At 39.4% G+C, this 71,601-nt stretch overlaps 5 protein-coding genes, 1 long non-coding RNA gene, 1 other non-coding gene and 1 pseudogene across 8 annotated transcripts; 3 read left to right on the top strand and 5 right to left on the bottom strand.

Moving 5' to 3' along the window:
• Positions 1–5,093: 5,093 nt before the first annotated feature.
• On the top strand, positions 5,094–6,472 carry LOC116207343 (protein FANTASTIC FOUR 3-like). The gene has a single exon (XM_031540252.1). The coding sequence runs from the start codon at positions 5,327–5,329 to the stop codon at positions 6,320–6,322; it is 996 nt and encodes a 331-aa protein (XP_031396112.1). The 5' UTR covers positions 5,094–5,326; the 3' UTR covers positions 6,323–6,472.
• Positions 6,473–16,985: 10,513 nt separating this feature from the next.
• Positions 16,986–23,198, bottom strand: LOC116209523 (DEAD-box ATP-dependent RNA helicase 58, chloroplastic). The gene is made up of 10 exons (XM_031543180.1): positions 22,885–23,198; positions 22,354–22,447; positions 21,516–21,629; positions 21,227–21,349; positions 20,911–21,015; positions 19,189–19,347; positions 19,028–19,096; positions 18,829–18,918; positions 17,738–17,878; positions 16,986–17,509 (listed from the first exon to the last, which is right to left on the bottom strand). The coding sequence occupies exons 1-10, from the start codon at positions 23,157–23,159 to the stop codon at positions 17,246–17,248; spliced, it is 1,434 nt and encodes a 477-aa protein (XP_031399040.1). The 5' UTR covers positions 23,160–23,198; the 3' UTR covers positions 16,986–17,245.
• Positions 23,199–33,871: 10,673 nt separating this feature from the next.
• LOC116208085 lies at positions 33,872–38,319 on the top strand (annotated as a pseudogene).
• A 1,326-nt stretch (positions 38,320–39,645) lies between these two features.
• LOC116208084 (protein trichome birefringence-like 10) lies at positions 39,646–44,089 on the bottom strand. Its single transcript, XM_031541306.1, has 4 exons — positions 43,123–44,089; positions 42,189–42,578; positions 41,883–42,041; positions 39,646–40,461 (listed from the first exon to the last, which is right to left on the bottom strand). The coding sequence occupies exons 1-4, from the start codon at positions 43,545–43,547 to the stop codon at positions 40,071–40,073; spliced, it is 1,365 nt and encodes a 454-aa protein (XP_031397166.1). The 5' UTR covers positions 43,548–44,089; the 3' UTR covers positions 39,646–40,070.
• A 3,048-nt stretch (positions 44,090–47,137) lies between these two features.
• On the top strand, positions 47,138–47,238 carry LOC116209743. Its single transcript, XR_004157335.1, has one exon. It is a non-coding gene; the product is annotated as a U6 spliceosomal RNA (small nuclear RNA).
• Positions 47,239–51,302: 4,064 nt separating this feature from the next.
• Positions 51,303–52,616, bottom strand: LOC116208834. Its single transcript, XR_004157132.1, has 2 exons — positions 51,998–52,616; positions 51,303–51,596 (listed from the first exon to the last, which is right to left on the bottom strand). It is a non-coding gene; the product is annotated as an uncharacterized LOC116208834 (long non-coding RNA).
• An 803-nt stretch (positions 52,617–53,419) lies between these two features.
• LOC116208832 (nuclear transcription factor Y subunit C-3-like) lies at positions 53,420–56,383 on the bottom strand. Of its 2 annotated transcripts, none has more exons than XM_031542396.1 (2): positions 55,986–56,383; positions 53,420–54,600 (listed from the first exon to the last, which is right to left on the bottom strand). In XM_031542396.1, exon 2 carries the CDS (start codon positions 54,564–54,566, stop codon positions 53,844–53,846), a length of 723 nt encoding a protein of 240 aa, XP_031398256.1. In that variant the 5' UTR covers positions 54,567–54,600; positions 55,986–56,383; the 3' UTR covers positions 53,420–53,843. The 2 variants fall into 2 exon arrangements, with proteins under 2 accessions (XP_031398256.1, XP_031398255.1); XM_031542395.1 differs by having other exon boundaries at positions 53,420–54,597; positions 55,986–56,378.
• A 1,287-nt stretch (positions 56,384–57,670) lies between these two features.
• On the bottom strand, positions 57,671–61,262 carry LOC116208833 (stem-specific protein TSJT1-like). Its single transcript, XM_031542398.1, has 5 exons — positions 60,948–61,262; positions 58,755–58,995; positions 58,539–58,659; positions 58,344–58,453; positions 57,671–58,064 (listed from the first exon to the last, which is right to left on the bottom strand). The coding sequence occupies exons 1-5, from the start codon at positions 61,148–61,150 to the stop codon at positions 58,029–58,031; spliced, it is 711 nt and encodes a 236-aa protein (XP_031398258.1). The 5' UTR covers positions 61,151–61,262; the 3' UTR covers positions 57,671–58,028.
• Positions 61,263–71,601: the final 10,339 nt, after the last annotated feature.

Below are 71,601 nucleotides of genomic sequence, written 5' to 3'. Positions count from 1 at the left end.
CTGAAATTTTAAATCCAAACAAATATAAACTTAGTCTTGGACCTCTTTTCTAACATAATAATAGAAAAAATCGATTGAATTAAAATATTTTAATGATTCATTTTGTTAATAAATAAATAAATATCCACGTCGCATCTAACAAAACTAACATGTTAGATTAGAGAATTGTGGCATCTCTCACATGGTATCAAGTGAAAGTTTCGAGATTCCGTGCACATGATTGATGAATAAATAAATATTCACGCCTTATTGAATGAGATTAATCTTTTATATTAAACCGTTATGACACCCCTCATACATTTTGTGATACCATTTTAGTTTATGGTAAATAGTTCTCCAAAAGTAGTACTTAGCCATATGTTGGAAGATGTCAAATGTATTTTTGGATAGGACCGAGGATTAGAGGAGGTTAAGGTCATTAAAAATTGAATAATAATATGTAAATATTGTTAGTACGCCAAATGTTTTTGGAGAGATTGCCTCCCTCAACCTCACTCTCGGTTCATCCACACAGTTTTGGTCGGCAATCTCATCGATATTTCATCAAGTTACCAACTTTTTCTCTGATGCGTATTGATATTATCTCTGTGCATGTTCAATCAGACTATTTTTAGTTGTTCCGAAGCATTATTTGAAAAAAACGAAGAAGAAAATTATAGCATACGCATAGTTTTCACCTTATTGGCGCAAGGCAGCACAGTTTGCTTTTCACCAACTACCGCATAATTTATTTTTTTATAACACCATATAGTATAAGGTCAACTTTCCATTACATTTTTTGCGAAAAGTTAATGTTGTACTATAATGGTGTAAAAAAATTTCGTGCAAGCTGGTTACTTTAAATGGTTAATTGCATCGGTGGTAAAAAAAGTTTCATGAATATTTCAGATTAGTCCAAAATATTTTTTTAGTAACTTGTTGGTACAAAAAGTTTCAAAACCGTTTCAATGTAGTGCATTCCGTCAATTACTTCTGACGCCGTTAACATTTTACTGACGTGGTGCGTCCTATGTGTCACTTTTATTATGTAGAACCAATCATAGTGCGCCACGTCATTTAAGAAGACATAAAATTTGAAAAAGTCCAATAAAAATAGAGAAAATAATAAAAAATACAAAAAATAGTAAAATTTTAGAAAAATAATTTTAAACTTTTACTTTTAATTTAATTTTAAAATAATTTTTATAATTTATAATTTATAATTATTTTTTAAAACTTCTAAAAATAATAAAAAATTTATTTTTAAAACTTTAAAAACTTTAAAACTATAAAAATTTTAAAAATATTTTTTTTTTTTTTCTATATATATATTTTTTATTTTTTTATTTTCTGTATTTTTATTGGACATTTTAAATTTTATGTCATCTTAAATGACGTAGCGGACTATGATTGGTTCCACGTAACAAAAGTGACACATAAGACGCGCCGCGTCAGTAAAATGTTAACGGCGTCATGGACAATTGATCGAATGTACTACATTGGAACGGTTTTGAAACTTTTTGTACCAATAAGTTATCAAAAAAATATTTTGAACCAACTTGAAACATTCATGAAACTTTTTGGACAACCAATGCAATTAATCATACTTTAAAACAAATCGCGCTGGCTCGTGCAAATAAATTGAAAGTTTGTGTTATATGGTGTAATTTTTTGTTCGGAAAAAAATTCAAATTCTGGGCAGCTAGAAGGAATGGAGACACTTCAATCTCAATATAGCATGAATTTCAACCATAATGTGAAAACATTCATTCTTGAAATGAAGTCTTAAACCATAATATGCCACCGCCCCTTTCTCGGACAAGCAATCCCCCCCCTCCTTATTACTGCATGCATGCGTGTACCAAATCGAATAAAAACTATGGGCTTTTCATGCTGGAAGAAAAGAAAGAAAAAGAGCAAGCAACAAAGGAAGAAAAGACACGAAGGATGTCTTGGTCGGATGCAACATCAAAAACTGTGTGGCCATGTTATTGGGAGGCCAGGGTGTCGGTAGTCAACGAGAAGCGTCCCCCACTTCCTCACCCCCTGCCTTTGTCCGCAGTAAAATTCCCGGCAGAATCTCCGGCCGTCACCCGCCGGATCCCGCCAATTCCTCTCACCCGTTTTTCCAACCACCACCCATGTTACGTGCTTGTTCAATGATAATAACACCCACAAAAAGCTTAGCCATATGCGCCCCACTCTTGCCCGTTGACATGCGAAATTTTATTTATTGGATCGAGATCAAAAGTTTGAACTGATAAATAGTGAAATCTAAGCTTCATATATGCCTTTGGCTAGGATTTGTTTGTTTTCGTCCTGCACACAGGATGATTGTCTTCCCATGAATTGGCCATGGGCCTATAAATCATTGATTCGGGATATTCCTAATTTGGAACGGTATAATCCCTTGGTCGTGTATGATCGAAACGTGTAACTTGTGCGGGCTGAGATCTACTACATGTTAGCCATAGGCATATATGATTCTTCAGTGTAGATCGAGCCGCATTACCAGTCAAAAGTGTAAATGGGTTATATAAATAGATTCTCTCTGTCTGAAATAACATGCTGTTATTTTTCTCTGTTTGAAACAACAGGTTGAGATCTACTACATGTTAGCCATAGGCATATGTGATTCTTGAGTGTGTCGAGCCACGAGCATAACCGGTCAAAATTGTGAATGGGTTATATAAATAGATCCTCTTTGTCTAAAATAACAGGTTGTAACGCTCATTATTAAACTTGATGAAGGGATACTTATTATCGTACCGCTAACGGTCAAAGACAATCATAATAACCACATTATCGATGGGGGGAAATGCGAATTCCTATGGGTGCTGGTCAAATTAGATTAGATCGTTGTTGTTGGAATTCTAGAAATGGTCAAAACAAAGTGGTGCATGTCCCGGTCGGTCGTACATGTGATGTGCATTTTTGGTGAACTTCCCCGTTGAGAGATTCTCAATTTTGAAATGGGCAGGGCCCTGCGTCTTTATTTTCTTCCTTCTTTTTTACTTTCATTCCATTTAACGAAAAATCATTTCTGAAGTTCAAACTCAATTAGACGACAGCAAACATGAAACATAATATATGCAAAACAACAGGACAAGAGACGACGCTAATAACATAAACAATCTATTTCGAAAACGATCTATACATATGCGGCTTCGTAAGGATGTCCGAGAGGCAGAGCTATACCCGAAGAGTGAGGTGGCTATGTTAAATTTTATCAACCAGGATGAGGTATGCCACAATGGGATAAATCTTAGGAAGGAGAAGAATCACGGTCAATAACCATATGGAAGGATCCGTTGTTTGCTGCCCTTTTGTTGGTTTTCTTCTGGAAGGGATGAAAAAGAAGGAAAATATTTGGCCGCGGTATTATTTTTTCTATTTCCCGAGAAACACGTAGGTTGTCTAATACAAAGTGGAAAGTTAAACGGGCACGGTGTTCACCAATAAAAAATGAAGGGGCTTCCATAATTTTACTAATAAGAATCAAATATGAATTCTTTAAATTTTTAGACAAGAATATGGGTTACCGCATTACATTTTTCTATGGGCCACAGTAATATTAACATCCTCCATGAGACTTTCTAACATCTTTGGGGCATCCCTTACCGTCGATCTACTATTATTTTTCCCCTCATCGGGGATCGATCGGATGGTCCTGAAGGACATTGGATGTACGATGGTCCCGAGAGTCGACAGAAATTCTCTATGTTTTTTCCTCTTTCACCATATTACATCCGAAAATTAGAGAAATACGCATTTTATCATCACATCTATTGATTTGGCAGAAACAATTCAATTTTCTAACAATCAGTCACTAATATAGTTTTTCTTTTTCTCCTCTTTTTTTACAAGAAGAGACGAGTGGAGGATAGACTTAAGAATGGAAATAAAAAGGTATGGAACGTTCCTATAATAAAAATAAATAATCACATCAGAATGAATCTCTGAATCTTAATTAAGCCAAGGCGAGTGCCATTGTAATGATCACCCTTTTTCAAGCTATTGGACTTCTCGATTAATTTCATCCATTCAACTTTAGTAAATGTTTGGTTAGTACGAGGAAATAGATATATCGCATGGATACACACTCCTATCAAAAATTAAGTTTCGAGATCTAATTCACAAAAATCAGACTTTCGGTAACTCTTTTTTCTTTCTCTTATCATATATCTTTATTAAGTCACGGGTTTCTCTTATATAAAAAAATCAGTTAATTATATACTTGTATATCTATATGTATATATTTACATTTTTTGTGAAAATCTCTTAGTTTGAACTTCAGAGATGGACTAGGCACCACTTATATAGTTTCGAATATCAATCTGAACATATATTGCGAGAATATATATCAAAGATAAATTCAATTCTCCTCCACCCCTAAAATTGGATTTCAAACCCATCCAACTAGTCTACTCAAACAAGTTGAGATATAGCAAATATATTATATTTTAATATTATATTATGTATTATTTTTTCAATTTCAATGAAATCTACGTTTTTAGTTTAATAAAATAAAAATCTAAATAATTAATAAATGAGTATGGATACTCCATAAAGTATCGAATTTGGAACCTTTTGATTATCAAGCGATAACATATGATACTTAAATATACCATCTTTGATTATATATGTGTGTGTGTGTTTAGTAATAAACAAAGGGGTACATATACCTCACAAAATATCAAACTTGAAACCTCTTAATTATTGAGCGACAATGTGTGTCACTGAAATATACCTTCTTTGATTATATATATATATATATATATATATTATCAAACGGGGGCTATCAGCGTAGGTAGCCTACTAGGGAACTTTCCTTTTCTCTAACACTAAGCTCTCTCTATTTGTTTCTTTTATTAAAAAATAATAATAAGTTTCAAATTTATATTACTTGATTATCAAGATTAATTCCCTTTTCAATTTTCAGGTAGATGAAAACATATGTATATTGTATAATTTTCAAGTGGGCTGTGGGTGAAAAAAGCTAAGGGCAAAGTACTCCCAAAAACCTCACTGTTACTTGTCCTGTAGTGTCACTTTTGCAACCTACAAATTGACACCTTCCTCCGCACACTAAACTTATCCCTCTCCTACAACATCCCTCCTTCATTCCCCTCCCCTTCCTTCCCTCTCCTCCGGAACCCGATCGATAATCCCCCTATCTCATGTCCATTCCGCTCTCGATCACTATTCATCTATATTTATCGGTTTTACCCTGATCAGACCATTTGGCCAATCAACCATATATAACACCAACAGTTTGGAGTGCTTTACATTGCCTAGTGAACTTTATTTGTGGTCTTAGCAACAGAAGGAATTGAGATCAGCATCTATGGCGACGGTCGTGTGCCAAGGTCTACACTCATCATTGGTCGACCTTCCACAGAAGGCAGATCCGCCCTTACCGCTGCCTCCATCAATGACACTACGGCTCAAGCTGGCCCCGGCAAAGCCGGCCGACCTCGGTGGCTGGAGCTTCCTCCAGTACTCCCTCGACTCCGGCACCGACAATTCTCCACGACAGGATCAATCGGCCGCAAAGGCAGCTGTCAGTGAAAAAGACGGTTATGCCCCTCCCCCGGCGAGGGAGCCGTTGGTGAAGCTCAGCGACAGGAGCTTGCAGCTGTGCACTGAGAATCTCGGCAGCGAGACCGGTACTGACGTCAGCGAAGAGGACAACATATTCTCCAACGTTAGGAATTCCGAAATCCCCATAAAGTCCCCGACAGCGATGACACGCCAACCCTCCGGGGGCAGGAAGGTAAATCCACCCCGTGAGATCCCGCCACCTTTGACCACGATGAGGGGAGCAGAGACCCTCCAAGTCCAGGCCCACCGGGAGGAAGGCCGTCTCATCATCAACGCCGTCAAGTCGCCGCCCAGACGCCCGCGTTTCGTGGCCGAGCGCACTGATGGCCGGCTCCGGCTCAGCCTCCTCAGGGCCGAAATTCCGGATACCGATAAGGATAGTCCCCACTTGTGCCACCAAGAAGTGATCAACGAATTTCAAGAGAGTGAGTCGTCGGTGGGTGATGATCAAAATCATCCGCCAAGTATAGACACCGAACTGTCCAATGGACCGGTTGAGAGAGTATGTATGAGCAACGAAACTGGGGAGGTGATCGAACTATCATCCATAAACATGGAATCTTTCTCGTTCGAAAAGGAGGATCCTCGAGAAGACGAAGAGATAATTACGACTGGGAAGTTTGTTCAGAGGTCGATTATTAGGATAAGGTGCAATGAGGGGGAGCACGACCACTGCCGTCATCACCATCAGAGCATGATATTGTTGAATTGGGAGCCTCTATGGGTGGCTACCTCTTGAAAACGAATCATACTATTAGTTAGTATCGTGCGTTAATTTTGAACATCTTCCCTATCATTATCATTATCCATTTTTATGTGTAATTTTGCGTCATTTTAGTCGTCTGCCTCGGATGCTAATTAATTAATTATTAATTAATCAAATCATATATCCCCGATGTTGTTACATCTCCAATTTTCTTTTCATTGGAGAAGAAAAGGTGGAATATTTTTCTCTTTTTTTTGGGGGGGAGGGAAGAGTTAGGTAGTTATTATCGTTACGGGAGTCTCCTCAGGTGGTCTCCCACCAGAGTAGCAAGCTAGCCTCTACCCTTGCACGCAACAAAAAACGAGGGAAAATTATGGTAAAATGCAAAGACAGAATTAAACCCGAAAATATCTTACCATCCATTAAAAACGAGGAAAACAGAGCAAAAAAGAAAGAGAGGAGAGAGAATTTTGTATGAGAATTGTACAAAATTACATATAAAACATATTATAGTTCTGAATTGAGGGTGAGTGTCGATAATGCACTAGACATAAATCGACTTTCTTAAACTCAAATGCTTTGCTAGTGTCTATAGACGGGATCCACATGTGGGACCCAGTTTGCATCAATGACTGTAAACAATCCGAGACTCGCTCAATATGACTAGATTCTAATTAATTGTCAAAAGCTACATAGTGGGCGGATGGCAATCGTCAGAAAGCTACTCAGGTCAGGTAGCTTGCATGCAGCATGGGGAAGGTGTAGTACGGCGATGATATGCAAAAGCTGCTAATCTATAAATGGCAATCGTCGAATCTCCAATTTCCTATATTATAAATAGTAAATAATATCAAGACGGGAATAATACAGCGTTGCACATCTCGCCTGGTGACCAAGAGGTCTCAGGTTCGATACCTTGCGATACTACTCATACCCATTTATTAGATATTTAGGATTTCTATTTTAATGCACTAGATCATGAGCCTCTCTTGTAATCGAAAAAAAAAATAGTAAATAGTACATGCCTTCGGTCCAAAATGTCTTATATAAGCAAAAAAAAAAAAAAAAAACAACATGCGATCGGTCTGATATGTACATGGGACGCCTTAGTACGATCGATATATGCATATGTATCTTTGAATGGAGCCTGACACTTGCTCCCAACAACGACATCATAAGTGTTAGGATGAATAGCCATGCACGTGTATCTTCGAATGGCGCCTCACACTTGTTCCCAACGACGACATCATAAGTGTTGGGATGAATATCGAGCATGAGATGCATGATGTCGGATATGAAACTTGCAAATTTGGACATATACTTTAAGCCACGAGAAGCATTCGCATTCACGTAACATTGTTGGTTATTAAGTAGAGGGTTACGAGTAATTTAGGAGATGCAATGACACCTTCTCATAAATAATGCCTAAGAAACTCGTGAAATATCCAAACTCTCTTGCTCAACACTTTTTTCAGGATATACTTAAATATTTTTTGTAATGAATTATGACACCAAGAGCCTCTTTTTTATTTGTGATAATTCAGTGGCAGTAGCTAGTTGAAGGAACACAACAAAGACCTCTCTCATTCATATATCTCTTCATAAAGGACATGTTCTCACATGAGGCTACAGATCATAGATAAGTGCCTTTCGCCAAGGAGATGTCCTTAAAAAGGACTCATTTATTTAATTAAAACCTCTTTGGGACAAGTACGCCGCCAAGTCTCGATCCGAGACTATGGCCTAAATTATCAGTCTCCATGACCGCAGTCACGGACGGACTCCATGACCACGGTCACATGTGCATTGAGCGCAGCCATGGAGCATAATATCTACAGACTGTGATCCGGATGTCACGTGACCATGGTCATGGATCACCTGCATGCCTTAGGATGTGCAAATAAATTTCGGTTTTCACACTCATAACTTTCGTTTCGTCTACGAGAGCATGAAATGTACTAAATAATCCATCAAAATTGCAAGTCGGATGAATTCGCAGCTCTAATTAATTTCTCTACTGCAAGGAGACCACACGATGACAAATAGGATACTATAAACAAAGCCAATCCCGATCCTAGAACAAGCCCAAGGGTTCATAGATCCGGCCAGTCAGAATCACATGATGTGCATGTGAGATTATTGGCAAGAGCTACTCGAACTCATGGGGATTCACATTCAAAGCTATGAACTCTGCTATTATTTTTTATGTGTACCCCAACGTTCAAAAGTTTAACGGCGGCATCTTAATTAATCCACTTCGGGCGAGGTTGCCCTCTAAAGAGTAAGACTCTCCCAATAAAATTCTTTTTTCATTCACAAGGCTTGGATCAAAGACTTTATTTTAGCAAAACAAATACCGAATCGTTTGAATCAATTTTTATTGATTGAATTCCGCTAATTGTCTCAAGGCATAGCCACATTTTATTTTTCATCACTGCACCAACCCTTATGACTCAAAGAAAGATCAAATTAATCAGAATAACCACATATTCACTCAAGTGCTAAAGAGTGTATAAATCGATAGCCAAATGGGGTGTCATGAAATGCTAGTACGAGATAAAAATAAAAGAAATGCTCGATAGATATTTTTCAACGTATTACGGCGTGTTCTTTTAATTAATCTTAGAGACGACCAAGGTCTTCTTTTTTTCTTTTTTTTTTTTTTGTCGATGTTATAATTGAAAGGACTCTTGCATTCAACAGAATTCCGGTCCACTTCATATCGAAGAAATCGGAAGGGAAAAAAGAAAAAAAAAAATAAAGGCCGGGGGGGGGGGGGGGGGGGGGGGGGGGGGGGGGGGGGGGGGGCAGAAAATTCACCTTAGGAATATATAAAGAGGTTGGGACGAATCAGTCTACGTTTCCGGGAAATCTGCAAAAGGCTGAACGAGTACGGGGGGACGATAAACGGTGTCGTAGGCTTACAGGCGGAAGAGCAAGTTGGGCTGTACGTAGTGAGCGAGCATCAACCATATATTCATGATTAGGTCGAGGACCTCTTTTTGTCCTGGAAAAAAAAAAAAGTGCATTGATTGAGCCCTCGAGCCTGGGAAAGCTATTGAAAGGGCGAAAAATGTGTCGTGTGGACATACGTCGTCCATTCGTTTTCAATGAAGATGCCTCTAACAGCTGATTTGGAAGATTTTTGCGATCGTATCTTCATAGATTGACGCATGTGCTGTTTGATTCACTCTCCCTACTTCTTATGGTGCGCATTTACGCATGATGTCAGAGCAGGTTTAAAATTCAGTCAATGCAGTGCACATTTATATATGATGTCGGAACAGATTTAAAATTCAAGAGCGCGAATGATATACCATGTTCGATACTGCAAGAGAGGCAGGCAGACGGATAGCGCCGAAGTTTCTTTGGATTATATGTGTTAAGAGATCTATAACGTGTTTTTTTTTTCAATAATGAGATTACTAGATTGTCTAGTCTATTGATTGAGATTAGTCAATCAACATTCGCGCATCGCCTTAGTCCTAACCACGAGATTCGGTGGATTTTAAATCCCACATTGCAGATAAAGTTCGAATATAACATATTTTATCAACTGCACCATATTTCTTAGTTGAGGTCTTTGAAATTGAAGCAACAGAAAGACACTTATAAGAAACTAATCTCCTGCTTGCAATTACTTTTCGAACTTTATCTAACTCCTGTCCGAATTTCACAAACCATAAAAAAGAAGGATAAAAGATAACCATAAAAACATGAAGAGTTGGCGCGTGTGGTAGGCAAATGTCATATATCCAACTTTTTTGGAGGCTTCTTTTATGGGTTAATGAAAAACAAAATTCACATTTTAATAATTCTAGCGAAATTTTTTTTCTTAATCTAAAAATATACAAATTTTCGATTTGATAATAATTCTAGCACGGTGTCAAGTTTTTCATTAATTTGGACAAAATCGAGACCACAGAGGGCGCCGACGACCCAATCTGGGAAAGGGCACCAGCGACCCCAATTGGGGGATGGTGGCCTGAATCAAAGCCTCCACCTCCCGAAATCAAAAGAACCCTCAAATTGGGGATTCTACCGATTTCAGCGAGTGGAGCCACCTCGGTTATCAACCCTCGATCGGGATTCCCGGCGTCCTCCCCTCGATTGGGGTCACCGGCACCTTCTGTGGCCTCGATTCCGTCCAAATTAACGAAAAATTTGACACCGTGCTAGAATTGTTATCAAATCAAAAGTTTGTGTATTTTTAGATTAAGAAAAAAAGTTCATACTAGAATTATTAAAATGAGAAAAAATTATATTTTTTTTCAGTTATTAACCCCTTCTTTTATTTTCTATATCGAAGGATTATGCTAAGTAATTGCAATTACGTAAAAAAAATTACAATTACTCTCTAGCACTATTATAGCGGCAGAGTCCGATGTAGAATTATAAAAAATATATATAATAATATTACTATTACGTCTTACATTATGATATATATATAATATCTTTGTTATTTTCGATGTTTTCCTTTATTCTGAGCTCTTTTTTGCGGCTGAATTTGTCAATATCCTTTTGCCGAATTTACTGAAAGATTCCGGGAGACAACATGATCTTCTGTGCTGATCAGAAGCCTTCCGGTAATAAATGCCATTCAAAATCCTAAATCTTGTATATCCCCCCCAAAAAAAGAGGTAAATAAAATAAAGTAAGAAAAAAAGAAATGCTTCTCGATCAATGCAATCTTCGCCGGATCCCCCTGTCTATTTTCAAAATGCATGTGACTCCCGTGCTCTATTGCATTGCAAAATATAGTAAATCAAGCGCAGGAGCTAATTGACTAATTATTAATATCATGTTCGTTAAATTGTTTTTTTTTTTTTAATAAAAGAGCATGCATGAGATGACTGATTTCCTTGATATACATGTTCTACTCTCCAAGCCGAATGGAGTACGAAAACATCGTGAATACAATTTAGTTAGAAGGGGACGTGCAAAGAACGAAGCACAAGAGACGGTAATCTCATAACACCGACCCCCCTCAAGATGGGAGTAATTATATGGTCAGGTAGATGATGCGAGAGGAAGAAAAAGAAAAAAAGGAATGTTCAAGTACACTTTCTCGTGTCCATTTTGTCGTCTCAAAGTTGTGTCGATTTCATTGGATTAGCGGTTACTCCTTATCTTCAACAAAAGTGATGCGTTAGAACGAACTTTTAATTTTATAATTTGCAAATACCTCCTTACATGAAAGGGAAAAAAATGTTTAAAGCCATAGAATTGCATTTCCTTTTTAATTTATATATTAAATGCATGATATAATTTTCCTTTATCTTTTTATTCCGGTTCTTGATATTCAGAATCAGAAGTTCACAGCTCTCGACTGATCCAGAACTGAGTTAATCTATTAAATAATAAAATTCTCTCAATTATGAAATTTTTTCATTCACAATTCTTACTTTAGATCTTATTTAAGAGAAAATAATGACAAATTATTTGGACTAATTTATATTAATACTTTTATTTATTAAAATAAATGACATTATCGTAATACCTAATAATGGTTTTGTTGCCAATTGACGTAAGACCTTGCTCTCCTAAAAATAAAATCCACAGGTAGGGGCCATACTGGAGATCATGAAAGACACTGCATAAAGCACCCACGGCTTGATCCGGTCCAGTCTCATCCACAAAGGGTTATAAAGCGCCAATGAGGACGTGCCACGTGTAAATTAGCGTTAGGTATGGCTCAAAAAGAAGAATTAGACGGACTGCATGCCATTTGTCTTTGCCATGGCTCTCCTTAAATTAATTGAAGAAAGGCCACGTTCTAAAACCTTTTGGTCGTCGTTCCGTAGGTACGAAGTTTTCTAATGGTCAAACCACGTTGATATCACAAGCGATAAATTGAGTTTTCAATGAATAAACTCTGTCAGTTTTGAAAGTCATTTAGAATTAATTCGTGAAAATGATCGAGTCCACACTCAAATGAGAATTTAATTCAATCAATTGATCGAGGATATATTGTAAACTCACTAAAGAATGAGTATTATTATGGTCAAAAAGGGTATATAGTGCAAGGACACTGGCCGTTAACCTAGACTAAAAACGTTTTGGATTCAAGTTTGGTTAGCTTCATTATATCATATCGTAGTCTACAAGGCTTAAGCTTAACTTTAATTGAAAATTTTAAAAATACGACTACATTTAGGTACCTTTCTTAATATGATTTCATATATTTGAACTCATATCAAAGTAAATGATGTCTGTTTATGATTAAGTTGACCTGGTGAGATTTTGAACGAAGAAACTTTACTACTGGTCAACTGATCACAGACGAGTTTGATATCTTTTATTATTCATTCGATGAGTTAAAATTTTGTGTTACAATTGAGAAAGAGGAATAGAATGGTGCACTCTTTTACCTGATAATCAAGAGATTTTATATTAGATTCCTGTGATGAGACTATCGATACTCATTTATTAGCTATTAAAACTCTTTTTTCATTGTATTAAACTCACAAACCTTTTTTGTAATCAGAAAAACAAAAGGTCTAATTAATTTCTTATGCAACTTCATATTTATTGTCACGCTTAAGCTGAAACAGTATTTGCAATTGATTCATATCGATCTGTCGATCGCCTTATGGCCTATGGAAGTACCATCATCATCTGCTCACTGGTCCAGCACCAATTAGTCATATCTATACTGTATGGACAATATATAAAAGTAAGAGCTGATAATATGAGGATGATTGTAGTTGTGCCACATTTATATGGAATTGGTCCTTTCACGTCGGTGACTTTTTTGTATTCCATCCAAGTAGGATCAAGACATGTGGGAAACTATTTGATAACAGCTCATTGATAGTTCAGTTCTACGTTTTAATTCCGCATTTTTGGAGCTTATTTGATATTATTAAAAGATAAGTAGGCAATTTTAGGTAGAATTGGGAGGTCCAATAAGTGTTGGCTTAAGAAATAAAATTCGTCCTTGAGAGGATACAAATTGATGTAGTGGTCCATTCCTGTAAATGAGGACATAAAGTTTATTTATGTTGAGAGGGGTATAGTACAGTGTAGGACATTCTTATATATAATTAAGAGACTTTAAATTCGATTTTCGCTAATGATATTTTTTATATTCCTTTATAATTATTTTTATTTATTTACGTAGACTAATGATCTTCTCTTATAACTAGATAAAAAAAAAGGTATTGTATGTTCAATATAAGTTTTAGCACGATAAGGTGCATGCCTTTCATCTAGTTCAACCTAATTGTAGTGTTATATTAGCTTTTTCTCGTATTTTTCTTTCAATGGGAGCTTTTTCTCACAATTTTTTTTCTACAAGAGCTTTTTCTCGCAATTGATTGTAAGTAAGGTGTAAAATTCAAGACTTTCTTTCATTAAAGGCGACGAGCAAACATATGATATTGCAATATTACAGCATTCGACGTAAGTTTCATGCAATTGATTGGTCATTTATTAATTACTCTACCAAATGCTTCATACAATACCACACACACACACACACACATATATATATAATAAACATACAGTATTATAACATTCAACATAAATTTCTCAGTTCCCTACTTTTTTCGTCTTTTTCCTCCCTCACAAACACACTGTAATTGGATATTGTTATGTTTTTCATAAAAATGTAAAAGCAAAATAAAAATGGTGGCAAAAATATTACATCAACATATGCTTTTTCCAATCTTTTATATTCCTCTTTTAGAAAGTAACCATTATTGTTACCTCCACCGACAATTCTTTTAGTACTTATTATTATATTAATCTAAAGCTAACTCTAAATCTAGATACTATAAAAATGCATTTTTTTCCCTTTTTAGTGAACAAAGTTGCATCTTTTTAAGCATTTTGGGGAGAGTATATAAGTTTTTCATATTTTTACAACCTTTTCTAATTTTATGCTATTTTAATAATTTATTTAATTATGTTATATATTTTAATATTTATCAAATAAAAAATAAAAATATAGATATTTTCTCCATACATATATCACGTTTCACTAAACGATTTAAAATTAAAAAAAATATTTTCTAATTTATTAAAAAAATGAATGATCTTTTATGTGCTCGATCCCTTTCATTACCTTTCTTATTAAAATACAAAAATGCGAAAAACGAAGAATATGTTGATTTTTCACCTCCTATACTTTTTTTTCTTAGTTTTATATTATTATTAAAAAAATTTCATCTCATCTCCTAAATTCATTGAAATCCTAACCACTAGTTTAAATGTGCATCAATATATGTCGATCTTAAGAGAAATTTTCTTTTACATTCAACATTATATTTTCTATCATTAATCTGGTTGTTGCTTCTTAATCGTCTTTGTGCTTTATTTTGTTAATATAGGAGATTTCAAGTTAAATGTACCAATATTATAATGTAAATAAACCAATATGCAACCCGTACGAGTACGGGCAACCTACCTAGTATCTAGCTTAAATTTATTTTGCTTTAATCCTACCATAGAATTACCTCTTTTTTAGGTTGAATTGTCCTATTTTCTTTTACCAAATTGAAAAGTGGAAGAAAAGGCCAAAGCGAGAAAGCCAAATCTAAATTTGCCCTTGATATGGAGCTTTTCTCGTCTGGTTTTCGAGCAGAAAATAGAGGGCAACCCCTTTATCTATAGTCTATCTATAACTTTTCCAAAAGCTTAGCTAATTAATAAATGCAAAATAAAATATATCAAGGCCTACGAAATACGAATACTTTCAAAGAGGATATTCATGAGAATCATCTGCGAATCTCTCCAATCCCTCCTTTCTCCCCCGAATGAGTGTCAATATGGCTGCCCCCCATCACGCTCGTGAATCATATCATTGATCACATCTTAGTATGTGTTTCATCATCCGTACACAACATTAATCAATATTCACGCAATTTGTCTGCCCATAGATGCGGCACGCATCCTCAATTCCCCTTTTCTTTTTTTTGTCAATTATAAAGAAGATTCATGGATTTAGTAAATGAAAAGGATATGAAAAAAAAGGGATTGCAAATTGTATATCTAAATGAAATAGTATTGTTAGATTGTTTGATGGTATAAAATTAAGGATCATTTGTCTCTATATCAATGAGAAAATTCTGGCCATATAGGATATAATTGTGCATTTTCACCTATCAACTTCAGCGTTTGGTTGACTATAGATCGAGCTCTTTGAAAATTTAGTGAAAATTTAAGAGAATCTCGATCATTCACGTCAAGAGGAACATTTTTTTTTCTTTTTCCCTTAATTCGATTTAGCACTTCTATGTAATTGATATGGGAAATCTATTTGTGCATGTCATGGAGGCCCTCCTTGTCCCCGAATATTCACCTGTCAATTTTCGTCTGATTTTCCAATTGGCCCTAGCTTTGCCCTATTTCTTCCCTTTATTGTAAAGATTTTTTTTCCCCCCTTAAGATGCCTTCCTGAATTCAAAATTTCAAAGGAAAAAAGAAAAAAGAAAGAAAGGAACATTTGAAAGTTACAAATGGCATTATTGTTTGTGGAAATCCAACCAACAATCAAATTTGATGATAAGCTTGCTTTGGCACCATAATTTTGACATGGTCGGAGGGAACAATGTGGATTTCCTTTTCAGATTCATGACAATTAATAATGATATTTTGTGATTGGGAAAAACATTTGGCAATTCATGCATGAGGAAACATAGCCGGCCCTCACCTGCGGGATTATTCCTCCTTATTATTCAACAACCCCGTCCCTTTCATGTGATTAATTGTCTTCAATTCCACTACAAACAATGATTTCTTCTCTAAATCATGCTTCTTTGACTTCAATCACACCACAATAAATAAATAGATTTATCAATTTATTTACCCTATCTAATTGAGACGGAGTTAATTACATATTTCTAATCTCTTGAAAAACGCAAGGGAAAAGCACCGGGGCCAATCATTCTTCGAATAATGACATATCAGTCGTATGTGACGTACGGCGGCGTACATAATAATCTTTGTTGTGACCAACTTGGATCCTCGGAGGAAAAGGGATAAATTTCTTTCTTTCCTAAAGTGAATAGTTATACATAGATTGATCGAGGCTCAATACGTTCAAATAGAATTAACACAGTGAGGAAGCAAAGAGGAGTATGAAGACTCCATTGATGGCATCTTCTCGCTCATGCCAAGAGCCTCTTCCCTGGTTTACAATACAGAAATATATAGTGAATTCTAGTTGATGGGATACTTATTGATCAGGGCCAAGCTCATGTGATTAAGCGTCGTCTTTGCTTTTATAACACCGATAATTAGCCTTTTTTAATTATAATTCTTTTTAATGAGATTCAAGATGTTTTCAATCTACTGTGTAATTAATTGAAGAGGCTCCGGCGGCATTCCCTCTTAAAAAGTCAAAGACAGATGGAAAGTGAGACAATTTCATAATTCACCAAACCTTTCACAATCAAAATGAAGCCGACAGTCCATTCCTTTTGCTGTGTTCACGTCCATCGACATCCTCTTCCTCCCCAATCTTGGGGCTCACCTCTTATCCACACGCATTAGTTGACAATTCCTTTCACATTTCTTAACCACTTGCACTTAACGTTAATCCTACCAACGAGATGCTATCTGCGCTGTCGATAAAACCGTGAACCACAAGTTGTGATGGACCACATGCACCGGGTTACGATATAACGTCAGGAGATGTAGATGCTTATGTTGTGGTCTGTCGTACTATCTCCTACTCAGAATCAATGCCATATATGTGAAAAGGCATCTTCATCAGCCCGTAGACATTGGGTAACAATAGATAAGATCCATAGACAGGATTATCAGGAAAGTGACTAGCTACTGTCCTTACATAACTGATTGATGATTCTACTTCATGGTTTAAAAACATCGTCGCGGAATACAATCTCTCCTAGTTCTTTCTATGTTATGTGTTTCATCTGCTCGAGTAATTTTAGCAGAGGAAGAAAATCAACTACTACACCATACAAGAGACGGCATCGGGGCCAAAAGTTATAGGAAAAGCTCTTCGCAGTCGAACATTAACTCATTCTCGTATTTCTTCAAAACAAACCTCTCTTCTGAGGTTATGATACTTGTGACTGAACATTTCTTGTCCGAAAATGGTTTCCTGCCTGTCCTTCCAGCTCGATGAAGATAATCGACAGCAGTCCTCGGGAGATCGAAGTTGTAAATATGAGTTGTTTCTGGAAGGTCGATTCCTCGGGCGGCTAGATCTGTTGCCACAAGAAGATAGGCACCTTTCTGCCTTAATTCCTGCAATTGAGAAGGACATATAAACATGAAACTTCCCTCAACTCGGAAGGTAGAATTGAAAAGTGTAGAAGTTAGATCTTCAACAGAATAATTGCCAGTAACAGTAATTTTCTCAAGGAAAGAAAAATCTAGCTTTTTAAGCTTCACCTCCTGGAAATCACAAACTTTTACTGATCTACGGACAGAGGGGAAGAGAAGATTCAATGTCACACGGCAATATGTGCTTACCAACAGAGAAGCTGCCCGGGAATTGAAGTTCATGTCTTCTTCTAGAAGGAGGATATCTGAAGAGCATTGATATGAACTCCTCAAGAATTCCAACAAGAGAGCCGTTGGTGGTGCATTCCCAGCCTTTTTTGACTTCTCAGACTACAAGCACCAGAAACAGAAGAATTCAAAGGAAATAATGGCTTTCTTCTTTAACACACAAGCGCCAATGCAACCCATTGGACAAGCTGCATCTTTAGGATTATTTCTTAAGCCTGATACAATGAAAACGGTAGAAATGACGGCATCTTTGCTAGAGCAATCAAGGGCATTTCAATTGCGACTCTTGCATGCTGCCCGTTCAGGGAAAACAAATAAGAGGAATAAGCATCCCTCCTTGAACTTACGCAGCAGTATACATTTTTTATTCCTGTTACCTGTAACTTAAAAATGTCCTTTCATATTCGTTTTTCTTCGAAAATGGTCCAGTCCCATTTCACCCATCAAAAGACAAAAAAGACCCTCCAGTCACCATAAAAACTGCAAAACCCGCTTCTCCAAGGCTAGACCTAGCACCAGTCGAGTTTTTCAAGACCTAATTAGGTACATCTGAACCTCAAAAAGAACTTCTTGTCAGAATGAAGCGCGCGGCAGCAGCCTTGCTGTGGCACCTTGGCCTTAGAGCAGAGGCAACTCTGCCATTGCTCTGCACATTGACCTAAGGCCAAGGAAGTGCTGGTCAAGGAATGTAGGTACCATCAAGGCCAATATGGCCAAGAAAAACAGCCCAAATGGACCTGGCGGCACTTAGGCCTCGAGAAGAACCGACTGGCATTGGTCAAGATCACCTCATCAGTTGAGTATCCTAGTGTGGTAGAGCTCCTGCCCTACCCAGTCACCTTCCCTTTCTTAGAATATAGTATTCTGCATATTTTATTTAATTTTTTAAATTATTTCAATGAGGGTCTTTTAGTCTTTCCCATTCGATTCACTGTTTTCCATTATGTTCCAACATCACTAATCTCTATCAACTCCTTTATGCATCAACTCCATCTCACGCCACAAAACATGCTGCAAGAAAGTTCGAAAAAGCCGAAGAAACAAGAGTATACCTGCTCATTAACAAAAATAATGCCAGACTCAGGGGCATCAGATTTTATTAAGGATAGCAAGGTTTCATGTCTCTTGTTCTTGTGACATATCTGAGAAGGACAGAAAGGTATTAAGATACATAAAACTTGGCAAATCACAAGAGTTCACTGACAGCAAAGAAAAGGGCTCACTATGAATTGCACGCTCTAATATTCTTACCATGAATCTGTGATTTAGAGATGAAGGCATCGGCTCTACTGGGTTGACATAAATATGAAGTACATCACTCTGTAACATTAAAATCAAATTTTGAGATAAAATAGGGGAGCATTTCAATTATTTTGTCGAATACACATTAGGAAATGATTACAGCGACCAACCTTTGTCCATTTCTGTTGGATGCAGTCATGTAAGAATCGTCTGTGCTGGGGGATGGATGCACTCGCTAGGATGGTCTGACGGTTATTGCTTGACGAGTAAAAGGTTAGAAGCTTCCGGAGAGAGCTTACTTGTTTGGAAGAATTGAACATAAAATCAACCTGTAGATAATAAACTTAAACACGTGAATGCCTACAAAAGGATACCCAGAAATAGGAGTATAAACGAGTCTAGCCGAGCCCAAATATACAAGGTTTAAGCTTGGGCTTGGCTCGTCAAACAAATCAAAGGCTTGGGCTTGGCTCAGCCAATGGGCCATGTTCAGTAGAAAAGTCAGGCTTGGGCTCGGCTCGGCTCGGGCTTAGGCTTGAGTTCGGGCCCGTTTAGGGTTAAAAAAAAAGACTACAAACTAAATTATAAAACAACAATATCATACAAAATGTAATTGAAAAAATACCAATTACGACTTGATAATACTCAAATTCAAATCACATGGAGTTCAATTAAAATACTACGTTTGATAATGATGATGGTGATGACAAAAGCTCGTTTAAGCTCGCAAGTTTCGCGAGCTGAATACTATTAAGCTCTGCTCGGCTCGTTTAACTAGCGAGCACGAGCCCGAGCTGAGCTCGAGCTTAATAAGAACGAGCTGAACTCGAGCTTTCGTTGAGCCGAGCCCGAACCGCTCGCGAATAGTCTCGTCTCATTTACACCCCTACCCAGAAAGAAGCACCTCAAGATTTGTGCAATAGCACATATGGTAGCATGGGTGGAAAAGAAAAGCAACGAATACATATATACCAGTAAACAAATCACGTGCTTTGCAATCTTATTATTTTACATAATGAAAGCTCTTAGAATAAAAGATAAATGCATGAATAAAAATATCATACAATATTGTTCACCAAAAATTTTAAAAATATCATATAGAAATCTACAATTTTTAATCGTCTCACAAATCTCAATTTTATTTGTTTTGAGCATGAACTTTTTAATATTTAATCAATTGATTAGTACTTAATTCAAATATCATAACGAAAGATGAAAAATATTGAAGGGAATATACAACAAATAAGCTATCTAACTCGATATGTAGCCAAACGATGCGCATAAAATATAAAATGCACCTCACATTCTAGATTTAGAGGCGCCAAAGACGTTTTCCTTTTTTTTTTTTTAAGTAATCAGTTCTAGGCAGCGATTCCATTAGACAATAAATTTCCTATCTCTCACTCAGATTTTTGGATGATTTTACAATAATGATTTCTGGCGGGGGATAGTTCACTTATAGAATGCTAAAAGGCATTATAGAAAAGATATAACCCGAAAGATGTGTCTCAATCAAGACTCTTTGTAAAGGACATATCCTTATGAGATACACTTCCCCTATTCAATGTACTTAGCAAATTTAATACAATTTTGTGTAGAAAAACACAAATTAATTTCCAATTTTTATTTTCTAAAGGGATAAATCATCTGCTGTCTAGGTATGTTGATACATTTTAAGGGTGGAGTAGGAAATCAAAATTTAGCCAAATACATTGAAAGGGCAAAATGTGAATTATGAAGATCAAAAAACACCTTCTGGAGCTTCATATTTCTATAACAGGAATGGATAATATATAATCACCCGTACCACTTCACAATTTTGTCAGCACTATGATAAATAATATAAGCAGGCTTTCAGATAAATTATATTCACTTGTATGTGTGATCTTTACCTCATCAACAACCAGAACTTGAAGAGATTCAAGCTTAAACACCAGCTTTTCCAGCATTTGGCACAAACTCCCAACAGTAGCCACAACTATTGGAGGAGGCTCTGCCTGAGAATCAATAAAAAAAAATGAGATTGCGTCTGCAACTGCCACTAGGTTTTTTTTGTTTTTTTGGACCACAACTGCCACTAAGTTGACTATTCGAGTTTGCAAAAGCAAAAACCCTAATATTGAAGTCATTCAATGGAGTAAGGCATTCCCAACGAGAAAAAGACTGGTGTTTGAGAGAGAGAGAGAGAGAGAGAGAGAGAGAGAGAACCTTTAGCCAACTTTTATGTCGTCGTAACATGCCTCCATCCAAAAGAGCCATGACCGTACAAGATTTCTGCTCCATCTCCTCTTCCATAGGCTTCGCAGCTAATAAGCGTGCAACTTTCGTTACCTAATGACAACAAATGGAAAAGCTGATGATCCATAAAATTGACTATATATCTAAATATTTTACTCCCCTAGTCCCACGGCATTCCTCTAAATCAATATGGCATGCTCCATACGAGAATCTTGATGACAATTTGATAAAACAAAATGTACATATAATAAAAACTTACTTGAATACCAAGTTCTCGTGTTGGCACAATTATCAATGCTTGCACAGCTGATCTTTGGGTGTTTATAACTGAAAATATCAATAGCAGGTACGTGAGTGTCTTCCCAGAACCTGTCTAGAGACAAAGAAGAGTGACACAGGCTTATTAGTTCAAATGTTCTTTCACTTTTGCATTAATCAAAATAGTATTTCTCAGAGCATCCTGAATCGATGATCCTTAAGTTATCAGCTGTGCACTTTTGAAAGCTTGCCAAATCCCATGATATTAAGGAAGGAAATATTTGTGTGTGCTTTGCAATTTCCTTTGAACAACAAAACTAACAGGTGTGAGCGTGCAGCGCACATTTGATAGCTTTATATGGCGAAAATACTCAGATATTCATAAGAAAGAAAGTGAACTATATCCAGACGCGAAGAAAATCAACCAAATGATAATAAATAATGAATTCTCAAAGAAGTGAATTTATCTAAAGAGTCGGATAAGGGGCTGCATCCATCAACTTCCACCATTGTATAGCCCACCAAATTTTTATATCGTAAGAATCCTTAATGCAATAGAAAGCCTACTATCTTTAGTTAAAGAACTTACAGCCCAAAGAAAATTTAATAAAACCAATCTTACTGAATGAAAATAAAAAAACACATAATCTTTTCATCAAGACCACTAGTTAGTTAGAACTTAGAATACGCAACTGAGAGCTTTCTTATCAAACTTGGATGATTTTAAATCAGCTTTTAGTTTCCTCAGTAATTCATTCGTAGCTTACTATTTTTCCAGATACATCAATCTTGGATAAAAAGAACGTGAAACCGAATAAGCAGTGACGTGACAGATGAACCTGAGCATGGAGAATACAATCCCGTCCAGAGAATAAAGCAGGCAAGGCTTGCCTCTGCACATCAGTAGGTACAACATACCCAACTTCTTCCATTCTGCAGGGATCATCACATTATAAGCACTTTGTAACTGTTCCAATAACATCTCGATCATGAAAGCAGATACAGATCAATGTTTTATCATGAAGCTGTTTCCCTATATTCAAGAAAAACCTTCTTTTTTTATTTCATCATGCTATTACATACTTATACCTGCAAAATTTCTAGCTAACCGCAACAACCACTCCATTACTCGATTCTTACAGGGACAAAGATATATTCAATGGAAACAACGTTTGATAGATTATAATCAACAAAGAGAACCGAAACGGCCTGAATTACCGAAACTTTGCCATATATTGTCAATTGGGAATGGTAATTCTAACCGACCTTTACGTCGGTATCGAACAGTAATGCTTCACTGGAATCATCAATCAGTATTCAAATTTCATTCCCAATTGGTAATGCCTCGAGTCGAGATAGATTGAGCTTGCCTGCGCAATACGTGATCCGGAACATGACCAGTGCAGATTTGCCGAAGCGAATGCGCGTCTTCTCCGACATCATGTTCGATTGGGGCGGAAGAGGGGCTGGCAACGGCCCTCAGAGGCCTGCAGAGGGAAGCCGAGCTAAGGAACTGACTCGGCCGAGGAGCGACGGAGGTTGGGAGCATTGAAGTAGGATTCTGCGGTTGAAAGAGAGAAGACGAGAGACTCGGTTTCGCCATGGCAGAAGAGGTGAGCAGAGCAGCTCTGGTGAGAGAAGCCATTGTTGAGCACAGCTCACTGTGACGGAAAGAAGGGAAACGGATAACATCGACGGCGACGGGCTAATAACAGAAGCGTAAATTTCCCGTTAGTCCCTACATTTCTGATTTTGTTAAATTCGATCCTTATATAAGTCTTATGCCTATTTTGGTTACTGTAGTTTCGGTTTTGCGCCTGTCTTAGACCTTGTAGTGTATTAATCTATACATAAAATGTAATTGCCCGAACATTCACCATTCTTCGCCATTTATATAAAATCTTCAAATAGAGGTGTCTCATTCAACGACTCTTGGAATATCATATTTAATATATTTCTATAGCTTATCATCATCATTATTGTTATTGTAATTCTTTGCCATTTATACAAAATCTACAAATAGAGATATTTCATTTAACGACTCCTGAAATCTCACATTTAATACATTTATATAACTTTTTATTACTACTACTACTACTATTTCGTAAGCCCATTATCAACTTAATGGGATAATTGCTGAGAAAATATTTTATTATAATTATGATTATAAAATGGATAATTTATTGGATTATCTTTATTATTATCATCATCATCAAATAATAATTACTTCTTCTTTGAAAGTCTAATATCAAATGAGATAATACTATTTTATAAATCCGTTTTCAATCAAATGGAATAATTACTGGGGAAATATAATTGTCAGCACCCCATTTTGGTCCACCGGCTCCAGATGGGTAAAATCGTCATTTCTGTCATCTGTATGAGGGAAGTATTTTCAACTGATCACGCGAGCATACACGATTTCAAAAAATTGGACATTTTCCTAGCTCGACGCCAATTTTGCAATTTTTCATGGAAATACTCTACGGGGCGTCTTCGAATTTCACGTGCATCAATTTCAATTTGCAGAACTCGGGACAAAACTCGAGGCCCTAAAAAAATATTTTTTATGCACAATATTGATCTCTGAATTTTTCTGAATGCAATGGTCGTCTCGGGCCATTTTTCAGATATCTAATTGCAAATACGAGAATTTTAATCTCCACCCGAATGGATGGCGAACATCGTACCTGTAGAGAAAAAGGATGGCGGAGTTCGAGTCTGCGTCGACTATCGGGATCTCAACAAGGCTAGCCCCAAGGATAACTTCCCCCTGCCCCACATCGACATCTTAGTCGATAACACTGCACGCCACACGCTGTTCTCCTTCATGGATGGCTTCTCCGGGTACAATGAGATTCGGATGGCTGACGAGAACAAGAACAAGAACAAGACGACGTTCATCACAATGTGGGGCACAATCTGTTACCGGGTCATGCCCTTCGGCCTAAAAAACGCCGAGGCAACATACTAGAGAGCTATGGTCACATTATTTCACGACATGATGCATAAAGAGATCGAGGTCTACGTCGACGACATGATAGCCAAGTCTAAAGAAGGAGATGATCACCTCGTTAATCTAAAACGCCTCTTCGATCAACTCAAGAAGTACAAGCTTCGGCTTAACCCAGCAAAGTGCACATTCGGCGCCAAATCGGGGAAACTGCTAGGATTTGTAGTCAGCGAACGAGGCATCGAGGTCAATCCCGATAAAGTTAAAGCGATCAGGGAGTTACCCCCTCCATCGACGGTCCGCGAAGTACAAGGTTTCTTAGGACGGCTGAACTACATTGCACGTTTTATCGCAAACTTGACAGACAAATGTCAACCGCTCTTCCGCTTGCTCCACAAAAATGCAGCGATCAAGTGGGACGAAGAATGTCAGGAGGCCTTCGACACTATCAAGGCATACTTGGTTCAGCCCCCGGTGTTGGTCCCACCTACTCCAGATCGTCCTCTTGTTCTCTATCTAACAGTGTGCCGGCAATCCCTGGAATGCATGTTAGGACAGGAAGACGAGTCCACGCACGCAGAACACACCATTTATTATTTAAGCAAAAAGTTCACCGAATGGGAGTCCAACTGCCTGGAGATTGAGAAGATGTGTTGCGCGCTAGTGTGGGTCATGCAGAGACTACGACAGTACACGCTTTACCATACCATCCGCTTATTGTCAAAAGCGGATCCCCTCAAGTACCTACTCGATAATCCATCCTCCATGAAAAACATTGCAAAGTGGCGCTGTCAGCTGACGAAGTACGACATCGAGTATGTGCCCCGCACGTCAGTTAAGGGACAGGCAATTGCGGATCACTTAGCGGAGTTCTCAATCGAGGATGATACGCCAATCAACTCCGACTTTTCGGACGAAGGAATTCTCCAAGTGGACAGTGAAGAGAACAAACTCGCATGGACGATGTATTTCAACGGCGCAGTAAATTCCACCGAGTCTGGCATTGGTGCAGTGTTGATATCCCCCGACAGACGCTACTATCCGATTGCAAAAGGTCGATTTTCCCTATACTAAAAACGTGGCCGAATATGAGGCATGTATCCTCGGCCTGCAAGCGGCGATCAACTTCAAAGTGAAAGAACTAGAAGTGTTTGGGGATTCCATGCTTATAATTTTCCAGACGTTGGGGCAATTGAAGACGAAGGACGTGAAGCTAGTGTCATATCACGAGTATCTCGAGGAATTAGCGGAGAACTTCGAGAAAATCTTGTTCACATACACGCAGCGCATCAAGAACCAGTTCGCAGACGCACTCGTGACGCTCGCATCCATGGTGAGCATCATGAAAGAAAACCTCATCGAGCCCCTCAAGATCAAGATTGTCAAGGGCCCTATTCATTGCGATGCAATCGAGGCAACCGATAAACAGCCGTGGTACGAAGACATCAAACATTTTCTGCGAACCGGCCAATACCCGACATTCGCCAATCGGCACGACAGAAAAATACTTTGGTGGCTCGCATCACATTACTTCCTGAGTGGAGAGGTTCTTTACCGCCGTTCCTTTGATGCCACACTACTTCTGTATGTCGACGAAAGCGAGGCACGACGCCTTATGGTAGAGATATACAAGGGGAGTTGTGGGCCCCACATGAGCGGACAGATGCTCGCCAAGAAACTTATGCGTTTGGGTTACTTTTGGTCCACCATGGAGACTGACTGCGCCAAACACGTAAGACACTGCCACTTATGCCAGGTCTACGCTGACCAGATCAAAGCACCTCCCAATGAGCTACACCCAATGGCAGCCCATTTGGTCCTTTTCAATGTGAGGCATCAATGTGATCGGTCCTATCAATCCCAAAACATCTAACGGACACCTATTCATTTTGGTGGCAATTGACTACATCACTAAGTGGATCGAGGCCATAACACTCGCTTCAGTCGCCGCAAAGGCCGTGGCACGTTTTCTCAAGTGCGACATCATCGCCTAATACGGAGTCCCCGCGACAATCATCACGGACAACACTAAGAACCTGAACAACAAGATCATCGAGGAGCTCCGCGAGCAATTCAGAGTGCAGCATCGCAACTCCACACCATACCGTCCCCAAATGAACGGTGCGGTGGAAGCTGCGAACAAGAACATCAAGAAGATCATCGAGAAAATGATGGTGACATACAAGGATTGGCACGAGATGCTCCCTTTTGCGCTTTTAGCGTACTGAACATCTATCCGCATTTCAACTGGGGCAACCCCATACTCCCTAGTCTACGGCATGGAAGCAGTGCTCCCAATTGAAGTGGAGATCCCCTCCATGAGGGTCCTCGCCGAGTCCAAGCTCGAAGAAGCAAAATGGGCGAAACAACGCTACGAACAGCTCAATCTCATTGACGAGAAGCGACTAACAGCGCTCTGCCACGGCCAATGCTACCAACAAAGAATGGCCCGAACGTTCAATGCAAGAGTCCGCCACCGCGAGTTCAATCCCGGTGACCTCGTCCTGCAAAAGGTTCTGCACATTACACCTGACTCCCAGGGCAAGTTCGCATACAAGTATGACGGGCCCTTCGTCGTTAAGGAAACCTTCTCCGGAGGGGTAATTATCTTAAGCGACATGGACATGACCGAAAACGTGCTCCCAGTCAACGCCGATACCCTCAAAAAGTACTATCCCTGATAGTCTTCTTCGTCATTCTGCAGCTTCTTCATGTCCCCACAAGCTGCAAGTCACACTTCTAACCTTTGCCTTCTTCTGTATTCTTCAGGCTCCACACCAGTTTCACCTCAACACATTTTCTGTTATCAGCACTTATGCCATCTCCATCAAATTCTTCCATATAAGATCACCTTTGAGAGAAAAAGAATAATTTTCCCGCTAAGTCGAAAACCTCTTCGAGGCGGCCTTGGCAAAAGTTAGGGAACGAGGGGCATGGCTTAAAATCCCGTAAAGGGGAGCCGTGGCAGAAGGAGAGCATAAATCAAATCCTCGTTAGACTGAAAACCCGCAAAGGCTGTCTAGGCAAAAGTTAGAGGAACCGAGAGGTGCAATCGGACCCTATCCTGGGCGGTCGTAGTAAAAGGTGAGCATTCATGATAGAAAAGTCGAAATAAAAATACTCCGCTAGGCCGTCACGCGTTTTGCGGCCTAGGCAAAAATTAGGGGCAATTGTCGGCTCGACCACAAAATAACAACAGCACTCCGCGTGAAGCTACAACAAGTAGTGGTTCAGCAGTTTTCAACGCAAACAAACTCTCTTCGACTCTTCAGGCTCAACACACGCCTCGAAGTGGGATCAAATCGCCGTATCTTTATTTGGAGGATCCCCAAAGATCCCCCCTTTACCTCCATGCCAAAACTCCGCGGGTCATGCTCGCCTAGCAAAAATATTTCCTCTAAGTCAAGTGCGCGTCATATTCAGGGATACGGCCACCCCCAAGCGGTCACCAAATTCAAATTCCCAAAACATCATTACATAGATTCCTTTGCATATCGCAAATTTCAGCAGTTTTATACGACTAACAACGACTGTTAGTTATCATTTTTCTGCATACAGGCGCGAACGTATGGACCCCGAGAGGCGTCTCCTCTTAATGGACTCATGTTTGCCTCATATGATAGGTCACAGTCTCGACCCATGCGAAAGGCACTTAGAGAAGCACACACCAACGTAACCAAACAAGTCCACGGGCATGCGACCGTCGCAGGGCACGTTTATCACTACATCGTTTCAGCATAATCCCAGCTCAACACCGAACGGATCACCCTCTCTGGCGCCCTACACTATTCCAGAGCATTGACTCTTACTCTTGCACCTACTATTTTCTGAACTTCGCGTCTGCATTTACTGCTTTTCGGACTTCACGTCCACATATACTGCATTCCGGACTTTGCGTCTACATTTACTGCTTTTCGGACTTCGCGTCCACATATACTGCATTCCGGACTTCGCGTCTACATTTACTGCTTTTCGGACTTCGCGTCCACATATACTGCATTTCGGACTTCGCGTCCACGTATACTGCTTTTCGGACTTCGCGTCCACGTATACTGCATTCCGGACTTCGCGTCTACATTTACTGTTTTTCGGACTTCGCGTCCACATATACTGCATTCCGGACTTCGTGTTCACATTTACAGCTTTTCGGACTTCGCATCCACATTTATTGCTTTCGGGATTTCGCGTCCACATTTATTGCTTTTCGGATTTCGTGTCTCCATTTACTACTTTTCGAATTTTGCATCCGCATTTACTGCTTTCACGGGCTTCGGCTCCTCATTTATTGCTTTACGGGCCTCGGCCCAGCATTTATTGCATTGAGTTACAAATTCACGCTTTCCCGCCTCCTTGCCCTGATTCCTTTATTTTTCTCGCTCACAACAGGTCTGCGCTTACACAGCTTACCCCCATACATCCAAAACAATGGAACAATTGGCTATTAGGATGATGTCCAGACGGTCGCCAGGACCAAACGGTGTGCCTCTCATAAATCTTTAGCTGCATCCTCTATCCGAGCACGCAACCAAAGATGGGCAAGCTGTCAGTACCCCATTTTGATCCACCGGCTCCAGAGGGGTAAAATCATCATTTCTATCATTTGTATGAGGGAAGTATTTTCAACTGATCACACGAGCATACACGATTTAAAAAAATTGGACATTTTCCTAGCTCGATGCCAATTTTGCAATTTTTCAGGGAAATACTCTACGGCGCGTCTTCGAATTTCACGTGCATCAATTTCAATTTGCAGACCCGGGACAAAACTCGAGGCTGAAAAAAATATTTTTTATGCACAATATGTATCTCTGAATTTTTCTGAATGCAATGATGGTCTCGGGCCATTTTTCAGATATTCAATTACAAAGACGATAATTTTAATCTCTATACGGGTAAAATTTGAATTTTTAATCCCTTAAAAAAAAGGCTTTCCTTGTCATCCCTTCCCGCCCATTGCTTATTCCGTTTCCTTTTCTTCTTCTTTCCTCTTTCTTTTTTTCTTCCTTTCTTTTCCTTTGATCAGACCTGCGATTTTCTTTCCTTTTTTCGCAACTCTCCAACTAAAATTTCGCCCATCTCCATTCCTTTTCCTTTCTTCTTCTTCCTCACGAAAAAACCCTAACGCTTCCTCATCGAGAAACCCTAGCCGCCACACTCTCCTCCTCTTTTTTCTTTCTTCTTCTTTTCGCCCGAATAAAAGGAAATCGAATGGAAAAAACTAAAAACCCTAGCCGCTCACAGATCAGGATTCCTCAACCGCAACATCCCTCTCTCACATCCGACACCCTTAGCTCACGGACCCCCAGCTGGTTTTCTGGCAGTTCACTTCTTTTTTTTTTTTCTTTTTTTTTTCCCTTCAGTTAACCCAAGACCCCTCTCTCGCCCGGCTCCACAGCTCCCCCTGTCATCCTCCGTCATTGGTTGCCCTCGCTGCCCCCAAGATCATCCTCGAGTTCCCCGAGTTGCTACCATTGTTGCTGAGCTTTTGTACTCCTCCTGCAAGTCCTCGTCCCTTTTCTAAGGCTGTGTTGTCGCAGCTATTTCTCCAAGCCCCACCGAGCTCCTGGCACTCCACTGTTCGCTATCGCCCTTTCTTTTGGTTTCTCTTTGCAGGTTGCTGCTATTGGTGCTGCGTGTTGTGCCGTTCGTTGCTTGTGACTGCTCTCCGTTGCTGTCCCATTCGCATCCCTTGTGTGCCCGTGCTGTTGTTGTGTCACTGAGGTGTCCTTGGCAGCCCGTACCAGCTTTGATTGAAGAGACTTTCGAAGTTTCGTGCTCCCTTTCGTCGATAACTCCAGAGAGGTAACCCTTCAAAACTTAGTAGTATAACTACGCTCCATGTCTTTCACGGCTTGGCAAGAGAAATAATTAAGATCATTTGGCTTTAAAGAAAATTTGAATGATGAACCCATTAGTTCGTTCGATCACTGTTGAATAAAACAAGAACTAATCCACCTTATAGGAACTGAGTCATGACGTTGATGATTTTGTAAAGTTGACAGTTGAATGGTGTTTGATGGTCAGGGGTTTTGCTTTGTGAAATTTGCATGAAAACGAAATCATTCACTTAGGAGCATGATAGGTTAATTAATGGGATCAATTTAGTATTGCTTATATGGATTTAAGGATTGGAATTTTTTTTTTCGGATAAATCATCATGCTTACACTGTCATTGTCAGTTTCTTTAGCTTTAATAGAAAGGAAATGAAGAAATTTCAATTAATCATTTTCTAAAAAAAAATAGTAATAATTAAGAAAAGAAGAAAATAAGAGAGAAAAGAATGCAACGAATGACAGTGAGTGCATGTATATGTTTTGATCATTTGGAATTGGCTCGAAATAAAAACAAGTTAACGATGATTATTTGATTTAAGTGAGGAAATGAACCCCACCGTGATGTCTTAAAGCAGTAAATGGAATTAGGTTGTTAATCAGAGTCGACTCGTTTGACTAAAATGAGATATGGCATGAAAATGGATTAATTAAACTGGTATCATGTAGGTTAAGACCTTAAACTGGAAATTATGATCATTTGAACCCGAAATCGGAATTGAATCTTATTGTGATCATGCATATCTTGTTCATATGTGCTGTGGTGCTTGTTGTCATTTTGATTAAAACCTCACATGAACCGAATTAATCACGTAAAGTTGGTTAAAATTGGATTTAACCCCAAGACGGTTGGAAATTAGAGTTTATCGGGCGGCCCACTAATGGCCATTCCGACGGCTTGAAATCTGTAAACTGAAGCATTCGGTAAATTTTTAATTAACTTAAAATTTCACATACGAGATAATCGGGATGTTAAATTTGGTTAAATTAAATCACTTCACTCCTTTAAATGAATTGCACGAGCCGATTAATAATCTGTAATCGCGTCGACAGTTCAAGAACTGTTAGCCACGCCCTTTTAAAAATTCACAATTTCAAAAGCACCGAGATACATGCCACGTAATCTTGATTTTCCATGCAGACACATATTTTTCGATTCAAGGGCAGGATTACCGGTTCTTGTCCCGCCGTCACCCTAGTGTAGGTTTGTGTTTAGAATGGGTCAAAAACACGGGAAAATAGATTAATCACAAACTCGATTTAATTAAACACGGACAAATAGTTGAGCAAACGGTTAGATTTTGGGTTTTAGGCCAAAACACTCTTGTCATAATCTGTAAAGTCACATTGTCATGATACATAACAATTTAAAAAAATACCCACACATTGGAGACTCGATTACAGACTTTGTGTTTGTCGTGTCCACAAAATAATGCTGAATGCTACATGCCATCTCCATCACCACGCTTGTCTGTTTTAGGGTAGGATTTGCATGCCAAGATACCCCGGTTAATAATCGGTTAATTCAAGTAAATTCGACAATAAAAAAAACCCAATTATTTGTTTATTTGTGCTTACTTGTTACATTTTCACACTTGTTTGTTATGCGGATCGAGTCCGATTCTTAGGATACGATTTACACTGGTCCAACGCTCCTAACCGTCAATCACGAGGTCCAATGCTCGCATACACCGAGTGCGCATCTTAATTTAATTTTCAGTCTTTTCCAAACCACGCGGTGAGTACGAGTGGAATAATGACCGAATGCGAACCGATCGAGATTCAGTCATTGCAATTTATATTTTTATTTATTTGAGAGAACAATGTAAGTGCTTATGTTATACATTCATTCATGTAAGAATCCTGGTCGGAGTGTTTCCTCGAATTTCCAGTGTCAAAACGGTTGAGTCAAGTATAACTCTAAATCATGCAGTAAATAAATAAAATGGCAAGCCTAGCAAGATAGAGTATCGAAAGGGCGTGCGGGTTATAGGCCCACACGTTATAGAACCCCTGAATTCGAAATTTCACGTTCCGTACAGACCATTGCCTTAGCATACTAGGTGTATCCTTTACCCCTAGACCCGGGCAACTCACCAGTCCTCGACCTTCGGGTCGTAGACAGGTAGTGGCGACTCCTTCTCACGTGCGTCCGTCCCGCATCCCCAGGAAGGTGGAGACTCCCAAGCCGCGTTGCATTAGGCGCGCGCATGCGTGCCCCGACGAGACAAAATTCGGGTGCGTACAATAATTATTATTATAAAATGGATAATTCCTTGGGTTATTTCTTAAGCACATTATAAATCAATGGGAAAGTTTTCACATATAACAAACTCGCACAATGCGCGGATCTATTGAGTAATAACATTGTAAATCACAAAGCAAAATCGTCTTATTAAATCCAAATAAAGTGCATTTCATATGCGTCCAAATAAAGTGTGCTTTGTATATCATATCTAGATAAAATGCACTTCGTTTTCATGTGAAGATATCGTAACTAGAAAATAATCGAATCCAACCTCCAGAATGAAATGAAAAACTATGACCAAAGAAAATAAAATAAAAATTGATAAATTGAAATGTGTATGGTAGAAAATTCAAAAATAAGTTGCAGAATTTTTCTCGCCACCCATCTTCTTCCCTACTTATTCATTGACAAAACATACAAATTCGTCCCTAAAAAATACATCGCTGTTAAAATTCATCCTTGAAAGATTCTTGTCATACAAATCAGTCATGTCATTTGAAAGTTTTGAGCAAGTTAAATAGTTCTTCCGTATAATTTTTCATCTCGTCCCTGACGAAAAACGATGATGTGGTCCATTATGTTATGAATTAGCCCGTTAAATTCCATGTTAGCCACAAAATTTCCCAAAACGACGTCATTTTTTATTATTAAATTAATTTATGGATTAATAACAAAAAAACACACACTTTTCATATTTTAACAATTCTAGCATGAACTTTTTCCTTAACCTAAAATTGTACAAACTTTCAATTTGATAACAATTCTAACATGGCTTCAAATTTTACGTTAATTTGGACGGAATCGAGGTCACAGAGGGTGCCGACAACCTTAATTGGGGGAAGGGCACCAACTACTCTAATCGATGGTTAGTGGTCGGAATGGAGGCCCCACCTCTTAGAATAGGGAGAACCCTCAAATTGGGGATTCTCCCAATTCCGGTGAGTGGAGCCACGGCCTCGGCTTTCACCTCCCGATTGGGGTCGCCGACGTCGCTCCCTCCGATTGGGTTTACTGGCACCCTCAGTGGCATCGATTCGGTCAAATCAAAAGTTTATACATTTTTAGGTTAAAAAAAATTTTATGCTAGAATTATTAAAATATAAAATATTTGGGAGATTTCGTGGCAAATATATAAAATTTAATGGGCCAATTCATAGCATAACGAACCACATCAGCATATTTTTAGTCAGAGACGAGACGAAAAATGGCATAGAGGGACTAATTTATCCAAACGGCGAGAGTAATTTGTATAACAAATATTTCTGGGATGACTTTTTAAAAATTTGTATCTTTTGTGGACCAATTTGTATGTTTTGTCTTTATTCGTTCACACTTCAGATCACTCATCCCTCTCCCCCAGAACTACCATCGGTGCTGCCCCGCCAAAACAAACGAATCATCTCGCGGAACCCCCCAAACCTCGGCAGCTTCCCACCTGCACTGCGCGATCCCACCAGCCGCTTCTCCCCAGACATCACTCCGCCTCCCCGAGCCTGAATCGCTTCGCCCCAACCACCAGACCTCAGCGGCTGCTCCTCCTTCCGCCATCCACCCTCGCGACGCGATCCTCCCATTCCGTTTTCTCCTATTCTGCAGATAATCCCTTCCGCTCGAGTCGAGGTAAATCCGTGTCTCTGTCCATTCTTACAGACTTCATCTGTTACTGCATGCATGTCTACCATTCCTTGAGTAAGATAGAAAAGATTTGTCGGCCAATTTCAATGTTCTGTTGCGTTGCGTTGGGATGTGCTGACCTCGAATTGGTTTTGTGGTCAAATACATTAAGGACTCGCTTAGTTAATGCCGTGCCTTTCTGATCAAAGCTTTCATGATTTAAGCTACTTCGGTTGGCCTTCACTCAAATCAGGCAGAACGATTACTGTTGAGCTTCCAACCGGCTACCTTGCTTCCATCAACTATTTTTGTCACTTGACTGCTGTTTTATTTCAGGTTGCATTTACTGCCAACCATTAGGTATTGACATACATTGCTGTCCCTTCTAAGTTTCCCACCGGGTTATTTTTTCGTTGAATGCTCCAAGTGAAAACCACTCATTCAAGCAACTCAATAATCAATGGATACGTTTGGTAAGAAAAGTGAGGTCTTCCACCAGCACAAACAGTGATCAACAGCGTTAAGGTAATGGTTTCTTCAATCTTGTGCAATGACAGGGGCCCTATTCAGAATTGAATATCACCTGGGTCTTCCTTCTACTATGTAGGAATGCATACAACTGGTTCTATAACAGAATACATCAGTATGAACCCCAAAATTACTCACAAATCCTAAACTAAACTCTAGGTTATGAGAGAATTAGATCGGTCGAGTACTGGAAGGGAGGGCCGACCTGGATTAAATGAGCCAATGCTGAGGCTCAATCTGCCTTCCTTATAGCACTCCATGAGACTGAGACTGACTGCTGTCCTCAACCCTTCCTATATCAGTGCCGGGTTCAATTCGAGAGGAAGACCATACCATCCAGCTCATTCATGGAGATGGAATCTCCAAAACTGCGGAGGCTTACCTGCTCCGTTAAGAACTATGATTGGGGCTGCAAAGGTGGAGGATCGCAGGTTGCAAGGCTCGCTGCTTTGAACTCTTGGACCCATATTGACCCAGAGATGCTTTATGCTGAATTTTGGATGGGCACCCATGAATCTGGGCCCTCATTTGTGGAACAAGCCAAGGGTGAAAAGGGGGTCTCTGAAAATTCACCAGGAGTGACTCTGAGGTCGTGGGAAATCCCAGTGTCCTTGGCGATAAGGTTGTGGAGAAGTGCGGTTATGATCTCCCCTCCCTGTTGAAGGTACAACCCCTCCTTTGTTTTTTTTTTCTTTTGAATTTCACTCATGAAGTAAATAAAATTATTTTTCCTAATCATAGCACCATGGTGCTGTCATCCTTCTGCCATTACCAAGCAGCTACAGGGCCAAAGGTCATCTGGCCAATTCCCTTTATGGGGTTCTTGTTGGGTGTAAGATTCAGACTTCATGAGCACACTATAAGTTTTCTGGTGTTAATTTGATTGTTCATGCAACTTTAACATCTTGGCTACATGACACTCTTATGTGTTTTCTGGTAATGTTTCATCTTTACTTAACAAATGAAATCCCTGCTGAAACAATTTTGGTCTTTTAGTAGCAGGGAATGGCTATCTGCACTTTGTATGAGGACCTTATGATATGAACCCAATAACTCTTTGTTCTGTGTTAGGTACTTTCGGTTGCAAAAGCATTATCTATACAGGCTCATCCGGATAAGGAATTGGCCTGAGCGTCGCACAGTGCACATCCTAATCTCTATAAGGACGATAATCACAAGCCTGAGATGGCCTTGGCAATTACAAAGTACGAGGCACTCTGCGGATTTGTTAGCATGGAGGTATTGCTTACTGAAGTTTTGGCCTTTTGCTTTTGTTTATAAAGGCTTGTTTCCTTCGGTGCCCTTTCATTGCAAACTTCTTTGTTTTGTGATAGCTGATAGGATGATGCTAGGCTTGCATAAGGGTGGGCCAGTTGCACATGCCTAGCATGAGTAGAAAATCAGACTATTCAAAACTATTTTAATACTAAGTATTGGTTGGAAATTCTATCTTTTCCCAGTCTACTAATTCATGTACGAGATTGCCATCATGTCCTTGCTGCAAGCTTCTTCAATGGTTGAGTAGGACTATGGGAAGTTTCAGTGCTTAGTATGTCTTCCTGTTTGACTTGTCTGAAGTGAGATAATCACTGTCATTCTCATTCAGTTTTATAATTGCGCTCTACTTAAAGTTCTATATCTCTACTTCATAATTTTTTCAAGCCCCGAGGGAAACGGGATCTTTGATAGGACTCTTGATCGTGAAGTGTCTTTGAGTTTGTTGTCATAGGAAGATCAAGTCAAAATGGATCTTAATCAGTTTAATGTTCTCTCTTTGTCAGTGTCTAGTTATGTGAAGGATGACAGTAGATCTTGATTTTAGCATGCCTCGTGTCTTGAATGTGGCTTGCATTCTTTAAGGTGTTATTCTCTTCAATTTACGCAGGCTCTGCATTTTCTTTACAGGAACTTAAAGATGTGCTGCAGAATGTTCCCGAGATAGTGGAACTGGTTGGAATTGCAGATGTAGAGCAGTTCTTAAGTTTAAATGAGAAAGATAACGGGAAAGCCAAGTCTACCCTGGAGTCAATTTTCACCCAGCTGATGTAAGCTAGCAAGAAGCGAGTGGCTGAGGTGGTGTCAAAGTTGAAAACTCGTTTGGAGTCACTAAGTCGGATAATTGGAAAAGTGGTCAAGGATTTTATTTTTGCGTTAATAATTGTTTAAAAGCTTTAATATTTTCCAATTTCCAAAGCAACTCCTTGAGGTTGTCCAATTGGTCCTACCACAAAGATGCTAACCCATCTTTTAATTGTCTGCTGATGCTGAGTTGGTTGCCATTTCTCCACATTGGTCTTTTGTGGCTGATCCCTACTTATTTGGTCATGCATCTTCCTAACCTTGCCAGACACTATAAGATGCTTGATGTTAAAAGGGGCATGAACAAAATTAGGTTCCCAAAATGAGGTTTAGTGATGCAATGTTTTTCTACATGTTCAGTCTTCTGTGAAATTGGGAAATGAATAAAACCATTTATAGGTTAGTCATATGGAATATGCATGGATCCTTACATCGTGCTTCAGTCTTAGTAATTCAATCAGCTGCAATTCCAAATATGTCTTTGATCTAGTGATTATTCTATTACCATACCAGGTAAGGCAATTGACTGACAAAGAACAGTTGGTGCTGCGGTTAGAGAAGCAATATCCAGCTGATGTAGGGGTAATTTCTTATTCTTTTTCAATCACGTGAAGCTGAATCCAGTGAAGCTCTATACCTGGGGGCAAATGAACCTCATGCGTACTTATCTGGTCAATGCATTGAATGCATGGCTACATCTGACAATGTTGTACGAGCTGGTCTGACACCCAAATATCGGGATGTCCAAAAACTCTGTTCCATGCTTACTTACAAGCAGGTATCAGCAGCTGCTCTGTACTCTTTGCTTACCTTTATATTCAGCATCAGCATCATAAAATGAATTTTTTGCTTGGTGTTTACTGGCCTTTATACTCGGCCAGAATTGGGCAGTTCCACTTTTATTGGCCAGTTAATGATTTCATAGTGGATCAACCAATCCAATCTGATTCTCTAGTGTCTCTCTTGATAGTTCAACCACATTACGCAAAACTTTCATTGATGACGTGAATGGTTCATTCGTCATGAATTGCAGGGCTCGTCCGAAATCCTTCGAGGGGTCCCCTTGAATATATACACAAAGAAGTACCTTCCCCCTTTTGATGAGTTTGAGGTTGACTCGTGTCTCCTACCCAAGGAGACATCAGCTGTGTTCCTTGCAGCCCTGGGTCCTTCCATTTTCTTGTTCACAGTTGTCAAAGGGAAAATCAGCGTCAGGTCTTCTGCGGAAGGAGTTTCAGTGAATGAAGGGGACGTCATATTTGTACCTGCAAACACGGAGATCAGCTTGAAGTCTGAGACCGAGTTGCAAGCATATAGAACGGGAGTGAGTGGGAGGTTTTTCAAGCCTTGGTGGATTGATTATATATCATATATATGTAAGCCTTAATCAAGAAAAATAAATGTCTAGAAAGAGGGCAGAAATGATAAGGATGAGAATATGTTTTATGAGCGGTTAAGGGCATCTATAAGTGAAAAATAATTTATTTCATGGAGTCAAAATTTTTTAGCTTGATGATTAAGAAGTTTACACCATCATTTTTTTCATTTTTCTCTCTTTCTATTTAGCTTGCAAGTAACTTTTAAGCACTTGATTAAGTTGAAACAGACAAATCTTGATTAAAAGAGGTTTTGTCCGCGTTGTATTAGATTTATATAATATAATATGAGTAAATTACACTGGTGGTTTAAAAAGTTTTATAAATGTTTTAATATGGTACAAAAAGTTTTTTTTGCTACTTGATGGTATAAAATGTTTTAAAGTTATTTCAGTATAGTACAAATCGTCATCTCGTCATTGACGCCGTCAAGTCGATGCTAATGGTGCAAAATCGGTTTTTGTGGGACGTTACATGATGGTACAAAATGTTTTGAAATTGTAACTTAATAGTATAAAATATTTTACGTAAGTTACATGATAGAGTAAAATTTACAGTTTTGTAAATGACGACTTGACGGCATCAATGGCGAGATGACGGATTGTACTATACTGAAACAACTTTGAAACATTTTGTACCAAAATTTTTTTATCATATTGAAACAGTTGTAAAACTTTTTAGACCACTAGTGCAATTTATCAAATATAATATAATTCGTAATAAAACTATGATGATAAATAAATATAACTAAAGCAATAAACCTTGGTTATAATTTGAATCCAAATGAGATTTATTTGTAATTCCTTACCATTAATATGTCATATTATTACTCTTTTACAATTTCTTAAAAATATAACTTCTATTTCTTTTAGAATCAATAGAGCCAGTATCTGAGCCATGAAAGACCCAAGTTTGAGAGGGACATTGCTAATGCTTGAGATTAGAAAGAGTTAAATTTGGATTTCCACATCTAGAGGAGAGCAAAAAATGAGAAAGTCGTGCAGTTAGAGAGATAATTTTACAAATTCAACACTAAATTTGACGACTCTCTCTTATTATTTTAATCTTATTATTTATTGAGGTAATTTGGTCAAATTAAGCAGAAAAAAAATTATTGGAAACACTAAATAAAATGAAGTAATTTATAATTTACATATATAAATACAACTCGTGCATACACGGGTTCACTAACTCGTGCGGTTTAACAAAATTTGCAAGTGGCAAATTTGTCACATTGCTCATCTTTATATTTTCCTCTAGCTCTATCCCTCCAAATTAGAGGTTGACAAAAATCTACACAATTATGCTCCGGACTCCCTCCTTTCCCCCTCCCCAATTTTTCCCTGTTGTGTGAGAAAGGCATATAGGATCATCAAACACTTCCTCAAGAGTGGTCGAACGGTCGATGTCGGGTCTCCGATCTTGATGTTATACCACAAATATTTAAGATCTATCTCACTGCAGATTTAGACTAGGCATTTGATAATTCTCAACCACGATAGTAAAAGTATGACTTATTCATTGTTCGGACGGACTGTAATGAAACTATATATGCAACGAATAAAAGATCTCCATACAAAAAAGAATGGTAATTACAGTTTCAAAACAATGAGAATGAAGAGACTATCCCGCCCGGTGTTCATCGAAGATCCTAAAATGTACCGACCCTGCTTGGTTCGAAGGAGTGGAAACAAATGGAACAAAAGTACCCCCGAAGCTGGTTCAGTTTTTACTTTGTTGATTTCTAGTTGCTCCATATATATTCCTCCGTACCAAACGTGACCTTATTGCTGCAAGAATTCCTGTCACAGCCCCCCAAAAAACTTCGAGCTGCTTCAGTCAGCATGTATCCTGTATCTATACCGAAAAGAAAAACCATATGCTCCACGATTGATCGTTATCTTTCTGTTTCTCGCTCCCATGAAATCATATCCGTGCCAAGTGCATTGTAGAGTTCCTAAACCGAGCAGCTTCAAGTTCACGCTTCATGAGCACCGCGAAGAGCAGCTCGTTCCATGAGTCGGGCACCCCGGGCAGGCACCAGTGGCTGCAGTCCTGCCTGTGCATGGAGATGGGGCCCCTGCTCGTGTTCTGGTAGTAGAAGGACGAGTGCCCATCTTTCCTTGACGAAGTCATGAGGGTTATGTCAAGTAAGCTCAGCTGAATGGCCTCGGAAATGTTGGTGTGGGCCGATAAGACGTCAGAGACGATCTTGTACTGAGCCCAGTTCTTCGACGGCACGAGGGAAGAGGAACTCAAGCTCAACTCAGGCAGCTTCTCCGCATGACAGGTTCCTCCGTTCTTCCAATCACCTCCTCTGCCAAGAAACAAAATTTAACATAAGAACAGTGTTATTACAAGGAAAAGAAAGATCCAGAGAACAAAATAGATATTTTGCTGATTCGAAATCAAAGAGGAGTTGAATCAGAAATATGTCACCTCTAGGTTCTATCACATTTGGCCGAATTATTGGCATGATTTTTTCATTATTCCACCCAACACTTACAGGTTCTGTACTGTTGAGTGACAAAAGAAAAGAAAAGAAACAAATTACTTCGGTTTTCCGGCTATAACTATACCGGAAAAATAGAATGTCTTTGGCTGATTTTTTCTGTTCTGACTCTGGTGTCTGTTCCAGCTGCAGTTTTCGTTTTATTAGAATTGAAAAACGGAGTTTTCAGTTCGTTTGCAGATCAGGGGCTGAAAGCTGAACCAATCCACATTCTGGACTCATCCCTATGGGAAACTGCAATCTTTCTAGAAAACTTGGGTGACCTCTAAATCCTCAAGTTCTGTAAATCAGAACTTGCTAGATGAGTCCTTGATAGGGGAGTAAGTAAAAGTCCGGAAAACTGAAAAGCCCGAACCTATCCGGACCGAAATACCCATACCCGAAAAACCAAATACACCTTATGGGCGGTTTTTATGACCGAAGAAAACCTACCCGAAAAAAAAAGCAGGGACCAACCGGTATAACCCGGCAGTACGTGCGTATATAGATATATATATATATATATATTTATTGGATGAATAGGATATGAATAGTATGCATATATAATGTTTCAACTTACATTTTATAATTCTAAATGTGCACAAGTAATGGATAATCAATGATGATGATCTTTGGTAGTTTCTTATATGAGAGAACTTATCTCCCCTACTCCCACTTCTTCATCATCATCATCGTGATGATTTGCATGGTGTAATTTCTTGCCATTCATTCATCTCCACTATCACAATACATGGTTTGAAGGAAAAACATATATATTTGTTATATTCTTTTTTGGTAAAAAAAAATTGTAATATGTAGTTAGGGAAAAAAAATGAGAACAATAAGAACAACACATACTCTCTTTATTTTTTCGGTCGCTGAAAAAACCGAAGTTATGGGTGATCAGTTTTTTTATATAATCAAATGGGCTTCGGGTGGTTTTTTTCTCTAGAAAAACCGGTCCGAACTAAATGGAACCGAAAAATTTTAGGAAAACCCACCCATACCCACCAGTTTACACCCTAGTCCTTGAGATGCACTCCGATGAAGAAAGAATAATTAGAACGTGGTAAAAGGCTGTTCATGACTATGATGAGTTCTGAGGTATATAGCATTCATGAGCTTTTCTAGATTTCCAATTAGCGACACCGTACTGTTTGAACCCGAGAGAAGGGGAAAAAGCAATACAAGTTTTCGTGGCCTTGCAGTGGATATTATCACAGGACAATTTTTTTTCAAATTTTTACCTGAAATGCACCGGGGAAAATGTTCGGAAGAAGACCTGGGTCTTGGTCGCGTTCACCTTCGAGTGAATCCAGTGCAGGACAGTCTCCATGGCTTTTGCATACGCGTCATCGACTCTCATAGCTACTTTCACGTCCTCTCCTTCTTGAAAGTAGCAGCCTCTGATGACGGGAAGCGGGATTTTCAAGTGTCAGTCTTCAGTGATGAGGCCATAGGAGCAAACATGATGCGTATGATTCGTATCTATGGTTTCTTAAAACGAAATGCAGGGCTTCAATCAAATACTTCAGGCAAGAAAGAAAAAGTACCCTCTAAGAGTCTTTTCGTAATTCCACCAATGCCCCGTGTTGAATATCAGCACATCAGCATCCCTCCATTTCGAAAAGCTCCAATCCATCTGATCCAACTTCAATGTCGTTTTGATGCTCTTAGGAGATCCGGCAGGAGGGCGGCTCTGAAGCACGAGGAATGGAGCTCTGTAGTACTCCATGGTGCAGTTAAACTCCTTGAACTTGAACACCAGGAATCCTCTGTGCTTTGTGATCGGGTTCCCATTCACTTCGTATACCGAGTCCTTATCGGATACGGCCGAAGACAGCATGCAGAGGAGAGACTCCCACTGGTTTCTCCCAATGGAGTCCCCCACGAAAACGAGCCTCCTGTCCCGTAACTGCTCCAACATGAGCTTCGCGTCGAATCTGTCAGTACCAACTGATTCACTAGCTTTGTCATTGCAATCTTGGCAAGGATTCAAGCAAACAACATACAGATCAATCACGACGACAAAATAGTGCCCTGAAATTCTCTAACAAAATCATTCGGAAAACATGTGTTTCGTTTTTCACTTGCAGTGCCGAATGAGCCGTTGCCCCAGCAAGCCACATCAGTACATCACAGCAGCTCTTGTTGAGGCGGCCCGCTCCGGTTTTCTGAAAACTGGAAAACAGTTTTCCATTTTTTCTCATCTCGAAGAACGAAGAGAGTAGAAAAATGCATCATACTGCAGTTAAGGAGACCCGCCATTTTTCTATTTGAAATGGGAAAACGGAAAACTAGAACATTCTTCTTTCCAAGATCAGATGAACCAGTTTTTCCAACATGCTATCATTTAACTACCTAGCGCAACTCGAGGCGCGGCAAACAAACGCCGGGCACTCCGATATCGTTCCCCGAGCCGAATGAATATCGAACATTCAGAAAACAAGAAAAGATTAGAACGAGAAATAGAATTAAGTGACGGACCTGGGCAAGTTGCAATGACGAGGCTGCCATCTCCACTTGGTGAAGAAGCGATCGGGCCGTCCATTCTCGGAGCACCTGAAGCCGTCGTCCAAGAACCTGCAGTCCCTCGACTCGTACAAAGGGTAGCTCTCGTCCCACACCCAGTTGCCGTCGAACACGTCGCACCCGCTCCCCTCGTCGCCAAGAAAGTCGACCCTTTTGACCCCTCCTCCCATTCCTCTGCCCCTCAGCTGCTGCCACACAGAGCTCCTCCTCCCCGGCCTGAACCCGTCGCTGACCGCCCTGCGGTAGTCCAAGTAGAAGAAGCAGCAGACAAAGACGAGCGTCAGGACGAAGAAGAAGCCCAGGATGCCCACGTAGGGCTCCACAAGCCTCTGGTTCTTGAACTTCTTGCAGAGCGGGAACTGGAAGCAGGACACCCCCATGGGAAAAGCTTCGGGACCAAGTTGGGATTTTGGGTTGTTGGGTTTGTCGGGAAGGATCAGAGGTTGATGGCAGAGGTTAAGAGAAGACGGAGAGATTGGCGTTGGTGGTGATGGAACTGAACTGATTCAAGAATCATGAAGAAATCAAATGGAAGTGTTAATGAACAAATCAAATGGAAGTGTTATTTAAAGCTCCAACGCTCTCTGTCCTTAACGTCTCTTCTTCTTCTGCTGCTTGTTTGCTTGGTAAGTCAGTAATATTATGGCTGACAACACAGAGAGAAAGAGAGAGAGAGAGAGAGACAGAGGGAGAGAGGGTGTCAAGGAAGCAAGGAAGCATTCATGGCGAAATAATGTATATATACGCTTTACTTTTGGGCGCTGTTTTCGGGTTTCTTTGACGGTAGAGTTTGGTGTGGAAACAAATGGACTCAATGATTGATTCAGATTCAAAATCTAAAAAGAGGCCAATAAGCGACAGAGAAGATTGCAAAAAAGAAGAGGAGAAGAAGAAGAAGAAGAAAACGAAGACTTGTTGGGCACTCTGAAAGTGGAAGTGATCGTGGGTGACTTGCAGACGTGGGGTTGGTCTCTCCTATCCCTAATGGAGATGGAGTCCCCACTCATGGGTACCACGGCGGTTTGATTTCAATTTGGCCCCTCCACTTTCGAGGTGCTTCTAAACTTACCCTTCCAGTTCGTCGTGATTCCGAGTCTCCCCTTTAGCTTGTGAAATTGTCTCATTTCGACCCACGACGTCCACGCCGTAAAAATTATTGATGCAGTCCTGGCAAATACTTTTTGAACGATCTCATCCAGATGGCAATTCCGATCATCTGCAAGAGTTACGCCTGTCTCTTTTGTTTCGAATGAGAACTTAGGATTGTGATGTTAATTTCTGCGAAGATGATAAATGGTTCTATTCTCGTGCTAGGGTTAATCTTCAACATATCAACACATGAAATCTATGTATGAAACTATGGTGCAATTATTTGTGTGTTATAGACGATAATTCTCTACTATCTATACTGTCAGTGTGCATAATAGGTAATTCCTCGCTCATGACATAATTGCAAGTCGCGATTGAACTGATTGGATGCAATTTAGATTGCAGATAAAGCAATCCATTCTAAACTAGAAGTAAAAATGTAAAGTAGCGGGTTATGTTAACGTGGAAAAACAAACAAGCTAGATCTGGTTTTTTTTTTTTTTGGCTCAAACGGTTAAATGGATCCTTCATTAATCCACAGCCAAAAACATATATATGGTAAAATGCCCGATTAGAGTTTATCTAACGGGAAACTACAAAGGAAAATCATAAAAACATCATAGAGGATCAAATATAATTACAGTTTGCTATCCCGAAACCATGAGTACCGATCACTACTTGTTAACAAAAATTTCATCGTGGACCCCGCTAGTAATCGGTAAGGAGAACATCCTAAATCCACAATAAAATTCCACTGCATAATGAAGTGGGGTAGTCAGGATGTGTCGGGTCGGTATCCGGGCACAATATCTCACCAACAATTGCAATCAATAGACATAATCTGTCTACCAAACCCCTAAGTAATCAAACCAAGGAAGCCTAATGCCCCTTGATCGGTTTAGACCAACGATTACAATAGCCTAATCCCTAAGTGATCAAACCAAGGAAGCTCAAGGCTCCTTGATCGGTTCAAACTCACGATCACGACAATGGAGCTGAGACCTGCAAGACCAACATAAAGAGACAAGCCACAAAGTCGGTTTTGAAGTCAGAAAATAGGACTAACGGATCAGCAGAGCAATCTCGTGTTGAGGTAGGCGAGGATACTATCGCAGGGGCGGAGAAGCTCTAGACGAGAAGCCTCCATCAAAGGGGAAGGGAAGGGTCAATTAGACAAGCAGTGGCGTTGGGGAAGGGTGATGATAGTAAGCGGTGGATGATCGAGTCAGGTCGGAAATACCGAAATCTGGTTGAGTCGGGTCGGGTCTATTCAAAGGTCAGATTGGATCAAACCGATTAGAGGAAAGGCAGGCTCTCGACTCCACTCTTCGCCCTAGAACTTATCAGAAGGGGAAAAGGTGAGACCATCGGTAGGGAGTGGAAGGTCGCCACCGCACACACCAACGCCAAAAATGGAGAGGAGGGGAAAGAGGCCTGCTATGACCACTGGGACACCATCAAACACCACGTATGCCTCAGATCATTGAGGAGCCCGCCATTGAGGAGCCCACTATAGAGGAGCCTATCGATGTTAAGAAGTCCGCCGAGAGCACCTTGGAGGAGGAGACCGCCACGAACGGGTCTGGAATAGGGTTTAAGGATGACCGGCGAGTCCACCACCAGTATCTACGACCACATCTGAAGGTTGCTGGCGAGATGAATCAGCCATCGCGAGTGCATCTGAGACAACAAGATCGCTACACCTAAAAACCCTTAAAATATCGTTACCATGTCTGAGGAGGGAGGGAGGACAGAGGTAAAGAGGAGGGAACCACCGAGTACAAAACAACCGGGAGAGAGAGGATTGCCCAAGTTGTTCGATCTAATTAGCAGTGGTGCTGGACGTGCCGCCTGAAGGCGGACGCGTCGGTGAAAGTTGTTGGAGTTAGGGTTTGCGGGATAGAAAAGAGAGGAAACATATGATAAGATGTCTGTAGCTAGATTTGGTAGTTGAAGGTGCGTTAACGAGTAGTAGCGTATGACTAGATATATGCACGAAGATCTTATAACGTTTGGGTCGATTCGAGAGAGTTTCACAAGCTACATGGGACATTTTGAGAGAACTCGTACTATAAGGGGGCGACATGAAATCAACTACTTTCATGATGGAGGACCAATCGAATCAAGTCAACCGAAAAGGAACAAAATCCCGTGGCTAATATATATAGATTTCGTCGTCTTATGTGTCGTTATTAATGGAAGTGATGCAGATTTCTGGCTTGTCCTTCCCAATCTCTTCTGCTCTTTAATTAATTTTTGTTCCCTTTCTTTTCGGATGTCTTCTTTTTGATTTTGGACTTTATTATTTGGATTTTGGACCATCTACTTGATTTCGTGTGATATGGGCTACTCCTTTCCTAGGCATTTGGCATAATCACAACAATGGTCCATATAGGCCAGCTTCCGATATAAGATTTGCCCGTCGGTCACAAATGAAAAGTCTCGGACATGATCAATGACAAGTTTAAGGCCTACCATTACACCTACATGAGAAAATCTTAGATAGTTCATTCACCCGAAAAGAAAAATCTCAAAAATAGTCCTACCATATTATAAGTTACAAAACTCATCATGAATCTGTGCATCAATTTGAAGATGAAAATTTCTTCCAATGTAATTGCAATATAGAGATTTTATTGTTTATTATTATTGTTATGAATGATGCTTCTTTTTTTTCCTTATAACGGGGTGTGCCAAAATCTGTGCAGGTGGAAGAGAGAGTATTCTCCTGCATAGCTTTCGGAATGGTTTGAACTTGAGATTTCTTCAAGAAAGTCACACTCTTTAACCATTAGACCAGCGTATTGGGTTCATAAGATTGGAATGATATTGAGAAGATTAGTGTGGCCAGGTTAGTCGAGCCTGGGACTTCTATAAGCATGTCTCTTAGAGACATCCAATAAAATTGGGACCACGCGGACCATATTAGCATGGCCCCAAGGCAAGGATGACACATCACAAATCGAGAAATAAATAATGCTTTCAAACTTACTAGGCGATAAGGAAAAAAGAATAAAGAAGCAGAAAAATTATGAAAAATATTAGAAGCGAATTTGAGATCTTATTTTATTTGAATACAAAAGAAATGGAGGACTCAGACAATTTTCTCTCCTCTCCTCTCACGTTCCCTCCATTTACAAGGGGTTAAAAGTTTTTCATCAAGAGCAGCTACCACTAGGCTAATTTATCTCGATGTTTTAGTTTTATTGGACGATGTCCAAGCATTTTAATAACCAAGACACCTTGGATATTTGAAATAAGAATGTTGTGTTAGCATAGCTTGCCACCTACTCTATTCATCAAGCTATTTTTTTTTTAAATGTGCTTTTTGTTTGGCAAACACCATTAACAAGAGCTCAAAAGGTCGACTTATTAATGGTTTTCCTTGTAAGTTACTCCGCCACACCTTTTCTTCTCCAACCGCCCTAACAGCGTGTTCATCTTCGTGTTTTTGCTTAATCAGTTTTTAATTCTCCTTTGGCTTCGAATAAATTACAGAAAAGGCTCCATATATACTTCGGATGATCGATTCCAATAGATTTTATGGATTAGTTCCGCGACAAGCAAACTCTGTAATGCAAGAGCGAGGTGGTTATATAGAGTGACTGCGAAAAATTTAGATACGACTTGCCCTACGTAACACTATGCTTGCTGGGGCACGCACTAATTAATTTTACATGGTGCTCATTGATCTAATAATCTTTTAATAGTTTTTCAATAAGCATCACCTGATATTAAAAAAGTTTAAGGAGCTCCGATTAATTCACGATCGAGTCAGGTTAGCTTATTAAAGACTAAATTTTTGTAAAGTATGGATTTTCTTCATTCACTATGCACAAACGTAATACCTTACTAAGAAAATAAACTCCGAATCGCTCAAATTAATTCATGTTTATAATAATCATTTAATATTTTTTATCAACCACTGTCGGAGGTCTTTTGGTAGATCGTGCTACCCAAACCGTGCGTGTCTATGGAATATTTCCCTGGGATTTATTATTTTCTCCGACAGGAGGATAATCTAAAACGAATAAAGAAAATGTTTATAGCAAGATTATTGAATGTTCTCATTATTATTATTTTTTTGGGTGGATATCATTAAATTCAAAGGGTCCTCTTCTGCCTAACCGGATACGAAGATCCAAGAATCACTGGACACGGATCAGGTACGGCAAGACCATTATATTAACTGCTCTTTTTTCAAAAAAGAAAAGAAAAGAAAAAAGAAAATTTTGAATGACTTCATTTAAATATAACTGATATACTCTCTCGTTGTACAAATAATTTTATATATGTATATATATACACTAGACTCTTATCCGCATTGTGCATATTTGTTCTTTTTCTTATCGTTCTTTTAAAATATAATTATTTTTATATGTTTTTTCAACATATATACACGTTTACCTTATAATGGCTTAAAAGAGATTTTCTCTTTGATCGAAACCAGCATACTCCTTTCATTATAATCAATTGACCAAAACAATACAAGCTGCCCAAAGGATAGCTACCAAACCAAAGTCATACAAGGCCCCAAAATATGGCTCGAGAAAAGCACGCATGCCCTATTAGAGGGGGAAAAAAAAACGAAATTCAATCCCAAATAAGAGCATAAACTAACAATCAATAGTAGGGGTGTGCACGGATACCGGGTGTACCCGGAATCGATCGGAACCTACCCGTTAGGGTAGAATTCGGGTAACTCGTATTGAAAATATGATAGATTCCAGGTATTAAAATTAGGAACCGGTGAAAATCGATTCCAGTTCTGATTCCTGCGTACAGGGTACCCAGAACCGGTTATTTATTATTAAAAAAAACAGAGAAAAGAGTGAAGTTACTGTCTTTTCTAATAAATTAGAACAGAGGCACTTTGTTGTATGAGATCGTATTATGGATGTTTAATTTTGTCAATGAATTGATGAGACATATTATTTTTTTGTTGTTGTAGATTAATCTAAATCTTTGTTGATATTCTATTTGGAATGATTACTGATTATGTATGTGAAATTTTCGATTTTATTTAGTTAGAGAAAAAAATTTACAGGTTCCAACAGGGTATCTAAAACATGTGATATAATACAGGTTTCAGGTAAGTTCTGGTTCCAGGATTCAACAGGGTAGGGTCCGGTTCCAAAATCTTGAAACATGTCCCTTATAGGATAGGATTCGGGTATCGTGAAAAATACAGGGTACTCGGAACCGATCAGGACCTCAGGTCTGCAGTAACTTGCATCTTTGTCCACCCTTCTAGCCAAGTTTGGGATACCTATTCCAGACTTGCCGCTGAGAAATGGATTTATCTCCAAAGAAAACTTGGATGTTCCTTTCTCTCCATACGCTATACGCTCGTGAGCGTGCCGGTGCTAACTTCAAAAGGATCTTATGAACATGGCACGCTTACGTGATTGGGAGCTATGTTGGGAACCAAATCTTTCCATAAATCTCAACCCTCCTATTGGGCATTTAAAGCAATAAAATTGCTTCTTATCCTCTCAGGAAGATCGGGCATGAAATGCAGATGATGGCTTGACATCATAAAAACCAGAAGTATTTGAGCAGTCTTTGCCAGGAGCCAAAGCCTACAACCTGTAGATAGACACTCTTTCCCCTACTGAACGTGCTTTCTACTTACTCCCCATACTCTTCATTCCCTTCTCGTCGACTTTCTCTTGAGGCTTGCGCTGCCACTCTCAACTAACTAAGTTTAAATCTCTCTTGCGTCTAAGCCAGCCATGGGGGCAATTTTCCAATAAGAAACGTATAATTCTTGGGCTCTGCTACTGAAATATTAGGAAGACAGAAAAATATCAAACCAAAACATGGAGATAGAAAGACGGAGATCGAGAATATTGAGGTCACTTATTTGCGACCCATGTTGTCGTCAGCGACTCTAATTGGGGGATTGGTGACTGCTAGAGAGGCCCCCCAATCAGAATCGAAGAACCCAAAGGTCGTAGGAGACAAGGGTGGTGGCTGCCAGCGAGGCCCCACCACTAGCCCCCTCTTCCTCCCTCGTAGTTTTTTTGTTTTAATAATTTGGGCGGTGAGGACCTCACCGTAGGCCACCATCGCCCTTGTATGGTCCCAGCGACCCCAATTGAGGAGACATGAACCCCCACTTTGGCCACCTCCCTTGTTCCTCCCTGGGGTTGCTTTTTTTTTTTTTTCATTTTTGTTATTTTTTAAATTTTAAATTTTTATTTTAAAATAAACTTTGAGAACCCACTCGATCAATCACTATGAGCCACATGGCACCGTTAAATACACGTAAGCAATTCTAATTAAGATTAACGGAGATTTTAGACACCTTGATGATAATTTTATCAAATCGATAGTTGGCGATCTTTTATGCAAAAACAAAAAAAAAATCATGCTAAAACTGTTAAAATGCTAAAAATTTGAAACTTTTTTTTGTTATCAACCGTTTAAAACAAGATTGTTGACTAGCTTGTTAAAAGACAATGCGCAGCCAGTCGTCGTGTATAATATTATTCATCAAATAGCAAATGTACATCAAGCATAGAGCACGGTTTGCCAAACGGGAGAATTGGAAATATGTACAACATGTATTAGGTATTAGCTTACACATCTCATACCGGAGCAAGAGATCTCAATTAGTCTCAGACATTCAGTCCCAATCAAGAGCCCGATGTGCTCTACGATAATCGCGTACTATTCTTCTCGGGAAATCTTATCATTGTTTACGGTGATTCAGATCCTGCTCCAAGATCACTCCTGAAAAACTTTCACACTAAGTCGATTTTACTAAATAACTATAGATCAACTCTATCGAAGCAACATTGTACTTTCGATGCTATGTTTTATTTCGGGTACTAAAGAGAATCTCCACAAATATGTTCCTCCAAGAACTTCACATTGCAAATGTCTCATTTCAGATCTTGCCCTGGGGTGTAGCCGCTGAAAACGAGCTAACATTACTGCACGTTTGTCCTCTAGCTTTGGATTAGAACTCCATAAAGCTCACAGGCATCGGATTTTTTGAGGCCTCAGTAAATAGGAATGAATAATCTGAAAACAGCAAATTTGAGACCGCGGGAACTGGACGAGTTCTTGTCATTTAAATGATCTTGAGGAGTTCCAGGACCTTGTTCTTCCAAATTGTACAACTGCACGAAGCCACCTCTCAGTTGGCACTTGAGAAGTATGAAATTGTAAGTTATTGCAAGTAATTGCGCCTGCTATCATTCAGATGTAGCGGGAACCCTTTCATTAGCTAGGAGCTGGAAGCTCGAGGTCTAGCCCCTCCTTGACTGACAGATTACACAAAGTATGAACCATCAGAGCTTTGATTTGGAGACATGAAAACAGGTCCAGACCTGGAATAAGAAGATATTATTACTCTGGAAAGTAACAGGATCGAATTTTAGACAACTCACAAGCAAACAGGCAGAAACAGAAACCACACACAAATTTCAGACTCTAAACAATAATGAGGTAAATGAATAAACTTGCAAATAGTTGAGTCTCCCGACATTCCAAGGTTAATGATGCAAGATCCTTTCAGCATTGGCACCGGAACTCTCTTTAATTAACAGAACGGATCGAATACCTCAGCCGCCAAGATAGCCGATGCATCTTTTTCAAGTGATTTTCTTATATCTTGTCATCACAATCTTAACGCCGAATTCACTAAGAAAAAGGGGGGAAACAAACAAAGAAGAAAATTTGAATAAATTTGCGAATCATGCAAAATAGACATGCTTAGAGTACTGCTCACCACCAGAGCGAGAAAGGCATTAGAGTTGCTTTCGACTTAATGGACTAGACTTGCTTTCTCGAACAATTCCTTGTGGGATCATTGCCTGGCAGTTTGGCTACTTCTACACCTTCTTCCAACCCCACCCACCCCCTTCTAATCATCTCACCTTCAATACCATTCCGAAACAGGCTTATCATGTTAGAAATTGTTGGCCCTTTGACAATATACAAAGGACAATGCCACCCAAATGAGAGAGATGTTTCTCATCAATGAATGGCTGGCTCATTAAAAGCAAACAGGGCGTGTTTGTGACTCTCAATGCAACTGCAAGATCAGTCCTTTCTTAGACACAGGCATAAGATAAAGGAGTCACCTTTCACATTGCACACTAACACAAGAAACTTGGTAGTCACCCTGGCCGTTGGCATAAAAATTTCTACGGCACGAGGAAGAACCGGCATATAATTCCTCGAATTCGATACGACGAGAAGATCAAAAGGCAGCATAGACAGCAAAGGACGAGGTCTGAACATATAAACTAGCAAAAAGGCGACATTTTAAAACCAATGGCTGACATAGCTCAAAGATTCACTACTATCAGTCAAAAGTCATACTATCAGGCCGAAATGGAGAAAGAGCGTACTGTCCGATTCAGTATTCGCGGCGGGTCGGTGGGCTGTGTTCGGATTGGGACAGGGAAGGCTGAGAAGGGCCGGCGGATTCGAGAGCGGCTTCAGCCCTCTCGAGGTAGGGCTTGAAGCCGAGCCGGAAAGAGAGATAGCCGAAGGCCAACGCGCCGACCACAACTATCCCCGAACGAATCGCATTCATCTTCGCCGTCTGGTTCATTCTCGAAGTCGACGTTGATGTCTTTCCTCTTCTTCCTCCGGCGTCGGTGTCACTCTCCGGCGGGATGCAGAAATATACTTCACAAGCAGAGGGAATCGGAGGGAACCTAAACGACGCCGTTGCTCAGAGTATATGTTCTGTTCACATATTACTTTGTTTGTTATAAGCTGAAGTGAGATCAAACGTCAAACCACTTTCCAAATCTCAGATGTTCTGCACGATGTCTAAACCATTGCGGCATCGGAAAGAGTACGGCCCGAGTTCCCCCCCGGATGATGGCCGGGATCATATTCTATTATAACATCAACTGTGCCTTGCAATAAAAGCATCGTTCGATGGGCCGATACCGCTCAAGTAGTTAAGTAGTTGCAACACAACATAACGTTGAGATCCGAAGAAGAAAACTCGAACAAGTTGATAGAGGATTGGTGCCATAAGATCAGGAGTAAGTAGTCTTCGGGTTAGTGACTTGATAGGCTGCAGACAGTTGTGCTATAATCAGTTGACATACACACGAGAATAAAGACTAATGTAAATTTATCAGAACCACCACGGACCTGAAAAATCGAAACGAAGAGGCACGAGAGTGAATTTGTGTGATAGGACGCCAGATGCTTTAGAGCTACATAGGTATATCGTACGCAAAGCATTATAAAAGCCCACACTATTCATACATACGTACATGCATATATATACAGATACCATGGCCTAATGCCGATCTGATTATTACAGTAATCGATGCAGCATGAATCACTATCTGCGAGACATGCTATCTATGACCCACACAACCATGGCCAAAACATTATCCTGAACATTCTTAGTTAAGGCTAGCAGAACACTAACTTGTCCATGTTCTAAGCAAAGAGAAACTCGACATCGACATCCATGTTCTTTTCTACCTACATGGATTTCAGTCAAGCTTCTAGCGGCTCGGAGCATGGACAAACAAGTGGTTCTAGAGCAACCAATAACTTCTCCATCCTCAGATCCAACTAGCTCGATTCGACCTGTCTGCTCAGGTCTCATCAGCGGGGTGTTGCTGCTGTTGTTGAGGCCACATGGGCTGGCCCATATAAGGTCGAGGCTGCTGCCCGTAGAGAGCCTGGACCCCTCCAATCTGGGGAGCCCCATGCTGAGGTGGTGGCATCATATAGTAGGGGACTCCCTCGGCAGGAGCCCCAACAGGGACACCCCCCGCACCTCCAACTCCTAATCCTCCTCTTGCCACTGGGCCCAATACCTCTTCCCTCAGGTCCTCCCTGGGGACAATGTCGACCAAGAAATCGAATATGTCCGTCCTCGTGATTGCGGCAGCAATATCATTCTTCTGTAGGGTCCGCCTCTTGTTCTCCTCCGTGTGGTTCCATGACCTGAGGGTCAGCTCCAGGATGAACATCTCGCATGCTCGGGCAAAGACCACGGGGGCTTCTGCAGAGATCATGCGGACGTCCTCGTCCGCCTTCATGATCTTCTTGATTCGAGCCAGCGGGAGGCTGTGGTTCTTGAAGTCGGTAGTATGCTCGATTTCCTGGCATTGGTTGGCCCAGAAGCTCTGGAGTTGCTGCTGCAGCTGCTGTTGCTGCTGCTGGTGAATGTGCTGGTACGCGAGCTGGTGTTGGGCCGAAGTGGCCGGGGGCTGGGCTGGAGGTGGTGAGGGACCTGACCCCACTTGGTTGGGTTGGTACTGGTTCATCCCATAGGGCATTTGGGCTGTGTTCCCATTTCCTGATGGGTCCATAGTGTGAAGTTAACTGAAACTGCAACAGTCCCTGCTAGAAAGGAGATCCAAACTCAATCATGAGATCCATATCAAAAGGTCGAATATCTATACACACAGCAATATATTGGTAATACTATAAACCCCACAGGGATTAATGTAGCTGTTGCAGTATGGAGGATTTGACTTCCACCAAAAGCAAGAACCATTAGGGCACCCACAGCCCATAGGTCCTCAGTAACCCGAGGCATGTAGATGTTTGCACAGGTCTGAGGAATTTACACACTCAGATTGATAGTAAGTTGATAAGTAGTCCTCGCCTCATAAAACATTTCATTTATGTATAACATGCTGCTCATCTTTCCCGAGCGTTTGAACATAAACTATCCGCACAGCTGTTCCAATCAAGTTTTAACAACCAGCACCCCCCAACCCCCCAAAATTTAAAAAAAAAAAAAATTCAAACTTGGAAAAGGCACATGGGCATTGCAAAGTCAGCGATACTAGATAGAGATCATCAAAGGAGACTGAAATTAAAACGATCCAAGAGAAATCAGCTTACCACAATAAGCATCTTTGCCGTGTCTTGTATGAAAAATTTCAAAGGGAGGACTACCTAGTGTTTGGATATTAATTAACCCGGTATTCACAGTATTTCAAGACTCATATGCTAGAAAGACTTTTTCATCAGAGTGACAGTCACCTTTCAGAAAGCTTAATAACAGAGAGCATGTGACAGCCATATTAACAACCATAAGTTTCTTCTAAAGCTACGAATTCCTAAACAAGTGGACCAACAGAAGCTAAAACTAAAATCCACCATACTGATGGGAATCCGGTAAAATTTCCATAAGAAACAAGATCTCTTGTGGTAATAGAGCAGATTCTTGTCAAGGGCAGGAGCTATTTAGTCAGAACAGTGACTTATTTCATTTGAAAACATATGTCCCCAGAGTTCAAAGCAGCATCAGAGAGTAGAACTCCAGGAATTATCCCTCGATAACTCCCCGAGATAATGAAGCCATACAAGTCATATTCCATTCCACCTTCTCCGTAACCATAAGGGGGAACACATCAGCAGAAAACGACACTTTCAGCACTGAGGCAGTTGGAACAAACACACACATCAATCAGCAAACACCATTTCCACACGTAACCCTACAAAGATCGCCATCCCAAAACTCGACAAAAGAATCAAAACCGGAGTCTACGCCTGCGGGGCAGAGGAAAAGGTAAATTCGTTTCCCCAAATCGCCCCCTCGTATCGAAATTCAAGCGCTTACCCTACTGGCCAAAAAAAAAAAAGGAAGCACAAGCAGCATACTCTAATTGTACAACGACCCTTTTTCTCACGATACGAATGAGTATATAAGCACGACAACCTAATAGCTTCGAAGCAAACCACGCAGACATCACAGGTAATCATCAAAGATTTCATACCTCCTCTGTTTCAAATCCCCGATCTTTCCCGGACAAGCAAGAAACCCTAGCAAGCAGGAAGAGAGAGGCGGATTCTCTTTTCCGGGCAGCTGAGCTGACTTTCTGGAAAGTGGAGCCAAAAGGGTCGATCGATCGAACGCAAGTGGAAAGAGAGAGGAATCGGGAAGCACAAATCAAAAAGCTATTATTGACACACTTCCACTGAGACCGAAACCGAACCCCCCCTCCCCTTTTCTACTTTAGTGGAGGAATCAACAGCTCGAATCCATCAGTGGAACCAAAGCGAGCTCCCAAAGGGTAGAGAGAGAGAGAGAGAGAGAGACAGAGAGGGGTAGATGATGAAGTGTAGTGTTTTTGTTGTCCGTGCCCCGCGACTTCCCACTATGTAGAAACCCTTGTTCGTCGTCCCAACCAACTATAGATTACTTTATTAACGTTTGACTCCGTCTTCCCCGGACGTAAATTGACAATTTTGCCCATACTCGTGGATCGAGTTTGGGGTTTTTGTTTTCGGATCGACGGGTTTTCCGGGTCAGGTGTTTTAGAAGCAGCACCTGACCAAGAACCATATACAACATGAAGAAACAAAAAATTCACTTTTTGGTCGGATTCTCAGACAACCCAAGTTTACATGTTAAAAGCAAGATAGTTGCTTCTCTATGCTATTATCCACTGCCTTATTAAATAAAAGAAAATCATTGATGATGAAAATAAAAACATCATGGCCATTGCATAATCACAGTATAACACCATAATCATACATTTGATAAAAAAAACACACACACATAGTGGAGCTGATCAGTTGAGAGTGAGCATGAGAGAGTAGAGAGTGACAATTGAGAGCGGAGGGAGCCGTCAGTCAGAATTAGGGCATGGGTTGTATGTATTTAATCTTCTATTGCTAATTTAATAAAATAATTAAAGTCGGTTCGGGTCCGGTCTCGTCGGGTTGCATTGACTGAAACCGATACACGGTCCAACAAACGAAATTGCATAGTAAACCCACCCAGATTTCTAATCGGATTTTTGGGTTTTTTCTTTTTTGTTTTTTTTAAGTCAAAGGCCGGACATGAGACAGTTTTTCATTTCCCGTTTGGTCCAAATGGACCAAACCTTAGATCATGTCGGTCGCTGTATATGTAAGACGAACCGCCAATTGCAGAGCGTTTTCTAGCTCGTGTGCCAACTGAATTAACGCAGTTTCATACGGATCGTTACATAGGATAGGAATCTTATTACTGGAATATATATCATAGAATTCATAGAAAGTCAACAGCAAGGGTAGCAGTAAAAGCATAATCCACAACACTTATGGAGGCCCACGCTGGTCATGAGACTCATCATCTATGGAGCGAAGGGGTACTTAGCCCAAAACCAAAAAAAAAAAAAAAAAAAAAAAACCCCTCCCACTCAATATTTTCTGACGGAGCTGGGCTTTTAAGAAGTGGGGAGATCGAAATAAATAATGGTACACCAGAAATCTTGTGGTGATAATTGAAATCAAAGCCCCTCTTGTTTCCGGACCGACGGGTGAATATCACTGCACTATACCGATTCCTCCGCCCTTATATACTTTTGAGAAGTAAATGTAAGGTTGATATGTCTTTTCATTCCTGACTGTTAAGCACGGGCTTGACATGTACAGGCATGCAACATAATCCGCTTGTCCCGAAGCAGCAAAGTTCGATCAGATCAATAGTAGACCGGACAATCACAACCCTTTTATTACACGAGAGAAAACCATAGCTGTACATTGGATTTAGAACAACGGGAGCCCAACCCCTGTAAGCAAACTCCTTAATTAACAGAACCCCACCAAATACCATAACGGTACTTGAAACTCGTACCACTAACAAAACCACAAACTCCTGCCATCAGTAACTTCCTCCCCACCCTCATTCATTCACCTATCTACACTACGATGGGCCATTCCGTCCTTTCTTCCATAGCCACACGAAAAATCTCATCGCCTTTACCCGAAAGTCAGATCAAATGGTCCTGAGGAACGTGAATGTCGACATCGCAACTCAGGAGACTCGAGTCCTACTCTGTGGCTGCAACAACCGATGGGCCTTCCACCTGAGATTCACAAGACCCCACCAGAAAGACATTAGATCGACAAATAATTGCGGGGAAATATGTGGACAGAGTCGTCTCCCATTGCAAATGGACCGAGTCACAATCAACGGTTGGAAGTATCGGATGGTTTTTCTGCCAAAAAGAATCTATTCTATGTAACGCGTGATACCACTGGCCGGTGACACCACGAGAATTCGATGATGTATGTTGTTATGATGTGCTATATTGAACTATCGCACTAAACCAAAAACAAAATCACAACCCATGAATAGGAGCTACCTTGAAGGTTGCACCCCAGATCTCCTCCTCCTTGGCAGGCACAGCGGTGATCTTGTTCTTCGGGTTCCTGTAGCATCTCAGCCCTCCCACTGCAGTGGAGAAGAAACAACCTGCAATCCAAACAGCCAAGTTAGCTCCTAAGATTCTCTTTTTTAATATCGGCTCGACGTGTGAAGCTCCGAATTGTAGACCGACCTTGAGGGAAAGAAGCAAGGGACTTGCCACAGGCACCTTTGAGCAGCTCAGCGTCATTAGCAAAGGCAATATACCCATCAGCAGTAATTCCCCAATACAGAGGAACCTTCCCATATTGATCCTGTCACGAACCCACCAATTAGCAACTACATAGCAAATTAGCAATCCAATTATCCGCAATTTTCCGTAGTGGGACAACTAGCCGTGAAAACTTACAGAGGCCACGAACAGGGTCGAGGTCGACTTGTCAAAGACGATGAATGCGAAGTTCCCACTCAGGTGAGCCACCACGTGGTTGGGCGGGTAAGGGGCCCGGTCCCGGAGGGCCTTGTAGGCCTCGATCAGGAGGATGGCCTCGTTCGCCGACTTGGCCAGCCCGTACTGCTGCCTCAGGCTCCCCAGGTTGTCCAGGGCCCCCTCAAACAGGCAGAATATATCTTCCTTTACGGCAAAGGTCCTGAAAATTGTCGTACAATCCGAAGAACTGTTAGGAACATCCAACTTTCCTACCAAATAAAAAGACAGATCAATTGATTTCTTGAAATTAAAATCCCCTACAACTTGACTTACCTGTGCCACTCACTTCATCCCAAAATCAAACCAAGAAACGTGATTCTTTATTCAAGTTACATCGTTCAAACATTTCCACACGGTCCCTCAACATTTTTATCGCACCCTTACTATGAATGACGTCATTAACATTTCCTTCTTTTCGGATACTTTTTCATTCGCATCTAATAATCGAACAAGATTTCAACCACTCCGGAGAGTTTTCATCTGATCATATGTCAAAGTTCACGAACAATAACAAAAGTTTGGAAAATAAAAAGGAAATAAAAGGAAGATTATTTCTTTTTTAATTAAAAAATCCACCAATCTAGTAAAATAAAATATATAAAAAAGAAATAAGAGAATTGAGCAGTCTCCTGCTAGAATCGAATTCAAACATTTTTTATTCTAAGCAAATTGTGTATTGCAGCCCCATGCCTTTTATTTTCCAGTGACACTACCTTATATACGAAAGCTTAACCCTGTTTGGATTCCCAAATAATTGATTTTAACTTTAACTTTAACTTTAACTCATCACACTATACAATAAAAATACACATTTTTCAATTCAAAAATTTTAACTTTAACTTTAAGTCAACACACTACACAACAAAAATACACGTTTCCCAAGTCAAATTTATAATCACATCTCATTTGTCCTTTTTCATAATCAAAATCAAAGTTACTTTAACGCTAAATTCAAACGCACCATAATAAACCTTGATTAATCAATGTTCGAATCAAGTTAAACACGGAGCTTGTCCAGGTCGCGGGTTGTAAATAATTATAGAGGGGCGTGTTCATAACCCTTCACAACGAAAAATCTTAAATGACCCTACCTCATAAACCAATCAAAACTTTTTAATAAAGAATATTAGAACAATTATTTGATAAATTAGTATCAATTTTCATATTTTATAATATTTAATTAGTACTTTCTTCCATCGTATACCAAAATAAGAGCCCCCTAGAATTTCTCCTTCATAAACCACTCTTTCGTTACCATTCATAACCCGCAATTCAAGAAAGTAATAAATGGTAAAACTTTTTCAGTTAAAATCTATTTACAAAATTCAAATTCAAAACTTGTGCCAAACCACGGAAATTAATCCATAGTATCGTGCCCATTTTTCAATAAGGATAAAAAAAAAGAAAAAAAAAAAAGAGAAAGATTCCAAGCAGCCAAAAGAAAACGACAAATACGGCAGCACGCACCATCCACGTGGAAAGTGGGCCCACAATTTGCACGGTCGGGATCAATCATCCATTCCGATCGAGCAATAATTTCCCCGATAATTCCTACCTATCCATGATCTACCAGGCCCCGCTAGCCACACCGCGGTAGACTCGGCCCGGTGCACCATGCACCCAATCGAAACCCCCAAAAATACTACGGGCTCATCGTGCACCGGGAGTAGCATGAAATCCCTCCCCGACTTATGAAAAACACCACCGTGGTCGGTAGAAGATCGATCGGCTGCTCTCTCTCTGATGCTCCCCGACGAGGTGAAAAACAGCATAATTTTTCCCAGAATTTTATTAGGCAAAAAAGACATGGGATTCGTTTATAATGCAATAGATCGATCCCAACCGTTCATTCACCGATCAGGGGCGTGATCAAACGGCTCACGTATTTTGAGAATTTTATTTTAACTCGTTCCTTTTTTTTAGCCAAAAAGATTAGCTTAGTTCTCTCACTCTCAGATAAGGCCGAGGCCGACCCTCCGTTGCTCAAGTCCCGAGCTTGTTTGGATCGTGAGGGGACAGAGCGTTATGGGGGAGTGGGTTTCGGAGTGTAATCCAAACAAGGTCTTAGTCTTTGACAGGAGCAAGCAACCTCATCGGTGACGTTTTCGTTACCTGGGCTTGAGCAGGGACTCGTTCTGGTGGGTGTAGGCCAGCTGCACCTGATCTCCGACGTTTACGGACACGGCGGAGGCGTGGGTGTCAGCGAACCGGCCCATCAGCGTGGCCGCCGTCGTCTTCGGCGACGGGGTCCGGCAGCCCGCAGCCACCAGCTCGTCCGGGGGAGACACGATCGAGCTGTTGAACACACCCAACATCTTCTCCTTCTCTCTCTACCGACGGAAAATAAGGAAAATGGTAATAGGTTCCGGTGGGTTTGGTCAGGGGCAAATTCAGTGATTGGACATGGGATAGGAAACGGGAGGGGGAGGGTCTGGTTAAATAGAGGGGATGGGTGAGGGCATCGTGGTAATTTCAGGGGGCGGATGGCGATATTTGCTGAAGGGAACCATGTGGCGGGCGATTATTCTGGTGCGGCAAGATTTAGGACGTGGGGACGGTGGGCCCACCCTGATTGATTTGTCTTCTTTATGTGCAACTAGATGCAGGATCTTGCCTTGCGCGGGTTCGAAAAATAATTCAATTCTATTGGAGTTTTCCTACAGTAATACGAGTTGTGAATTCAAAATCATAAGTTTCTGGATTCGATTAACGTTAGTGGAAATTTCGTGCCAATTTAGACTTTGATATTCCCCTACCAAGCCATGGATTATCCTATAAACGAAAAAATATATATCTAAGTTTGATTGTAAATTTGTTCAATATTCAAATCAATATTCAAAAAGAAAAATAACGTTTATTTATAGTTTTTACATATTAATTAATAAATGTTGTAATTTTTAAGCTAAAATAATCAAAACATTGAGAGAATTTGAAAAGTTGAGGATAGTCAAAATGGAGCCCCTATATTACACGGTAATTTTTTTTAATAATTTATGTATGGGTTTAAAATAGATGATCAACTTAAGAAATATTAGAACAAAAAACATAATCTCCATAATCGAGTTATACAAAAAATGATATTGTAAAGTGTAGAGTAAAAATGAAAAAAGATGATTTAGAAAATGAATATCTATGTTTGTATATATAGAATATTTAGTATGTTATACTTGGACAATTACTTCATATCTCGAGAAAAAAAAAACTTAAAATATGAGAGAACTTTTGATTATCCAAAGAAGCTTATTGATTATATTCGTAAGTAAAAAAAACATAAACAATTTACTAAAATTTTTGGAACATAAGTATATTTAGGACATGGACTATGTGGGATGAAGACATTAATGGTAGAGACTCGAAGAGCGGATCGATAAAGAGTTGGGAATTTACCTATAAATTATTGTGATATTTTACCATCGGACTCATCAGTTTTTATATACTTCTTCTTGACTTGTAATTAAGATGTTCGAATTTCATGTAATCTTAATTTTATTTTCCTGCATCTGCACGGCATTTCTAAATGAGATTCTTTGCTAGACGTTGTCTGTTATCTCCCTTGAAATCCTGAGGAGGCTCTCTCGGTTGGTTGCCGTCCTCCCTGATGAATCCCAACCTTCAGCCGGTATGGTCGAAGACCTCAAAGGCATTAGGCAACCTTGGTCGTGACTAGCAAACGAAAATGTCCCTCCCACCACCAAAATCTTGCAATATCGATATGTGAGGGTCTCTCCTCCAATCGTAAAACCCACGGTAATGTTGTGGCCAGCTAACAGCTTGATGATAATTTACATTCTCTAGCAGCGTCCCACGGCAATCTCTATGAGGCTGAAAATTGAAATTCCTCCAGAGTATAAGGACAATAACAAAAGATAAGTTTTTTTCTTTAAAAGTATTTTCAAAGCGCGCTCAAAGTCTAAGCGGATAAACTTTATCACTCATGTAGGATTTTGAAACTTATTGTAAAGTACATTGTTGCAAGGTCTAGCAATGCTAATATACCAATTAGTCTCAACAAATGGGTTGAGCACCTCATGATCTTAAGAAAATTCCAATGCGCTTCATATGTTATATAGTAATATCCAATTAATTTCGATGTAGAATTTTCAAATAACTAACTAGAGTCACGAACTTACATGAAAATTAATTATTTTGATATCCTGAGGAAGTTTGAAATGTTATTTTATTGTGGGAAGCATGCATCAACTCCTCATCAATCCATTTGTCTCGTATAGCTGCCATAATTAATATACTTTTCTATTTATGCACTCTCTTTAGCTCAAAGAAGTATTTTGAGGAGAATACATATTTTGAGATATCTCTATTGTATTTATTAAATAAATTGATTTTTATAAATCTAATTTACAAAACACTAGATACCTCGGTTGTGATTGTTGAATATGATAAATTCAATTTAAGATAGACTAATTATAACATAAAAAAAAAAATACTGACGGGCTCTACGAGTGGTTATTATTTTAATTGAATGGGTGCCGATGATCTCAAACTGCCCAGTCTTTGTCAGCACTCGTGAGATTAAGTTGCATTATTGCCACTTGGCCCTGAGGGAGAGGAATCGGGTGCGGGCGATCACACCGCAGCCTCGAGGTTTTTTCTTCTTCTTTTTTGGGGGTAAAGAGAGCCTTGAGTTATGTTCACATCGATTTTCTCGTTTGATTTTCTAGATCTTTCTTTCCTGGAGTGGTGGCCCTCAAACCTTCCAAATAAATGGGTGCTTCTGCTTCAATTGGTTCTTTATAGTATCTTCCAGTTCTTCAAAAGATCAAGTCTATTCCCCTGATCAATTCAATGCTCAGCTTCAATCAATTTTGCTAATACGCAGAATCAAACATTTGTGTGAGCCAATCATTTTACTTCGATTGGTTTCGCAGTTAAAATTATAAAAATTTTAATTTTAACTTTAACTCAATACACTACACAACGAAAATACACATTTCCCAAATCAAAAATTTTAACTTTAACTTTAACTCAACACACTACACAATCATTTGTCTTTTTCCACAATCAAAATCAAAGTTACTTTAACTCTGAAACCAAACGCACCATAATTTTACCCACATTAAACATATGTTGATTATATCAGGAAAGTACATTAGAACTCGTTGTAAACTATAAGTTTACACTATAATAAATGAGTCCTTACGATATCTTTCGAGTTATATATCAAGAACAAAATAACTTTTAAAAAATTTTCTACATGATACTTGTTTCAATAAGTGTTTCGAGCTTGGATAGCTTAGAATCATGAACTATTTTGATCTTCCTCATCAAATTTCAGACATATCATCTCAAGATCCGTTGAAAGGGGTCCGAGTTCGCACATATGCTTCCATACTTTTGAAGAAATAATTTTCTTTAATTTGCAATTTTTCTCCTCGAGTTATGTGATTTTAAGGCTGTACGTACATCGCTAACCCAAATCTAAAGTAAGTAATAAGTTGATTAAATTATGCAAGCGACATACAATTCTAGCAATGTCCACATGGTGTTCATTTTAAGTTTCTCAAACTTAATAATTGAACTCTGTATATATTTGTAATCAGTCCCCACCAATAAAACAGAAAAGGCTAAAGGTTCTCAGGGGTGGAAAAAGAAAATCCAAAAATAAAGGGAAAATCTTTGAGATTTAGAGATAATTACACATGTTTAATCTATAAGATTAACTTTATTATATATAACGTGATTTAATTATTTATTTTTTTCTATTACAAGGGCCTTAAAAGTTTAGTATAATGAAATAGAAATCTTAACACAATAAAATGATTTAATTATTTATTACTCAACACTCTCCCTCATTCGTAGGTTGGATTAATCTTCAAAGCCCATTATGTGGAATTGATACATGAAAAGCAAATATAAGCGCAATGTATCGAACTTACACTTTGATATCTTGTGATATTTTGAAGTCATCGTAATATATTTTTTAATGTAAAGGGTTAAGGTTGTTGAATGCGACCAAGTTTAGTTATTTATTACTCCATGAAAACTTCAAATAATGAGAAAACTATGGTCGGGATGGAAATTTTTCGTGTGTTCTGACAACAATTTGGTCCCATGTTAATAAGAAATTCTCCACTTTATTAGAAAACATATAGCAGCCAATTTGATTCTTGTTATTGAAAATTCCTCACTAATCTATGTACCTTTTTTTTCTGAATTATCTACGTACATGTTGAATGCCTTTCCATGTCACAAGCAAAGCATTTTATTCACTTCCATCGCTCGAGATGATGTGTGTCCTTAACTGCCCAACCTAATCACGGGTCCCACAATGTAGTCCTCACTGGTCTAGGGGCCTCCCCTCCTGCGTTATGGACTCCCGCCCTCACACTAAGATCCCAGCCAGGGTTCCATTTGTTATACCAAACTTATACAAGTTGAAAGTTATTTGCAATCTAAAAATTTAAACTAATAAATTACGAAGTCTTGTCACCTATAAGACCCTTCCTTTTTTATCTTGGGGCCTCTGTGGGACAATTCATTTTTCCCCCACCTCTACTTCCATCAACCTAACTGTCTACTACACAGTTATTGTGGTGCGGGTGAACTCGAAAGTTATATACCAAAATAATTAATATTCGGTTTAATCTATTTGGATGGTCATCTATACCAGATCGAATACATAGTAGAGAAAATTACTTCTAATGTACTCTCAGTAAGATTAGAACTTGATTTTAATTTTAAGAATATGAACAACTTTCGTTTTTCATCTAAACCAATTTTACGTTAATGTCTATTCCTTTTATGAATATTAGAATCTAATAGCAAGACAAAATCTCTACAGACACCAATTAATTTGTCTCAATGTCTCCTCGTGGCTCCTCACTGCTCCTTCCAGATTTGATCTTGATCTGAGCAGGGTTGGATCCGACTCGGTTTTTAGATCGGGTCAGGTCGGATTGGACCCATCCTATTCGGTCGGGTCCAATCCGTCTGTGGGTATCTAGGGTGTCGTAGTTGTAATATTTCGACCTCTCCCTCTTTTGTCCCTCTTGTTGCAGGTGCCTTTCCCGGCTTGCCGGATTGGTTGGCTCTTGATTTGCTATTGGCTGGATTAGTTGGCTCCTTGGCACCCTCCTCGGCTTCGTTGTTGGTTGGCGCCTGTTGCCTTTCCCGGCTTGTCGGATTGGTTGGCTCTTGATTTGCTATTGGCTGGATTGGTTGGCTCCTTGGCACCCTCCTCAGCTTCGTTGTTGGTTGGCGCCTGTTGCCTTCCCCGGCCTGAATTATTGGTCAAATTTGGTGGCCCGACTCTATGATTGGTCCCTAGCGCATGATTATCACTCAAGACCCCCCTGCTTTGCTCTGATGTTGAGGTCTCCTCCGAACAACGACGTCAGATGACTGAGTTCTACATAGATATATAGTTTGAGAACTCTTCCCTAGTTTACCAGGGTCCATGTGTGACAGCAGAAGATTTTGATCGGAATTTTCGGATAACTGTTACTTTGTATTTCACCTCAAATCTCCCATGTAGTATGCCTAGGAGGATCCAATTATTTCTGATCTTGCAATTTTTGTTTTATTGAGCATTTTACTACGTTGTGTACTTTTTTCATGTATTTATTTCATGTTATAAATTAATCCTGAAGGTTGAAGAGGAAAAAAAAAAGTCTTAATGTCTAGTCACTCACATGCATAGCATTTTTTTTTCCTTTTTTGTTTTTTCGTTTTTCTTTTGGACAAACATTTTGCATGTACAAGAAATTAATTACGGAAGATAGCTTCGGAGGAAAATTACACAATGCCTATTGTCCGGTATTTTCATCTAGACTCTTCCTGCAGGTTGTATTTTATAAAGGAAATAAATGAAATAATGGAACAGAAAAGTTTTTTTTTCCCCCTAGATTCGAAATAAAGTCCATGGACATTGCAAACTTGAATTATGCTTGATTGATCAGGACAAGGAAGTAGATTGGGTGCTGGGCCCTCTAATGCGGATATGAGATAATATGAAGAGAAAATCAGGGAGAAATGATGAAATTTAATATAAGATGAAGAAGAGAGTAGTGAGAAATATCCAAACATGAAGGTCATGGATCAAAATCACGATAGTAAAAAATTTTATTAATTGGACAACTCAAGAGATTATATAAAACGATTCTTTATTTATAGGTTCAATTTAAACCATTCAAATAGAAAGCAAATAACCGAAATATACTTTAATAAATCCATATCAAATAACAAGTACATTCGATAGATATCTATTTATCAAATAATATTTCATCTGAAAGTCAATTATTTCTTAAATATCAAATCTACATCTTCAATAAGAGATACAAAAATAGCATATTCTACAATACAATCAATATGCAGCTAAGTAAATTAAAAAAAATTAACTTAAAATTCTTGGATTTTTTGACTTACTAAAATCTAAGTAGAATTATTTGAATTTGTGTTTTTTTTTTCAATTTGAAAGTAACATATTTGAAATTCAATTAAATTTATATAATTTACTCAACAAAGAATTTTTAAATACATTTTATAACCAAATGATAGTATTTATCTAAATAATACTCAAAAGGTAAAAGTATTATTTATCTAAATAATACTCAAAAGGTAAAAGTAAACTAACTTTTAGTTTCCAAAAATGTCCATAATAAAATATCATCTTAAAATTAAAATTCGTTAGATGAAAAAGAAAATATAGTTAAGCTAGTAAATTTAGTCGATAACCACCATTTCTCTCTTGTCGTTTTTTTTTAATGAATTCCCTCTCTCTTCTCTTTCTAACCCCCACATACTACTAATCTCGTTAACTAATATATCTAAGGGGTTTTTACCTAAAATGACCCATGATTTATCCGTTTTGTCAAATCTATCTTATGCTTTTTTTTTGTCAAATCTATCCCATGGTTTACTTTTTGCATCAAATTTATCCCGGCGTTATCTTTTCCGTCGACACCTAACGACCGCGCTGACGTGGCAAATGGAGAGATAGTGGGCCACACTTGCCACGTAGGCGCCACATCAGCACGGCCGTTAGGTGTCGACGGAAAAGATAACGCCGGGATAGATTTGATGCAAAAAGTAAACCATGGAATAGATTTGACAAAAAAAAGCATAGGATAAATTTGACAAAACGGGTAAACCATGGGCCATTTTAGGTAAATACCCCTATATCTAATTGAAAAATGAAACTTTATATTCACACTTTTCTAAAAGAGTAAATGACATAAAAAAATCACAAAATTTATATTTTTTTGGTAAATTTCGACGACACCCCCTATAATTTGTAAAATAATCAGTAACACCCATTCTTTTTAAAATTAGCCACACACCACCCATCCTTTACTTGATTTCTACGATTTTTTTTTAAATCAGGTCAGATTTGATTGGGGTAAAGAAATCAGATAGTAGATCAGTTTGTGCAGTTCCGTGAAATAGTATCCACGTGGCAAAGTGAATGTTCACTTGGTACCATGTTAACAGAAGGAGGGGTAGTATGCGTCTAATTTTTTAAAGGAGATGTGTCGCTAGTTATTTCACAAATTATAAGGAGTGTCATCGAAATTTACCTTTTTAACTTTACGTTTTATCACAAACAATTTTTTTTACAAAAAATACACTAACTATTGATTTGTTATCAGTTTTACCATGCAGTTAGCTTCCCCGTCAATTTTAACTGGATGTGTTGACATGGCACTTGGCGGCACCACACGACGCACAAAGATTGACTGAATTGGACCCACATAATTTTTTAATTAAAATTTTTTAATTAAAATAAATCTAATAATTAAAAAAACAAAATTGAAAAAAAATAAGATGACATTTGTCGTGTTGTGATTTGTAAGGATTTCAAAAGTCACTCAATGACGAACTATCTCTGTCCTATGTGGTACGGTTCGAGGCGTTGTTTCGGCTTTGGTAATTGTATATAGATATAGATATGTATATAAATATATGTATGGTAAATATTGTAGACGGAAGGTTACGATGAAATTAGTTTTGGGGTTTTTGATCCATCTTATAAAATAAATGTCAAATCTAATCTCTAGAAGATACCACTTATGCTAAAATAAATATCATGTATGCTTAATCTGACATTAATGTCTGCATGAATAATTTTAAATTGATCCCATCAGCATGCCCTTCTAAGGAGGGACTGACTTGTCCAAGTTGTATAAGTTAGAACTTATTGATCAAAGTCTTATAAAAAGGAGAAAGGGTGTGAAAATTTTAAAATAAATAATAATAAACTAAACAATAGAAATAATTAAAGGGGAGTTACTTGCTGAGGTATCATTATTCGATTTGGATAGAACTTAAGAGACAAAAGTGACGCCCATTGGTTTGTGCTCTGGCCCACGGTTTTATATAATGAAACTGTGGGTCACTGTCATCGGTCTGCTGATGTCCATCCGATTCTCATTCACTTATCATGAGCTCGCCCCATTATGTGCATAATAAAGAACTCAAATTTAGATTTGGGATGTATAGTTGTTAACATCCAAGCTACTTATGTAACCCCTGAAAGTTGGAACCAATGACAAATTGGATCAAAAGCAAATGCTAAATTGAGTGATCATAGCATAATTAGCAACCAAAGATCCTTCCTAGATACAACCACGCCACGGTATGGAGGTCTAATAACACTATCAGTCCTGCTCAATAAGTATATTTTACTTAAAGTCGACTCATATGGTATTATTCTTAAAAGATGCTTATTTATTTGGAAGTAGTGATGGTAACTCTTGTAAACTTTGCCAGGGCCCGTGTGTCTCTTCTATGTGGGATTTGGACCTCGTCTCAGCACTCCATCCCTTATTCGACTTCTCGATGCGATTTCATGTGCAGCCTGCAGTGTTGAATGATTCCAACAAACTAATAGTGATTCGTTTTCACGGCCGAAAGTCTTACCAAGTACAACCTTCAAATACATCGATATGCTGCAAAAGGTTGTTGGTTCATCAAACAATTAACCCGATCCGAATCACGATGGGCTGCTAGGTGCTAATACGGATGCGAGAAGTATATTGTGTTCCAAGCTGATTCAAGTACCAAAAAGAACTCAAGTCATTGCGTCACCAATTATCTTGAAACGATCCTGTTAGATTGGGCAACATGAAAAATTCGATAACAGTGTTCCAATCTTGTTGGTCAAATCGACTGGCCTTGTAACTAGATGCTGATACTAGCCAACCGCATCAAATATACAGGATTTATCGAGTCAGACAATAAACGATTGTTGTTAGTTAAAAAATGTGGAAGAATTGCTTCTAGCATGCGGCATATTTTATACGACATCTATTCATGTTGCAAAAAATATGCCCTATCGGCCATCGATATTTATAAGCAACATAAGATTAGGGAAAACCCGAAGAGGCACTTCTAGGTTCGACCGGTCTGATGAATACTACTAAAGGCTTGGGCACAAAATGACTGAATCCTCACATGTCTTGTGAGGTACAATGTATTCGTATTATATAGACAATGTACAAAATACATGAAAGGAAATACATAAATGTGTATCAAAAGATGCCTAAAATACAACAAATACAAGGTAACCTATGATTTCACATTATCTCCTCTATTATTACTCCCCCTCAAGCCGAACGGGGAGTTCTCCACGTGAAGCTTGGACCGAATGTCAGCAAAGAGGGTCAAGGATAATCCTTTGGTAAGTCCATCAGCTAGCTGATCATCAGAATTAATAAAACGAATGAGGAGCTGCTTGCGCATGAATCTCTCCCGCACGAAGTGATAATCCATCTCGATGTGCTTCGTTCTGGCAAGAAAAATAGGGTTCGCCATAAGATATGCCGCATAAATGTTATCACACCAAAGAGTAGGAGAGTGATGCTGTGAGTTCCCCAATTCTCGAAGAAGAGACCGTAGCCATAGAATCTCAATAGTGGCATTCGCAAGATTTTTGTACTTAGATTCTGTGCTAAATCAAGCGACTGTTTTTTGCTTCTTGGAGCTTCAAGAGATGGGATTGGAGCCAAGAAAAATAACAAATCCGCTGACAAATCGTCGATCATCAGGGTTCCTAGCCCAATCAGCGTTTGAAAAGCCAAAAAGAGATGAAGTAGAACTGGCACCAAGATGAAGACCATAGGTGATGATACCATTTAGATACCTCAAGATTCACTTCACCGCCAACCAATGAGTAGTGGTGGTGCAATGCATGAACTGACGGACCTTATTGATTGCATAGGTAATGTCGGATCTGGTCAGAGATAGATATTAAAGACTGCCGACGACACTCCTGTAAAGAGAGGGATCCTCAAAAGAGCGCCCATCATGAGAAGAGAACCGAGACCCTGTAGTGACTGGTGAGCTGACGAGCTTGTACTCTAACATAGCAGTCCAATTAAGGATGTCATAGATGTACTTGGATTGAGTGAGACAGATTCCAATAGAACCCCTGCGGGCCTCCATCCCAAGAAACAAATGTAGAGGACCGAGATCCTTCATAGCAAACTCTTCCTGGAAGGCATTAATTATGGATTGAAAAGGTGCACCTGGAGTCCTAATCAAGCTGATGTCTTCAACATAGACCCGGAGAAAGATAAGATAATGCGATCCCCGAAGTATGAAAAGAGATGAGTAGGCCTTAGAATTTGAGAAGCCAAGGTGCTGGAGATAGCTACTGAGGCGCTGAAATCAAGCCCTAGGGGCTTGCTTGAGCCTGTATAGAGAACGTCGCAATCTGCAGACATGATCAGGGCAAGAAAGATCAGTGAAACCGAGAGGATATACCATATAGACTTCTTCAGTGAAATGTCCATGAAAAAATGCATTCTTC

Source organism: Punica granatum, chromosome 5 (genome assembly GCF_007655135.1).
Source record: "Punica granatum isolate Tunisia-2019 chromosome 5, ASM765513v2, whole genome shotgun sequence".
In the NCBI taxonomy this organism is placed as follows: Eukaryota; Viridiplantae; Streptophyta; class Magnoliopsida; order Myrtales; family Lythraceae; genus Punica; species Punica granatum.
Note: the sequence above shows the minus strand (reverse complement) of the source record. Positions and strands in the feature narration are given on the sequence as shown.

Excerpts from the sequence above, each read along its gene's own strand:
- LOC116207343 (XM_031540252.1), top strand. The coding sequence starts at position 5,327 with ATGGCGACGGTCGTGTGCCAAGGTCTACACTCATCATTGGTCGACCTT.
- LOC116209523 (XM_031543180.1), bottom strand. The coding sequence starts at position 23,159 with ATGGCTTCTCTCACCAGAGCTGCTCTGCTCACCTCTTCTGCCATGGCG. Across the intron at positions 21,350-21,515 it reads CACGAGAACTTGGTATTCAA|GTAACGAAAGTTGCACGCTT; the intron begins GTAAGTTTTTAT and ends TGTTGTCATTAG. Across the intron at positions 17,510-17,737 it reads CCCGGGCAGCTTCTCTGTTG|GAATTAAGGCAGAAAGGTGC; the intron begins GTAAGCACATAT and ends TCTCAATTGCAG.
- LOC116208084 (XM_031541306.1), bottom strand. The coding sequence starts at position 43,547 with ATGGGGGTGTCCTGCTTCCAGTTCCCGCTCTGCAAGAAGTTCAAGAAC. Across the intron at positions 42,579-43,122 it reads CGTCATTGCAACTTGCCCAG|ATTCGACGCGAAGCTCATGT; the intron begins GTCCGTCACTTA and ends TGGTACTGACAG. Across the intron at positions 42,042-42,188 it reads TACGAAAAGACTCTTAGAGG|AGGCTGCTACTTTCAAGAAG; the intron begins GTACTTTTTCTT and ends TCCCGTCATCAG.
- LOC116208832 (XM_031542396.1), bottom strand. The coding sequence starts at position 54,566 with ATGGACCCATCAGGAAATGGGAACACAGCCCAAATGCCCTATGGGATG.
- LOC116208833 (XM_031542398.1), bottom strand. The coding sequence starts at position 61,150 with ATGTTGGGTGTGTTCAACAGCTCGATCGTGTCTCCCCCGGACGAGCTG. Across the intron at positions 58,454-58,538 it reads CCTTGCTTCTTTCCCTCAAG|GTTGTTTCTTCTCCACTGCA; the intron begins GTCGGTCTACAA and ends TTTGGATTGCAG. Across the intron at positions 58,065-58,343 it reads TCTGGGGTGCAACCTTCAAG|GTGGAAGGCCCATCGGTTGT; the intron begins GTAGCTCCTATT and ends TGTGAATCTCAG.